The sequence below is a fragment of the Oncorhynchus clarkii genome, chromosome 1 (genome assembly GCF_045791955.1).
Source record: "Oncorhynchus clarkii lewisi isolate Uvic-CL-2024 chromosome 1, UVic_Ocla_1.0, whole genome shotgun sequence".
Taxonomy (NCBI): domain Eukaryota; kingdom Metazoa; phylum Chordata; class Actinopteri; order Salmoniformes; family Salmonidae; genus Oncorhynchus; species Oncorhynchus clarkii.
In genome coordinates this window covers 40863012-40935100 of record NC_092147.1, presented here as the reverse complement: position 1 = coordinate 40935100, position 72089 = coordinate 40863012, and the positions used below count along the sequence as shown (strand labels likewise).

Here is a 72089-nt window from a genome sequence, read left to right as displayed (position 1 = left end):
GATATTTTCTCTTTTTGGTCCATCAAAAACCTGCTATATGTAAAATATTGTGTACTATTGCTTGGGAAATAAATAAATGTTGCGCTGAATGACGACATAATTGCTTCCTAAAGGAGTTAAATCCGCTTTGTGTGGTTTACTTGCCGTGATACTAACGAGTACTGGTATCGTCCCAGCCCTTGAATCTAGTAAATTCCTGTAAAAAATGTACCCAATTTTTTTTTAAACAAAATGATAGTGACAGCTTTAGCTGAGTATGAACAATTGAAACACCTTTCCTGGAAAGGGTCAGGATTATGGTGAATAAAAGAGCCAAGGAATTTGTATACAAATCAAGATGCTGGAAGTAGAGACTGGTGGCAATCTACCTTAACATATTAAGATGGAATTGTTTTTCTAAGTATAGCCACTCATTCAAACTTATATCACACAGACTGGTCTATAGCCAATGTGTAAGGGAGATATCACGTCCACTCCCTTGTTTCCAAATGTCGCTGAAATCATATTAGTCCATGCTTCCTACCAGTACTGATGAAAAACTGGGTGGCTATATAGGATGAATGTAGAACACATCTAAGGTAAATAATCTTGAACAGACACTTCTCACACTGAGTAAACAGAAGTTAGAGATTTACAATGCAAAGCAGACAACAAGGTATGCAAATAATAGGACAATGCCATCTTGGAACACTCCCCTTAACCGAATCATGGGGTAAACTCAATCTTTCTCAAAACGTAATATGTGGCAAACTACATTGAGTAGTTTGACATATTATGTAAAACCAACAGCCAGATCAAGGCTGATTGGCCATAGAGTAACACGTTGTCTGTCTGTGTGCTCTACTCAGACCTCCGTTCCCCATGAGGAATGCTAGTTTTTCTCAGTTGAATCAGCCGTGTATCATTACCCCTTTGCATTACAAACAGAAGGTCTCGCACCCAGTGTCCCTTATGACTGTGCATCACCCTTCTATTACAGGCTGAAGGGCCTTAGTCATCACAGGCGAAGGTGCTGCACACATTCCTCGCAAATGATAGCTTCTCACACGCATACACAATCTGGTAATTCCTCAAGTGACATGACCCCCACCATCACCAGCCCTCTCTCTGGATTGAAGGTTTGCTATGGAGATGTGAATAGGTGGCATTTCAGAGCTCCTAACAGCTCTGGAGAACAGCAGTTCCTTGGCTGGGGGCCAAGTCCTCATGGTTACCACAGAGCAGGTGCAACTGCCTCTTTCCTGTGCACTTTGGTCTGGAAAAAAAGCCTTCTGTCTGTTTGCAGGGGGCTTGGAGGAGACTGAAGAAGTTGGAAAATACACATAAACGTCAGCAAGCTAAGTATCAAGAGAAGCACCTGTATAAACACCAGGTTTTGTTGCTAGTGTTTGTTATTTTTAGATCCAGGCTAGGTTGAGGAGGCAAGAACACTCCAAGCCAAAGTGGAGCTATTTAAATCAGTACCTTCGGTTGAGAAGGATTAGGACACGCCTGAAATAAGATTTGGGCTAGACTACTTTTACTGACCTGTGTTGCAGACAGTGACCGATGATGGAAGGCAAAACAAGTGAACCCAAAATAGGGGATAGAGCATTTGAGAACAGTGAGGATAAAAGGGAACACAGACTGACAAATGCTAATCTTTCAATCTACCTAAATAGGTTTCAATCTCTCGCTCAATATTCAGCCAGACTTGTATATAATATTGGATACTAAACCAGAATAGAACAGTTTGTTCAATTATTTTTACGTGGCCCAAACATCTTTTTGATCTCTCATCAGTGACTGAAGCTTGACAAAAGCTTTAGTGAGTTAACTAAGCTATACGAGTAATTCCACCTGAAACAGTACAAGAGGGTTGACACTCACCATCTCAGATTGTTCTGAAATCTGTTTCTACCTGCAGAAACTGATCAGCATTCCTGAAACATTATTTTGTTTAAATATAATTTAATCACTGAGAAATTAAGCTAATTTATTGAACCCAAATTGGCCAATGTATTTTATAAGTAGTGGTTAGAGTGTTGGACTAGTAACCGAAAGGTTGCAAGATCGAATCCGCGAGCTGACAAGGTAAAAACAAATGTTGTTCTGCCCCTGAACAAGGCACTGTTCCTAGACCGTCATTGAAAATAAGATTGTTCTTAACCGACTTGCCTAGTTAAATAAAAGGTAAAATATATATATATATTTTTAAATATAATCTTCAGAAAATATAGAGTATCTATACTCTATATTTTCTGAAGATTATACATCCAATTTGCACCATAATCTTTCATAACAATGAGTAAGACATGAGGAATCCATGAATCCCACACACACACACACACACACCACACCAATCCAACAACCAATATACAGTATCAGTTCTCTATGTCTAACAAGTAGTAGCTGCTGCTTGGAGTATTGCTTCTTCATCTTTTTTGTTTGTTTTTTACCTTTATTTAACTAGGCAAGTCAGTTAAGAACAAATTATTTTCAATGACGGCCTAGGAACAGTGGGTTAACTGTTCAGGGGCAGAACAACAGAACAACAGCTCGGGGATTTGAACTAGCAACCTTCCGGTTACTAGTCCAACGCTTGAACCACTAGGCTACCCTGCCGCCCCGGCACCTGTGAATGTGGTGATGTTTTCCCCTGTTCAGATAAAATGGCCATTGAAGTCACTTGCATTATTTACCATAAATTAGTGATTAAGAACAAAGTTTTACCCAATAGATGCCGCTGTTCCTGCTACTGCCACCACACCCTTATATCCACAAGCTGGATTCTTGTGTTTATTAAATGGATCACAACATCTTCTTTGCAGCTTTGGGTAGAAAGCCAATAACTTTTGCTCATGATGAAAATAAATGGTGTGGTCATCCTCACAATTCAAACCAGTCCTCTTGGAAAGCAATTCAGTTTGTCTTTTTTTGTAAGATTACATTTTTTAAACAACACAAAAACATATATACAAACAACAGCATACAGATGCACACAAACATCAATGACATAACACCTGCCCAGACACACCTGCTCACACCCATCTCCAGCGCTCGCATCACTCTTCCCCACATGGCCTCAAACTACACCATTTTAATTCTCTCAGTCACCCACGCACATTCAACATTAAGATAAAGCATTTGACCTTCCCATTAGGTTAAGGATGGAGGATTTGTTGATTTCCAGTTATGTATAGTTTTTTTTCCCCAAGATGATTGACAAGAAAAATATCGTCCAACCCACCGGGTATCTCACTGCACCCTCATATGCCATGCCTTGAAATATACAGACATACTGATTAAAAGTTCATTTACATTGTAATACTTCTGAATGACAACTTTCTAGCTCCACCCATAACTTTTGGACTTCATGGCATTGTTTGTCCTGCTCTTAGGCTTAATTTGTGTCCAGAAAACAGCGCCCCTGTGTTTGGTTTATTGCCTTCAAGGTCTGGATCTGGATTAGTTAGAACATTCCTGTTGAACAAGTGAACCATTAGGCAACAGCAATTCTAATGGTTTCAATGGTATGGTCTCTAATGGTCTTCGATGGTAAAAGTCCCAAACAAACACTGTATAGTGTTTTGTAATGGGCTGAATGGTAAATGTCACTGTTCACACTACATATAGAGGTGTCTTTTTAAACCATTTTTTTGAAAACCATTTGAGTGCTATGCAATGGTTTATAATTGTATTATTTTATTAGGGTTGTCACATTTTAGTCACTAGCTAATTTCTCATTCAAAAGTTTGGGACTTGTAGGAAAAGTCTTCATATGGGAACTGCACCATACCAATAGCCATCTCAGAGAGCTGCCATTTGTTGGACTATTCAAGGAGAGTTTGGTTGAGAAGGACAAACGAAATTGCTTTCATGGAGGACTGGCTTGACCACATAATTCATTTTCATAATAAGCCAAAGTTATTGGATTTCTACCCAAAGTTGCAAAGAAAATGTGATCCATTTAATGAACACAAGAGACAATTAAAATGGATTAAAGGGTGTGGTGGCAGTAGCAGGAACAGCGTCATGAACAGCAGCAGCCCCCCCACCCCCAAGATCGCGTGTTAATCAGTGGAGGCTGGTGGGAGGAGCTATAGGAGGATGGGCTCATTGTAATGGCTAGAATAGAAGAGCCAAACATGTGTTTTTCATGTTTGATACCGTTCCATTTATTCCATTCCAACCATTTCAATGAGCCCGTCCTCCTATCGCTCCTCCCACCAGCCTCCACTGATATGAACATAAACCATGGCAACACACAAAATGTGTAGAATAGCAGGAAATGCACTTTTTTTTTAAAGAATTTCTCGCAGCCCCATTGCCAAAATGTGCAGAATAGCTGGAAATGTGCTTTAAAAATGCAAATTTATCTCAGCCTCATTGCAAAAATGTGTAGAATAGCTATACAACTCTGTTCCATGGCAATGTGTAGAATTGGAGGAAACTGCGGTATGCCACTGACCCATACATCTTATGGTCTGAGTTTAGACATTGGACACACGGATTTGGTTTGTCATTGAATAGAAGTTTGCCTCATGGGGATAAAATAAAATGAACCTAAATTATGATCATACAACATTATAAACAAACTTACCTTTAACTTGACTCTCGTAATCAGCAATGATTTCTTTATCCTTTTTGAACTTTGTATTAGACATTTTCAGGTCGATTCAGAGTAGTTCGGAAGTTAAACTATTAGTCAACACAAAAAAAGTTCCTTTTCAAGAAAACGTTCAGTCCATTGTCCTACGCGAGTAGACTATTGCTGGAAAAGACTAGGCCAACACGAAATCCTGATATCAATCAATGAAATCACTGATAACCGCTGGCTATGCCGCGGCAGGCAGAGCGAAGATGTCGAGTCGGTGCAACAGCATAACCTTTGATAATCAGATCAACCGCGCAGTAAAGTATAACGTTACAATTTTCAACGCAGGTAGAGAGGGCGCGAGGTTTTACTGCACGCGGAGTACAAATATATAGTATGTAGACTTTAATCTTATACTTCCTTTGGTGCTCTAGTTTCCCGGTCCCACACTTCACATTTGCCTCGTTGTTTTTCACAGACAAGACTGACTGCAGCTCAGCTGCCGGAGAGTCACTGTGGAAATGGGAGGGATCGAAGAGGCATAACGGAAACAAGACATGGATTGACATGCTTTTTGTCTAACCAGTAGGGCCGATTACAGGGGCGGACTTGGGCAAGAATTCGGGCCTGGCATTTTATCCACACCAGCCCACATCACTGCGATCCGCAAACAACCCTATACCAGCCCATGATTTGGTCGCCCCCCCCCCCCCCCAAAAAAAAATGTGGTTGTGCATCAGCAGTTTTTCTCTTATGTCAGTCACTGACAGTCACTCAATTAGCCATGTCAGCTACAGTGTTTAGATTGGTGGTTCGTCTAGCCAGCTATCTAAACTTGTCTTAATTATGGCCGAATACCAACCGGGCACGTGCCCAGGGGCCCTGACCTCCAGGGGGACCCTCGATGACTTTGTTAGTCTCTCCCACTCAGATATCATATTAACATGGCATAGCATAAGTCCTTACAAAATGTGTAGAATTGCACAAAATTAGCTTTAAAACTGGATTTAAAAAATGCTATCTTCACCCCATCGCAATATGGGTAGAATTGCAGGAAATAAGCTATAAAACTGCAATGTTTTCTCTCCGCCCCATGGCAAAATGTTTAGAATTGCAGGAAATGTTATTTAAAAAAAAATTCTCTCCACTGTCAAGAGGGAGGACAATAAAATGTTTTGCTACGAGAAGGGGTGCCCCTTGGTAAACATAGGAAGCAGGGGCGGACTTGACGATTTATAGGATCCAGGAGAAGGTCGTCGTCGCCCCCCCCCCCCCCCCTGACAGGGACATGGGTACGAAGCTTCCAAAGCTGTGTTTTTCACAGGAGGCACCTGTAGTGGCACAGTAATTGTGGAGGACAGGCTTGTGGTAATGGCTGGAGCAGAATGGGTGGAATGGTATCAAACACATGGTTTCCACCTATTTGATGCCATTCCATTAGTGCCGTTCCTGACATTATTATGAGCCGTCCTCCCCTCAGCACCCTCCACTAGTGTCTTTCCCGCAATTGCATTTTTAAACGTTATGTGACCAGGACACATTTCTCTCTCAAGCGCATGGGGGAGAGGAGAGTGGCTCACTCATTACAGCAGCAGGCCCCAACAAAACAGACACAGGGGCACAGCACACACTTTCATTACAGGACTCATGAGGATAATGCACTACTGTTTGACCGAGTCATGGCTTTAGCCACCTAAAAATATAACGTTTAGAGTGAGAGGACAATGTAGAATGTGCTCTTTCTATGTTTACAGGCACCCTTTCCATGTTTTACCATCCATGATCTTGGCTCTCTAACTGATGACAGAGTCGGAACAGGTCTATGCCGATGCTGCGTTTTCACTTTGAATGTGAGTTCGCGTGACCTCTGCTCAGCCTATCATTAAACCGGGCCTGACAATCTTGGTAGGGGGACCGGTCATTCCTCAATGACCAGCCAAAGGCTCATCATAGATTAGTTAGTGAGTAAAAAAAATGTTTTAAATTTTTTTTATTTTTATATCACCTTAACAGGCCAATGGCCCACCGGCCTTGTCACCTACCATTTATTTATTTTTGTATATATATACAAATATTTTTGCGTGTCAGTTTTGTGTGTCCAGCCCATCTGGAATTTGCCAGAATTGCTAGATGGCCGATTATGTATTCTGATAATATGGGGGAAATCCCTGCTAGAAGTTCCCCAGGTATGTACAGGGTGTGATCCACATATACATACTCCCCAAGGCAGTGTTGATATTATAAACATGGCTGTTCATTGCATCAAAGTGGCACCAGTGACATTGAAATTATTATACAAATTAGGCCTCACCTGCTACCAGTGTAACAATACTTCCATTGGTGAAATAGCTTTGGCGGTTTCTACACTTCAAAATGGTTTTGTAAAAATAAAATATATTCCATACAATATTACAAGTCACCCATCCATCCACTAATCTGTGGTGTGTGACATAAACCTCAAATTAGGTGCGTCTACTGTATGAGACTAGAACCAACAGATCAGTGAAAATATATGTATGAAATGAACTTATGTAAAAAGTGACCAACTTACATCAGTTGTTTTCTTTAACAGGATCAATGTCCCTGATACGGACCCTATGAGAATATAGAGCATATTTGGTGTTCAACATGCTTTTTGAAAAGAGACCTTTTAATATTTTCAACTATTCCCATTGTAACTGAGTAACAATTGTGTACATTATGGGGTTTTCTCGTTTGGGCAAAAGACCGTTTTCCGTCCTCTCTCCTCCGTGACCTGGAAAACTATAAGTGGTAGAGGAGTGACAATTCGTTAGTAGACAAACGGAAGCGTCCTCCCCTCCTTGATTGCCAACTTTCATTGAGGATACTCATGTGTATCCTACCACGGAAGAGTTTTGAAATCTGCCACACCACTTTTGAATCACCTTGTTGTGTCAGAAGATAAAAACATGCACACGTTTAAAAACAATATGTTACTTTATTGCAATATGTCAGTTTACACAGTTCTTTTGGAATCCACCCCTGTAAACATAATTTGCCTAATGACGCGAGCGGAGAAGGACCGCCTCATTTCAAGCAAACCAATTTCCATCCATCACCAACTCTCCTCGATTAACTTGGACCCTTTTCAAAAGGAGGCGAGAGAGGACGGAGGAGAGGACGCAGCAGATGAGCAAATCTAATTGAGAAAAGGTCCATCTATACCTATATTGAACAAAAATATAAACGCAACATGTAAAATGTTGGTCCCATGTTTCATGAGCTGAAATAAAAGATCCCCGAAATTTGCCATATGCATAAAAAGCGTATTTGTCTCAAATTTGGTGAGCATTTCTCCTTTGCCAAAGTAATCCAAACACCTGACAGAAGTGGCATATCAAGAAGCTGATTAACACAGGTGCACCTTGTGCTGGGGACAATAAAAGGGCACTCTAAACCAGCCGGACAGCTGATGAAACTGTGGGTTTGGACAACTGAAGAATTTCTGCACAAACTGTCAGAAACCATCTCAGGGAGGCTTATCTGCGTGCTAACCATCCTCAACACGGTCGTAAACGACTTCAGTGGGCAAGTGCTCACCATCAATGGCCACTGGAGAAGTGTGCTGGATGGATTCATCCCGGTTTCAACTGTTCCCGGGCAGCGGGAATTATATCCTGTGGGCGAGTGGTTTGCTTATGTCAACGTTGTGAACAGAATGCCCCATGGTGGTGGTGGGGTTATGGTATGGGTGGGCATAAGCTACAGACAATAAACACAATTGCATTTTATCTATGGCAATTTGAATGCACAGAGATACCGTGACGAGATCCTGAGGCCCATTGTCATGCTATTCATCTGCCGCCATCAACTCATGTTTGAGCATAATAATGCACGGCCCCATGTTGCAAGGATTTGTACACAATTCCAGGAAGCTGAAAATGTCCCAGTTATTCCATGGCCTGCATACTCACCCGACATGTCACCCATTGAGAATGTTTGGGATACTCTAGATTGACGTGTACGACAGCATGTTCCAGTTCCCGACATGTCACCCATTGAGAATGTTTGGGATACTCTAGATTGACGTGCACGACAGCATGTTCCAGTTCCCATCAATATCCAGCAACTTCGCACAGCCATTGAAGGGGAGTGGGACAACATTCCATAAGCCACAATCAACAGCTCAATCAACTCAATGGGAAGGAGATGTGTCACGCTGTATGAGGCAAATGGTGACCAACAGATGCATATCTATATTCCCAGTCACAGACTAGGGCCTAGTGAATTCATTTCAATTGACTGATTTCCTCATATGAACTATAACTCAGTCAAATCTTTGAAATTGTTACATGTTGCGTTCATATTTGCTCAGTATATATATATATATATATATATATATATATATATATATATATACTCCCCAAATATACAGTACCAGTCAAAAGTTTGGACACACCTACTTTACCTAATTTACAATTTTCTACATTGTAGAATAATAGTGAAGAAATCAAAACTATGAAATAACACATTTGGAATCATGTAGTAACCAAAAAACGTTATATTTGAGATTCTTCAAAGTAGCCACCGTTTGCCTTGATGACAGCTTTGCACACTCTTGGCATTCTCTCAACCAGCTTCATGAGGTAGTCACCTGGACAACATTTCAATTAACAGGTGTACCATGTTAAAAGTTCATTTGTGGAATTTCTTTCCGTCTTAATGCTTTTGAGCCAATCAGTTGTGTTGTGACAAGGTAGGGGCGGTATGCAGAAGATAGCCCTATTTCCCCCTCAGGAAACTAAAAAGATTTGGCATGGGTCCTGAGATCCTCAAAAGGCTCTACAGCTGCAACATCGAGAGCATCACTGCCTGGTACGGCAATTGCTCGGCCTCTGACCCCAAGGCACTACAGAAGGTAGTGTGAGCAGCCCAGAGCATCACTGGGGCTACGCTGTCTGCCATCCAGGACCTCTACACCAGGTGGTGTCAGAGGAAGGCCCTAAAAATTTTCAAAGACCCCAGCCACCCCAGTCATAGACTGTTCTCTCAACTACCGCATGGCAAGCGGTACCGGTCTAGGAAACAAATGCTTCTCAACAGTTTTTACCCCCAAGCCATGACTCCTGAACAGGTAATCAAATGGCTACCTGAACTATTTGCATTGTGTGCCCCCCAACCCCTTTTTACGCTGCTGCTACTCTCTGTTTATCATATATGCATAGTCACTTTAACTATACATTCATGTACATACTACCTCAATTGGGCCGACCAACCAGTGTTCCCGCACATTGGCTAACCGGGCTATCTGCATTGTGTCCCGCCACCCACCACCCGCCAACCCCTCTTTTACGCTACTGCTACTCTCTGTTCATCATATATGCATAGTCACTTTAACCATATCTACATGTACATACTACATCAACCAGACTGACTAACTGGTTCCTGTATGTAGCCTCACTACTTTTATAGCCTGTCTTTTTACTGTTGTTTTAATTCTTTACTTACCTATTGTTCACCTAATACCTTTTTTGCACTATTGGTTAGAGCCTGTAAGTAAGCATTTCACTGTAAGGTCCACACCTGTTGTATTCGGCGCATTTGACAAATAAACTTTGATTTGGTAGAAAACCAAGCTCAAATAAGCAAAGGGAAACGACAGTCCATCATTACTTTAAGACATGAAGGTCAGTCAATCCGGAAAGTTTAAAGAACTTTGAAAGTTTCTTTAAGTGCAATCGCAAAACCATCAAGCGCTATGATGAAACTGCCTCTCATGAGGACCGCCTCAGGAAAGGAAGACCCAGAGTTACCTCTGCTGCAGAGGATAAGTTCATTAGAGCTACCGGCCTCAGAAATTGCAGCCCAAATAAATTATTTAAGTAACAGACACATCGCAACATCAACTGTTCAGAGGAGACTGGATGAATTAGGCTTTCATGGTTGAATTGCTGCAAAGAAACCACTACTAAAAAACACCAATAAGAAGAGACTTTCAATGGTGGAAATCTGTCCTTTGGTCTGATAAGTCCAAATTTGCGATTTTTGGTTCCAACCGCCATGTCTTTGTGAGACGCAGAGTAGGTAAACAGATGATCTCCTCATGTGTGGTTCCCACCGTGATGCATGGAGGAGGTGTGATGGTGTGGGGGTGCTTTGCTGGTGACAATGTCTGTGATTTATTTAGAATTCAAGGCACACTTAACCAGCATGGCTACCACAGCATTCTGCATCGATACACCATCCCACCTGGTTTGCGCTTAGTGGGACTATCAATTGTTTTCAACAGGACAATGACCCAACACACCTCCAGGCTGTGTAAGGGCTATTTGAACAAGGAGCGTGATGGTGCTGCATCAGATGACCTGACCTCCACAATCACCTGACCTCAACCCAATTGAAATGGTTTGGGATGAGTTGGACCGCAGAGTGAAGGAAAAGCAGCCAACAAGTGCTCAGCATATGTATGAACTCCTTCGACACTGTTGGAAAAGCATTCCAGGTGAAGCTGGTTGAGAGAATGCCAAGAGTGTGCAAAGCTGTCATCAAGGCAAAGGGTGGCTACTTTGAATAATCTTAAATATAAAATATATATTTTGATTTGTTTAACACTTTGTTTATTACATGATTCCATAGTGTTGATGTCTTCACTATTCTTCTATGTAAACTTTTCACTGGTACTATATATATATATATTCAGCATACAATGTGTACTGAAATTAATGTGGTTATTTTGCTCCATCTGCTGGTGATCATGTTATGGTACAGATACATTTTCTCTCGTCTCATGAAATGAATAAAACATTTACAACTTAACAAATATTACACATTTTAATAGCAAAACAAACAGTTTACAACATTTCACAGAAAACAAGATGCAACAGGAACAGTGTTAATCATTTTTCAAGCTCTGATACATTACAACCGATTGCTGCCTGCACCTGCCCGCCCGTCCAACATCACTACTCTGGACAGTTCTGACTTAGAATATGTGGACAACTACAAATACCTAGGTGTCTGGTTAGACTATAAACTCTCCTTCTAGACCCACATTAAGCATCTCCAATCCAAAATTAAAACTAGAATTGGCTTCCTATTTCGCAACAAAGCATCCTTCACTCATGCTGCCAAACATACCCTTGTAAAATTGACCATCCTACCAATCTTCGACTTAATTTACAAAATAGCCTCCAATACCCTACTCAATAAATTGGATGCAGTCTATCACAGTGCCATCTGTTTTGTTACCAAAGCCCCATATACTACACTACCCACCACTGCAACCTGTACGCTCTCGTTGGCTGGCCCTCGCCTCATACTCGTCGCCAAACCCACTGGCTCCAGGTCATCTACAAGACCCTGCTAGGTAAAGTCCCCGCTTATCTCAGCTCGCTGGTCACCATAGCAGCACCCACCTGTAGCACGCGCTCCAGCAGGTATATCTCTCTGGTCACCCCCAAAACCAATTACTCCTTTGGCCGCCTCTCCTTCCAGTTCTCTGCTGCCAATGACTGGTACGAACTACAAAAATCTCTGATACTGGAAACATTTATCTCCCTCACTAGCTTTAAGCACCAGCTGTCAGAGCAGCTCACAGATTACTGCACCTGTACATAGCCCATCTATAATTTAGCCCAAACAACTACCTCTCCCCCTACTGTATGTATTTATTTATTTTGCTCCTTTCCACCCCATTATTTCTACTCTACTCTCTACTTTGCACATTCTTCCACTGCAAATCTACCATTCCAGTGTTTTACTTGCTATATTGTATTTACTTTGCCAACATGGCCTTTTTTTGCCTTTACCTCCCTTATCTCACCTCATTTGCTCACGTTGTATATAGACTTATTTTTCTACTGTATTATTGACTGTATGTTTGTTTTACTCCATGTGTAACTCTGTGTTGTTGTATGTGTCGAACTGCTTTGCTTTATCTTGGCCAGGTCGCAATTGTAAATGAGTACTTGTTCTCAACTTGCTTACCTGGTTAAAAAAATGTGAAATAAATAAAATAAAATAAAAAACAGCATGAAAACATGAGGTTATGGTTTACCACAGGATATGGTTTACTGCAATCGCACTGGAGATAGACCTACTCCTGTCACAATAACAAGCCCTACATAGTTCAAGGACAGGTCAATGATACACGTAAAGGAAAAGGAGATATCCACCCGACAAATTTCTAGATGGAAAAAATATCAGAGGAGGCTGGTGGGAGGAGCTATAGGAGGAAGGGCTTATTGTAATGGAATAAATGGAACGTCAAACGTGGTTTCCATATGTTTACTGTGTTAGATACAGTTCCATTCATTTCATTCCATTCCAGCCATTACAATGAGCCTGTCCTCCTATAGCGCCACCCTCCTCGGGTAAAAATACAATAACTGGGCCTTACTGAAAGGTTGAATACAATGTTGCGTTGGAGTGTGCATTCAGCAAGTAGTTCAAGAGCAACTGAAATCCCTAATATTTTAAGTTACAACATAAATACATGTAAATCTTGAACTATGTCAAATAAATTATGGAGAACAACAAGATTTACAGACACCTCATTCTAATATAATTCACCCATAGCCTGAAATCAATGTTTTGTTTGAACATTATCTTGTGAGAGACAGTTATCAGCTACTAGTGGAAACCTTACAAAATGGAGCCATAAGCCCACAAAATCCACAAAAATGTGGCTTTTCTCCCTTAAACACACTGCCAATGAGATCCACAGAGTACCTCGTAATTATGTGCCATTTTGTGTTTTACTCTGAGCTTTAAAAAGACTTAGCTGTTTTTGAAGAAGGTCTCCTCTAAGACCTCGGTGAACCTGTCCTTCATCTGCTGGCGGAAACTGCTATACCACTCCAGCAGTTTCCTCCTCCTCTCAGTCCTTTCCTCCTGGCTCATCATCTTCTCCTTTTCCAGGAGGCCTGGAAGCTCCTTCCAGTCTTTGAGAAAGATGAAGGGGGCTCCTGCAGTTTTGAGGAGACGCAGTGGGGAGCTGCGTGCAGCAGAGCACCCACCTGGGGTCACCATGTCTTCCACCACGGGTACGGAGCCATAGGCACAGGCCTCGTAGATGCGGTAGCACTCCGTGTTGATTCCCACGGGGCAGAGGGTGAGCTCGCTTTGGGCCAGGGCTGTTTGGTACCGTCTCAGACTCTCCACTGTCTCCTGAGGAAGCCACCTGATGCAGAAGAGGAGGAATATTAACGTCTAGTGAGCAGGGAGTTCGTTTAATGTATTACGTATTTAAACAGTGCTTCTGTTGTGAATATATATACATAGTACTTGTAAATTCCCCTTTGCGCTTCATTAATTTTTAAATGCAAAGATCAAAAAAGGGTTGAACTTCTATTTGAGCGTGCTCACTCAATTGATATTTCACTGGTAAACAAAGCATACCAACAAAAGTAATTCCACTGAAGTGAGCTACTAGAGGTCCAAACCTCATTGAGAAAGACAGGATGCAAAAATTGGACTTAAACCCATTATTGTGAATTGATACAGTGCTTGACAGTGACAGCATAGCATAGTGAAATACTTCTCTCTGCCAGTAGTGATGCACTCTTTGTCCAGTCCGGTTTGTTTCAAGATCCCCATGAGCGTTTCCCTCGAGGAGTTCTTGTAGACAGTTCCCAGGAAGTTACAGAGGAAGGGCCTTGTGGAGCTCACCATATGGGAGTTTGGCATGACCACAGGAAACTGCCTGTATCTGAACAGAGTGGGCATACAAGTCCACTTTTAAAATATGCTCCTTTCTGGTGCAATGCTTTGCCTAAAATGTTAAAATGTACTATTATGTAGCCTACAATGGAAACACGAGTGAAAGAAGGGAAAAGTGGCCTCCCGGGTGGCGCATTGGTCTAGGGCACTGCAGGGCTAGCTGTGCCACCAGAGACTCTGGGTTCGCGCCCAGGCTCTGTCGCAGCCGGCCGCGACCGGGAGGTCCGTGGGGCGACGCACAATTGGCCTAGCGTCGTCCGGGTTAGGGTGGGCTTGGCAGGTAGGGATATCCTTGTCTCATTACGCACCAGCAACTCCTGTGGCGGGCCGGGCGCAGAGCACGCTAACCAAGGTCGCCAGGTGCACAGTGTTTCCTCCGACACATTGGTGCGGCTGGCTTCCGGGTTGGATGCGCGCTGTGTTAAGAAGCAGTGCGGCTTGGTTGGGTTGTGTTTCGGAGGACGCATGGCTTTCGACCTTCGTCTCTCCCGAGCCCGACTGGGAGTTGTAGCGATGAGACAAGATAGTAATTACTAACAATTGGATACCACGAAAGTATCAAAAAAAGAGGGTCAAAAAATATTTTAAAAGGGAAAAGTACATGGTGAGGGAAGAAAGACAAACAAGAAATGCAGAATTCTGAAACATGAGAAACAAACTCAGAGAAACCTTCAAACTAAATCAGGGCCTATATTAACAAACCATTTCAGAGTAGGAGTGCTGATCTAAGATCAGGTTCTCTTTCCATATAATTATGAACTCAAAGATAAAACTGCTCCTAGATCAGCACTCCTTCTCTGACACTTTATGAATAAGGGTTCAGATAACCTACGTGGCTACTCCGAGGGGCCACTGGAAGACATCCTTGTCGTTAACCCAGGGGCTGTCATAGACCAGGAAGAGCAGGTCCACAAAGCCCCCGTGTCTCCTCAGGTAGGGGCTGATCCAGTCATTGGTGCAGCGCTCGCTGCCCAGCAGAACCACAGCCACACGATTCACAGCGTGGAACTGCATCAAGGTCTGGACATGCTGCAGCCACCGGGTGGCGTAGGAGATCTTCTGCTGCTCCCGGCCATTCAGCACCAGAACCACACTGTCTGTGTCCAGAGGAACATGGCCTTGGATCACCGCTGGACCTGTGTAGAAACTATAGATAGACAGACAGAGAGAGAGATGATGGGGTGGAGGGCTGTCAGAATAGCTGACATCAGCTAGATCATATGCATTTTATATTGTGATTGGAGTCTCATTTGTGATGCCTTACCTGAAATCTATCTTTCCCACTTGTATCTCCCCCTCTCTCCACTGTGCTTGTATGTCGGTGGGGTTGAGGGGACCTTCTAAAATATGTTCCCAAAGGTAAAGTCCTGATAGAAGAGAGAAGTTACTTCAGAGGGACAATATCCATAAGAATGTTTTTTACTCCATAATGTAACCTAACATTGTAAGAGGAAGCATCAAACAACAAAAAGATACCAAGCAATATTGTACAACTTATCACAGAAGATCCGTAAAAAGGCATTACCTATGGCCGCTTTCCCCCAGATTTGAACTTTGTATCTCTTGGGTCTGTTCTTGTCAATGCGCTCCTGGTATTGTCTGAAAGCCTCCCTCTGTTTGTGCAGAGCAGAAAGCGCATTAGCCTGCTCATCCTCCCAAGGGTTCCACACATCATCCCCAATGTAAGGAGCCACAACACCACCACCTGTAATCACCAAAACAACAGTACAATAACACTTATTGGAGCTAGCTAGTTAGTGGTTTTCAAATAGCCAATATTCACGTGTTGACTGTATATTCTCAAATACAACATTGGACATGACCCGCAAAATATGGACAGTGAGTTTATTTTGTCAGATATGTAGCTAGCTAGGTAATTTACCTGAGGTTGCGACTGTAATTTTCTTCACCACTCTGTGGACACGGGTGATCACCTTCGTATTAAAAAATACATTGTATGCAGCATACAAGGAAAACACCACATACACGAAAACTATCAGGATGAATATTTTTCTGTGATGTTTTTTCATGTTTTCCTTCTCACGTTACCATTCTGCACTCGAGTATCAGTTAAAGTGACCAATCTCTGTACAGCTCGTTGTCTCGGAAATACTGAGAAAGCAATCAAAGGCGACTGTTTACAGTTCAAGGACCCAGCTCAAAGGCTGGCATAAGATTTGCCGGAGAAAAATGATTCCCCTTTTGGAATTCATCTACGTGAAGCATGTTCTTCTTATCGTCAAACAGAACCGATTTTTATTTTGATAATTAAAACGACTCGTGTGGCATAATTGAAATTAAATACAAAACAAATTGCTTACAAAGATGTTATAAGAATTGAGACTGCGCGCTGAAACATAATCCCGGATGTTACCCAGGACGTACCTAAGGCAGATCGAGCTGCCAGTTAAGGCAAAGACAGAAACTGCTCTCCTTTATAAATCCACTATCACGCTCGTAGGCGATGTCATGGCGACGTTGGCTAGCGAAACTCATGCACAGAAACACGTAATCGAGTCTAACGGTCGACACACGCCAAACTGCGCATGCCATCAAATCAAAGGCAATCCAATATAAAATAGTGTTTGACGAAAATGAAAAGGTGCAGTTGGAATGTCATCAAACACATGGAAACCATGTGTTTGATGTATTTGATAACATTCCACATATTCAGCTCCAGCCATTAACCCGAGCCCACCCTCCCCAATTAAGGTGCCACCAACCTCCTGTGGTTTCCATCCCAATTTTTTTATGTGAGTAAAGTCACACCATCCCCAGCAAAAAATCAAAACAGCTGTGATGGAAACAGGTATTTTCGGTACAATTTTATAAATACAGACAGATAATTTGTTCATTTGACATGGTGGGGTCTTCTTGTGTTGGTCAAATTAATAATGCGAGAAATGGTAGTGGAACGCCTTTATGCGCAAATATTGATATAATAACCATAATTTCAAAGTAAATTTGGAGTCACGCGATGCTATGGTGTGTGTTCCTCACGCTATGACTTGGGAAACCATGCAGTTTATTAGGCTACAGATTAAATAAATGATAATGAACTTCACAGGGAGGTGAAAGTGCACAGGGGGTCTTGATGCTCCTTTCCAATAAATATTGAGGGTTTTATATTGGTGACATGATGATTGATGCTTGACTGCCTTTTGACAAATAAAAATATGCATAATAATCTCATCATGTAGACCAGGGGTGTCAAACTCATACCACGGAGGGCCTAGTGCGTGCAGGTTTACTGTTTTCCCTTTCAATTAAACCCTAGGTGTGGGGAGTTCCTTACTAATTAGTGACCTTGGTTAATCAATCAAGTACAAGGGAGCAGTGAAAACCCGCAGATGGACTTTTGAAGTGAAGAGTTTAGATTTTTGTAGCAAAGCACCGTTAAAAGGTGTCATCTCTGACGTTACGTTGGATGTGGAGGCCTCGTGGTTACGAGGAGCATACCAGGAGTAGTTGGAGCACACCGAATGAACCGTGTAGTGGATGGGGGAAAAGAAGAAAGCCTGTCAGTATTATTTCTGTTTGACGAAGAGTATCTCCCTTCACATGTCAAAGTGGGGATATGTTAAGATATGCGACGAAAGCTTTTGTGTTCAAGCCGTTTTGCCGAAATTGCTAAAGGTGTACATGTATCAAGTGTGTGCCGAAGGAATGTTGTTGAAGAATCTGAGGGTGTACAATGTTGTAATTGTGATGGCAACCATGTTCTCAATTCCCCGGAGTGCCCGGGTTGGGATAAAAGAGTATGAAGTGGCAAGGGTCAGGGCTATACAGCAGGTCTCCTACACGGAGTGTCAGGGCTATACAGCAGGTCTCCTACACGGAGGGTCAGGGCTATACAGCAGGTCTCCTACACGGAGGGTCAGGCTATACAGCAGGTCTCCTACACGGAGGGTCAGGGCTTTACAGCAGGTCTCCTACACGGAGGGTCAGGGCTATACAGCAGGTCTCCTACACGGAGGGTCAGGGCTATACAGCAGGTCTCCTACACGGAGGGTCAGGGCTTTACAGCAGGTCTCCTACACGGAGGGTCAGGGCTATACAGCAGGTCTACTACACGGAGGGTCATGGCTATACAGCAGGTCTACTACACGGAGGGTCAGGGCTATACAGCAGGTCTCCTACACGGAGTGTCAGGGCTATACAGCAGGTCTCCTACACGGAGGGTCAGGGCTATACAGCAGGTCTCCTACACGGAGGGTCAGGGCTTTACAGCAGGTCTCCTACACGGAGGGTCAGGGCTATACAGCAGGTCTACTACACGGAGGGTCATGGCTATACAGCAGGTCTCCTACACGGAGGGTCAGGGCTATACAGCAGGTCTCCTACACGGAGGGTCAGGGCTATACAGCATGTCTACTACACGGAGGGTCAGGGCTATACAGCATGTCTACTACACGGAGGGTCAGGGCTATACAGCGGGTCTCCTACACGGAGGCACGGGAAATATTTGAAGGAGGTTAGGGAGCTGAAGATATGGCGGTGGATGTTCCACAGACTGTGAAGATTGAGGGCTGTTAAACAGTTGAGGGAAACTGATATGCTGATTGTGAAGAAGGTGGATATTATGTTTATTGTGAATGTGATTAATTGTACTGCACAAAAGAGAAAAAAAAGAAAGAAAGAAACTGGACATAATAGAATCAACCAAATAATTGTGTTTACTATTTGGGTTGATATACAGCCAAAACAGTAGGTGGCGGCATGCACCGATAGTATTTGTTTGCGGCCCGCCATAATATCCAAGAAGTCCCTGTACAGTAGGTGGCGGCAATACACCAATAGGTGTAGTCTGCCATAAACTTAAAAGAAGAAGAAGAAACCTGCAGACGGCTGCAGAGAGGCACAGGTCACAAAAGAAGGCGGTGAGGACAGCCGAGTTCGGGCCTCATCCCGAGGATGAAAAGGATGATTCTGGCCCAGTGGGGGAGAGAATGGATCCTTGCATTTTGGCTGATCCATATGTGGTGTCAGGTTGGGGGACTGTTTAGTTGGTGAGAGTAACTCAGAGTGGATTAGTGATGATTTGTGTTTCTTCAGTCCAGAGGGAGCAGGCGCTCCGGATCACGCGATTAGAGACAGGAAATGTGACTTGCTTTGCTCTCTGGAGTAGGGTGTCGTGGAGAGGAGTGAAAAAGGGGGATTAAGTGTTGAGGAGGATTAGTTGAAATTGAAGATTCCCAGTACCTGTCATTCTTGCTGTTTGGTGCGATGCAGATCCGGTGTCGAGTCTGGGGAAAAAGAGAAGACATTGTCTGTCCTGCTAGGTTTTGATGAAGTCTTGACACGGTCAAGTTAGGAAGTGTAAGTCATTTAAGGCAAATCATTTAAGAACACATGTATTTACAATGACAGTCTAGGAACAGTGGGTTCAGGGGCAGAACAACAGATTTTTACCTTGTCAGCTCAGGGATTTGATCTAGCAACCTTTTGGTTACTGGCCCAATGCTCTAACCACGAGGCTACCTGTTATACTTGAGAGCTTTTGTTCTGAAAATACTACAGTGTTTCAGGTGTCAAGTTTATGGGCATGTTACAGCAGTGTGTAGGAGGGAGATTCCTAGATGTGAGAAGTTTGCAGGAGGGCATGAGTCGAAGGAATGTGTAGTATCGGTGGAGAAAGTTGTGTGTGTGTGTGTTAGCTATGGGATTGCCCATGGGGATGGAGATTGGAGGTGTCTTGAGAGAGAGAGAGGCAGGTTTAGGTTGCCAGGGTTAGAGTAATACGGAAAGTGGTGTATGCCAAAGCAGTGAAGTGGGGGGTAGAGGAAGATGGGTACAGGGTGAGGGATACTGAGAGGATTCCTGTGGATCGGCAGAGACCAAGAGAGAGTGATTAGAAGAATATGTGCTTCAGTAAGGTGGGATTTTCAGCATTTATAGCCATGGTTGTCAATTGTACTGCAGAAATGGATCATAGGTCACAGAAAATAGAGGTTGTGGTGGCAGCGGCAGAGAAGTACTTGGGATTGCGAGGATTTATTGCAGAGCAGTGGTAGGGGGTGTTGATTAGTAGTGTTCTGTCCTCTCTGACCATTGGTCTGGAGTATAATTAGATCGGGTTAAATAGTGGACTAGTGTAGTGTTTTATTTTTATTTTTTGGAGAGGGTAAATTGTTGGCGGGGAAATTTTCCTTTTCCACAATTTTGTATATTACTGTATCAAGAATTGAATGTACGTAGGCTGTGAATGGCCTCACACACCAGTACAGTAGGTGGCGGTGTACGCACCCAAAAGTTGGATGCGATCCGCCAACCAAATCCTAAAGAAGAAACCCATAGACACTCGGCCAAAGATTTTTATAACTAAACCAAGATAAACCACAGCATGTCATTTCAAATGCGAACAAATGAGTCATAGAGCCAAGCACAAGCTAGCGAGGTCCTATTGGTGCATTCTAGCAACATTTGCATATTTCTGTTAGGGATCGTCTACTCTGAAGTGTGCGTGTGCAATAACTCAATTTGCCTTTGCACACCTTCTAAACAACTCTGTTCGTAACAGATTGTAGTTTTGGGAACAGAAAGCTGAATTGAGGTCAAATGTTTAATTGATAAGAAAATTGGTAGAATGTCGGCCACAATCCATCTCGTTCCATCTTCTCCCACTGCCTGCCACTTCAAATCAAATGTATTTTGTCAAAAGCGCCAAATATAACAGACCTTACTGTGAAATGCTTACTTACCTTAACCAACAATGCAGTTTTAAGAAAAATAAGTGTTAAGAAAATACTGACTAAATTATCTAAAGTAAATACATTTTTTTTAAAGAGTAACAAATAATAACTAGGCTATATACAGGGGGTACTGGTACCGAGTCAATGTGCAGGGGTACAGGTTAGTCAGGGTAATTGAGGTAATTTGTACATGTAGTTAGGGGCAATGTGACTATGCATAGATAATAAACAGCGAGTAGCAGCAGCGTAAAAAGGGGGAAGTCATTTGATGGCTTGGAGGTAGAACGTATTAGAACCCTTTTGGACCTAAACTTGACGGTCCGGTACCGCTTGTCGTGCGGTAGCTGAGAGAACAGGCTATAACTAGGGTGACTGGAGTCTTTGGCAATTTTTAGGGCCTTCCTCTGACACCCATTGGTATAGAGGTTCTGGGTGGGAGGAAGCTTGGCCCAAGCAATGTACTGTCCCGTACGCATTACCCTCTGTAGCGCCTTGCTGTCAGAGGCAGAGGAGTTGCCATTTCAGGCGGTGATGCATTCAGTCAGGCAGGATGCTCTCGAAGGTACAGCTGTAGAACTTTTTGAGGATCTGAGGACCCACGCCAAATCTTTTCAGATTCCTGAGGGGGAAGAGGTGTTGTCATGCCCTATTCATGACTGTGTTGGTATGTTTTGACCATAGTAGGTCCTTAGTCATGTGGACACCAACGCTCTTGACCGTCTCCACTACACCCCCGTTGCCATGAATGGGGGTGTGCTCGGCCCTTTTCCTTTAGTCCACAATCAGCTCTTTTGTCTTGCTTACATTGAGGGAGAGATTGTTGTCCTGGCACCACACTGTCACGTCTCTGACCTCCTCCCTATAGGCTGTCTCATCATTGTTGGTGATCAGGCCTACCACCGTTGTGTTGTCAGCAAACTTAATGATGGTGTTGGGGTCGCGCTTGGCCACGCAGTCATAGGTGAACAGGGAGTACAGGGGGGGGATTAAGCATGCACCCCTGAGGGGCCCCCGTGTTGAGGATCAGCGTGGCATATGTGTTGTTCCCTACTTTTACCACCTGGGGGTGGCCCGTCAGGAAGTCCAGGATCCAGTTGCAGAGGGAGGTGTTTAGTCCCAGGGTCCTTAGCTTATTGATGTGCTTTGAGGGCACTATGGTGTTGAACGCTGAGCTCTAGTCAATGAACAGCATTCTCACATAGGTGTTCCTTTTATCCAGGTAAGAAAGGGCAGTGTGGAGTACAATAGAGATTGTGTCATCTGTGGATCTGTTGGGGCGGTATGCGAATGGCTCTAGTGTTTCTGGAGTGATGGTGTTGATGTGAGCCATGACCAGCCTTTCAAAGTACTTCATGGCTACAGATGTGTGTGCACAGATCGGAAGTCATTTAGGCAGGTTACCTTGGTGTTCTTGGGCACAAGGACTATGGTGGTCTGCTTGAAACATGTAGGTATTACAGACTTGGTCAGGGACAGTTTGAAAATGTCAGTGAAGACACTTGCCAGTTGGACAGTGCATGCTCTGAGTACACGTCCGCCTGGCCCTACGGCCTTGTGAATGTTGATCTGTTTAAATGTCTTACTCACATCGGCTACTGAGAGCAGGATCATGCAGTCGTCTGGAACAGCTGGTGCTCTCATGCATGCTTCAGTGTTGCTTGCCTCGAAGTGCGCATATAGAAGTAATTTAGCTCGTCTGGTAGGCTTGTGTCACTGGGCAACTTTGTAGTCCGTAATAGTTTGCAAGCCCTGCCACATCTGACGAGTGTCAGAGCCAGTATAGTAGAATTTAATCTTAGTCCTGTATTGAAGCTTTGCCTGTTTGATGGTTCGTCGGAGGGCATAACATAGCGGGATTTCTTATAAGCGTCTAAGTTAGAGTCCCACTCCTTGAAAGCGGCAGCTCTACCCTTGCTCAGTGTGGGTGTTGCCTGTAATCCAAGGCTTCTGGTTGGGGTATGTACGTATGGTTACTGTGGGGACGATGTCGATGCACTTATTGATGAAGCCGGTGACTGATGTGGTATACTCCTCAATACTATCGGATGAAACCTGGAACATATTCCAGTCTGTGCTAGCAAAATAGTCCTGTAGCTTAGCACCTGCATCATCTGACCACTTCATTATTGAGCGACTCACCGGTACTTCCTGTTTTAGTTTTATACATGTGGTGAAAGATCTATCTGTGACTCTGCCCTAAGTTTGACATTTGATGTACACACTGTATCTGCAAGCTCTTGTCTAGAGCTCAATTGCCAAGACGAGTAGAAACATTTACTATTTAACGCAGTTGTGACAAAACTATGAGTGGAGTTGAAAATGCAATGGAAACACATTGATCTTGAGATTTGTATTCGATACATGAAAACTTAAGCGAAAAAGTACATTTTGTGTGCTCTACATCATCACCCACTGACTTTTATCTGCAACAAGACTGTTTGGTGGAAACACACCACTGGAGGAAAAAATCACATTTTATTTATGCAGATTTAGTATATTACATTAAGATCTATCGCCAATTGGATGGATACTAGCTACTAATATAATTTGTGATTGCTAGGCATACAAATACAATTATTGATTTAAACCTTTGAAACGAGGTCTAGTTGCGTCCGCAACCGGATTGCTTGACTGCTGCAAGGGAGATTTGCCCAATAGCAGAGCCCCGCCTGTTTTGAGCTCCATCTGTTTAGCTAAAGCAGCTCCATAATGCAGGTATTTCAACCTAGCTCAGCGCTTTTTCTGGTGGTGGGGCAGCCAGTGGAAAATACGGAGCTTAGGGGTTGGCAATGTTCTCTAATTGCGCCGTGATTGGCTGTCACTCACGGGGACAGTATGTCACCGCAAAATCTACGGGGAGAGCTCGAGAATTCAAGCCCCTTGGGTACTGCCATAGAATTACATTAAAAGTGCCCATCCATGAGCACGTGATGTCGCGGAGTTGAGCAGACGTTTACAAACCAAGCTCTTCAAAGTTATTCCATTATTACATAAACAACAACGTTGAAACAATATTCTAGCATCGGCTGATAAATTGTCAAGTACTTACCTTTCCAAAGAGCCATGGACCTCCGACCGAGAGGCAAGAAGGATGACCAAAACGTTGTTGATTCCCAAGATAACGATAATGCTACAGCTAGCAAGATTAGCATTAGCCCTCATACCTCAGACAACAGTTCCAGACTGTTGCTCTCAGCAGGCTCGCAATGCTTGCTACTCTCCTCCAGGAAATTCAGGATGGTAAAAGGTCTTTCTCTGAAAATTGACAAGAAATCGTCTGAACTCCATTCTTTCTTTGACGACCTGAAATCCTCCACGAATGATCTCCTTTTGACAACGACTGAAGCTGAGTTGCGCATTAGCACAGTTGAAGATACCATCGCTCGACATGACAAGGTCTTGATACAACTGCACAAGGACAATGCCTTCCTCAATAACAAGGTAGACCAGATGGAGAACCTGAACAGACGTAGCAATATCCGTGTGGTGGGATTGAAAGAGGACAGCGAGGGCCGTGACCCGGTCCGTTTCTTCACTCAATGGATCCCGGATGTCCTAGGCATAATCAACTTCACCAAGCCATTGGAAATCGAATGCGCCCACAGAACATCAGTGCCGAAACCCCACTCAGATGTGCCCCTCCGTTTCCAGGACAGAGAGAAGATACTGCAACTCGTAAGACCCAAAGGGGACATCACCATCGATGGCAAGAGGGTCAGTCTTTTCCCGGATATGAGCGCGGATCTCGCCAGACGTCGCAAGCAGTTCAGACCTGCCGCCAAAGCACTGAAGGAGAAGAACATCACCGGCTACCTCATCCACCCTGCGCAGATGAAAGTTCAGTACAAAGGCCGAAGCCATCTCGTCAACACACCGGAAAAGTGTTCACTTTTCTCAAAGAACTGAACCGCGTCTGAACCAGGATAGTCTCTCTGGGGGATAAGATGCAGTTTGATGTTTTCTCTTATCCGTGCTGACCTGGGACTGAACTGCTGATAACTTCTTGGAATTTGGATCTGTTTAACCCGCTATCCGGTTGCTAAAATTGATTTGTACATTTTCAACTAACCATTTTTTCCCCCGGGTGAGTTCTATTACATTTACAAGAGAGTATATTTTGGTTTAGTCAATATCCACTGGGTGAAGCAAATTAGTGGTCTTAGGCCCACTGATTTCCCCCCCATTTATGTTTCTCTTCTCCTGAAAAGAGACTCAAGCAGCCCTTACTGTGGGCAGTAAATATTCAGCCATAAATGTCTATTTACAACGTTTGTTTTCAACTTAAGAGAGCTCGCAGGTTTAAGTTTACGCCAAGGTTTAGCTAGTAAGAGCAAGATGGAAAGCGAGTAACAATGTATTTCTACAAGTGTATTAATGTTTGTTTGTTGGGATTGTGGTTTTAGTCTGACAATCGAGGTGGGTGGGGTTTCTGTTTTTTTTCTTCTTTTGTTTCCTTCCTAAAAAGACACATAGGTCACTTCAGTTGAAACATTTCCTGACTATTTACATATGAGAGATTTCCATTCGGTTATATATTTGAAACCCAACCTATGCTTAATCCACTAAAATATGTCACATTCAACGTAAAAGGTCTTAACAGCCCGATTAAGAGGAAAAGAGTTTATACATACCTTAAGAAATTAAAGGCTGACATTGTGTTTTTACAAGAAACACAAGAAATTGAAGAGTGAATGGGTAGGACAAGTTTTTGAGTCCTCGTTTAACTCCAAAGCAAGAGGAACTGCAATTTTGATAAGTAGACACATCCCCTTCTGCGTCAACAACACCATCTCTGATCCCTCTGGCAGGTTTGTTTTGGTGCAGGGGCATATGTTTTCAGTCTTGGACCCTATTGAATATTTATGCTCCTAACTTCGATGACCATATGTTTATTCAGAATGTCTTCCTTCAGGTCGCTCAAGCACCACCAGGCTGGCTACTGGTTGGAGGAGATTTTAGTTTTTGTTTAGATACAGTTCTTGATAGGTCCTCTGATAAACCCTCCCTTCTTACCTAAGCCGGCAAGCTCACCATGTCATTCATGAAAGATCTTAATTTGCTAGAAATCTGGAGACAGTTGCACCCACAGGATAGGGCCTACTCTTTTTATTCAAACCCACACAACACACACACACACACGCATAGATAACTTTTTACTATCGACCCAACTGTTTCATAGAGTGGTAGAGTATCTCCCCAGATTGCTTAGTGACCATTCTCCTCTGGTATTATCAATCTCCATTCCTACCAAGGAAAATTCTACACTCCTGAAGCAACCTGAATTTTGTGCATTCATAAAAGTGCAGATCAATATTTTTACTTTGACAAACAAACCCTCCGCTCCTGACAGTTTCATTATTTGGGACACATTGAAAGTCTATCTGAGGGGACAGATCATTTCCTATACTAAAGGGTTGAACAGAAAACATGGTGCGGAACTGAATGTCCTTGAATCTGAAATCTCTGAGCTAGAGAAAACCTACCAAAGAGGCCCGACTAAAGATCTATACAGGCTTTTGGTAAATAAAAAACTGAAATATAATACTCTGAACACTTATCAAGCTGAGAGGGCCATCACTAAATCAAAACAGCATTACTACGAGCTTGGAGAGAAAGCACACAAAGTATTGGAATGGCAACTGAAAGTAAGAGGACAATTAATGCTATAGAAACTCTTACTAATGATATCTTTCGACTCTACTGAAATTAATGATACTTTTAAGAAATACTACGAAGACCTCTACACTTCCCAATCAAGCGATGATCTATGAGAGATTGATTCCTTTCTCTCCTCTCTCAACCTCCCATGCCTGTCAGAGGAAGACACAGAGCGCCTGAGTGAACAGTTCTCAGTTCCTGAATTGTTGGAGGCCATTAAATCCTTACCTTCTAATAAATCTCCTGGGGAAGATGGCTTCCCTCCAGAGGTCTATAACGAATTTAGGGAGCTGTTGGTCCCCTACCTATGGAGGTACTTAAAAAAGTATTTCCAGAGTCTTTCTCTCAAGCAGTGATTACTATAATCCACAAGAAAGGGAAAAACCCGCTAAAGTGCACCTCCTATAGACCAATCTCTCTCAACACAGATTGGAAACTGGTCACCAAGATGCTATCTAAGAGACTGGAGTCATGTCTTCCCCTGTTGGTCAACCCAGATCAGACTGGCTTCATAATTAATAGATTGTCCTCCAATAATCTCTGAAGGTTCTTTGATATAATGCACCTCGCTAACAAAAAACAAATACCTAGTGTCGCAATCTCCCTCGACACTGAAAAGGCCTTTAATAGGGTTGAATACCTCTTTCGCGTCTTGGAAAAGTTTGGTTTAGGTACCGTGTTTGTAAATTTGATAAAATCACTCTACAAATCTCCTAAAGATAGGATTGCTACCAATGGGATTACTTCCTCCTCTTTCCCTCTATAGGGGGAACAGACAAGGTTGCCCAATTAGCCCCAACCTCTTTGCCCTCGTCATTTTGGCTGAGGCTATTAGAACATGCCCTGACATACATGGCTTTGAGGTGGGCCCCCATACCCATAAATTATCACTCTTTGCGGACGACCTTATCTTATTTCTAACAAACACAGAACATTCCCTCTCTCACTTGCAGATCATACTACAGTGTTATAGTTCTTTCTCTGGATATAAGGTCAATTTTGATAAAAGCGAAATCTTACCGTTGTCCGTCTTTGACCACCATACCATCAAGCACAAGTCTGCACAGTCTATGTTTCTGGCTCAGAGGTTTGAAAATGGTCCCTCTCCCTCATGGTTGAACATTGAAAAGTTTGAGGTAAATGATGACACTGGGGCAGATTGTTTTACAAATGGGACAGAAAATCTATAAAAACCATCACAGACAACCCTTTAATCATACATTCTGTCCTGGCATGGCGCAAACGGCATGAGCTGTTCGGACGAGGGGGATTCCTTTCCCCTAAAACCCCTTTATGGAACAATAGATTGATTCCTATGTTTTTCCAGAATAGTAACTTTAGACCATGGTCTGATAAGGGGATCACTCTTCTGGAACATTGTTATGAGGAGGGAGTTCTTATGTCTTTTAATCAGCTGAAACAGAAATACCATTGCCTAACAGGGACTTCTTTATCTACGAACAACTATGAAACTTTAATAGGGTGACTCTGAAGGGACAATGGAACCTACCTAAGATGTCACCTATTGAACAACTCTGCCACGCAGACCAACCACTGTTCAAGACCATTTCCCATGTTTACAATGCTCTTATGTCAGGACTAACACTGCCTGAGTTAGATAGACCCCGACTTAGATGGGAAAAATATCTGGGTATTGATCTTGATGAGGGTCTATGGAGTGACCTATGCAGGGATGGTGTTACATCCACATTGAACTCCAGAAACAGACTGATCCAGTTTAATTTCCTCCATCAGCTCTATATCAGCCCATCTAGACTGCACAAATTCAACCCTGATATCTACTCCCTATGTTTTAGATGTGGCTCAGATGAAGGAACATTCCTCCATTCCACTTGGCAGTGTTCAAAACTACACGGTTTCTGGCAGGGGGTATGCGATACCATATCCTCAATTCACGGGGTTGCATTCCCTTTAGACCCAGAGGTCTGGCTACTGGGCAACTTTACTAACTCCAATCTTAGGCAAAGTCATACTATAAAGCTAACATAAATATTGCTAGTGATTGCCAAGAAATGTATTGCCTTGAAATGGAAATCGGATTCCCCCCTGCCAGTTGCAATGTGGCTAACGGAAGTTAATAGTTGTATCCCAATGGAGAAAATAACTTACTGATTGAGGAAGAAATTGAGACATTTTACAGAATTTGGCAACCTTTTGACTATATGGAGAATCTCCCCTCATATCACATTGATTGAATCTCTATATAATCCTCACAATGTTTCACACGTAATGTATAATATGTAGCTTACCATATGATCCAATATTTTATTATTTTTTATTTTACTCTTTATTATGACTTATTTATTGTATGTTTGTATATGTAATTATTTTTATTTTTTTGTTACGCTCGTCTGTTGCTGTCACATTGTTGTCTAATATCTTTTCACTTTTTTATTGAATGTTCTTAATTGGAAAATGCAAAAATATATATATATATTTTTAAAGTGCCCATCCATGAAGGCTTAAGGTTATTGGCCACAGATCAAATGACGTCAAATCACATTATATCTACCATAGTTTTGACTGGACTGATCATGTCAATATCATACCTTCAAAATCTTAGCTAGCAAGCTAGACAAAGCAATCACTACCCTGCTATTCAGTGGAGTGGGTGTGTGGTCCAAGTCTGGGTTTAAGGATCTCTTTTTCCAAGCTTAAAGTTAAAAACATTCACATGCAACACCATGGGCCAGAAAATATTGAATACATTGGCCATGCTGTCAATCCAGCATGACTTCTGCTGCATTCAAAACAACTGGAAACTCTGAACTGGGAAATCTCAGACTTCAGTGAGTTCAAGACAACTGGGAACAAGCTAACGACTGGGAAAATACGTTTTGAACGGTCATCCAACTTGGAATTCCAAGTCAGGATCTCTTTCTAGAGCTCCAACCTGAAGATCACTGACATCATGACTCAACCTTGTTTTTTTCTGAGTTCCCAGTTGTCTTGAAAGCACCATAAATCCATAAAATACCAGACTTTGATGACAAAATTTGCCCACAAGAAGGACCACCATGCCACCTTCCTGTTCAAGTGAGAACAACAGGATGAGTCCAAAAGTGTCTTGTATGCTGCTGCATAAATTATGTAATATGCCAGGGAGATTTGTATACTCTAGCTAAGAAAGTAACACTAAGTGTATGTTTTGTAGTAGGCTGTTAAGTAGCCCATGCGCCTCACCCTAATAATTTGGTTCCTTTCCCCCTCATAACTTAGCCTACTGTTCTGACTTGGTGGTGCACATGTAGCCTATAGCCTGTTTTAGAGAAATGCAATCATTGAATATTGTAAGAGCTTTCATTGTCTGCTTATATGCCCCCTTTATTTATCCTATGGTTCTGACTTGGTGTAAGGGGAGAATACTGTAAGAACGGCTCATGTTCTGAATTCTGTCACTGTACATTTCAAATGTGCTGAACAAATAGTTATATTGATTATGTTTGTCCTAGATCCATCATTAATGTCTTAATCGAAATTATGGATTGCCTCATCCACTTGTCGTCCCCTTTATGCCATAGTTGCTAGATCTCAATTGTCAGTAGAAACCACATTTGTTTAAGCAAGTCAGCCATATCATCTGTTTTTTTAAGGCAGTAAATGAGGCTGAATTAACTGTTTCGCTGCCAGACAAGGCTCCACTGATACCACTACTACACCTGGTTGAGGATTCACTCCATTGTGCTAAAAAGAAGGCTCTGCTGCTAGGACAGCTTTATGTAGGCCCTAACAGTAGTGCAATTCATGTATTGCTTAGTATTTTGTTTGTGCAGTGGTTTTGCTGGTATGCATCTAAAAACATACAGTATATATATATTTTTTACCTGAATTAGGGTCAGACTAGTTACCATAATTTTCTCACATTGCCATTGACAGTTTTTTCTATTGTCTCTTTTTGGTCCATTTAATTAAAAAAGAAATTATGTTATGGTTAAAAATGTTCATGTTTTACTGTGACTTGTTGTAGGCTCCTAGATGGACCATACTGTTAAAACCAAACCAAATTAAGAAAACTAAACTAAAAAAACTAAAATAAATAAAATACTATAATACCTCCGCCAGAGTGTCTCTTTTGGGTCCCAAGCTTTTGCCAGTCCCAAGCCCAGATAAAGGAGGAGGGTTGGAATTGTGACATTAATACAAACAAGAATTAACAGAAGAAAGTTCATTTGTAGTTTAGGGTGTTTTTTACTCACTTATTGTCTCTCCCTCGACGTTATTCCTCTCTCCTATAGCGTCCATCACAATTACATGCACATGGCCAATTATGCAAACTAGCTTACAACGTCATTTAGCGACTTCTAACGACTTTTAGGACAGCCAATAGCTACTTTTCTTACTGAGGAGTTGGCAACACTGTGTGAAGGGAGATTCACTGCTGAAATTCAGCTCAAAGAAATTGTTATGTGTGAAGGGAGATTCACTGCTGAAATTCAGCTCAAAGACGGCGCCCGCTATTCCAGTTTGTGTCAGTGGTAAGGTCACAAAATTGCATTTAGCTAGCTAGTTGCTGATGTTGGGCTTACTTTACTTGAGCATTGTAGAGAGTCATTTTTTACCTGCCTCAATGTCAGTGACATGATCTATCTATGACTCATTTTTGGTTTGGGATTTGGTTGATTTAAGTCTCAACCAGATTGTTTTGGTACTTTACTCCTTGGCTTTAGTTTGTTAAGGTTGTCTGGTCAACTTCATGTTTTGTGATCAAGAATGGCACCCTTGATCAGACAGACAAGGTCATTGCATCAATGCTACGTATAATACATTTATTTGTATTTATTTATTTAACCTTTATTTAACTTGGGAAGTCAGTTAAGAACAAATTCATATTTACAATGGCAGCCTACCAAAAGGCCCCCTGCGGAGACCTAGGATTAAAAATATAGGAAAAAACACATCACGACAAGGGAGACAAAACAACACTACATAAAGAGAGACTTAAGACAACAACACAGCATGGCAGCAACACATGACAACATGGTAGATTCTGCAGTCAAACTTTTTTCAAAATGTAATCCAACATTTTTACTGGATATGTGTGCAACAAAATTTAAACATTCACCTTTTGCTACTATTTCTGTAAATACTACGCATACAATTTCCACTGAAAAGGTTACAAACACATTTACTTGAAGAACAGTGCTGAATATGCATACAGTCATTCTTGTTCTTCAAGTAAACGTTTTTGTAACATTTTCTGTGGAAATTGTTATAAATCCAATTTATGCATCAAATTGTATAGTCATTGTGCATAGTTTCACTTTGCAATCATTGGTGTTTGTTTGGTGTACATTTTAAAGTGAAACATCTGAGTCTTTTACTGTGGAATTGCCCATAAAGAACCTGTCTAATAACTTGAACCATTTTCTTAAATTGTGAACATAATGTTGTTGCTATTTTACATTTTATATGTCTCATATGCAGCCCCTGGTGGAATTCACATGGCCCACACCAGTGGAGGCTGGTGGGAGAAGCTATTGTAATGGCTGGAATGGAATAAATGGAACTGAGTCAAAGATGTGGTTTCCAAATCTTTGATGTTTTATACTGTTCCATTAATTCTATTCCAGCCATTACAATGAACCTGTCCTCCTATAGCTCCTCCCACCAGCCTCCACTGGTCCACACCGACCTCAAGGTCCCAGTCTTCTCAGATTACCGTCATCTTGAGTTACCGGACCCCAAGAAGTTCTCCCAGGAGAGCAGTGAGTCCAGGAAAATGTCCGGGAACACATAACACACTACTACTGCTCCTGCCACAGCTCCCACTATGATGCCTCGGGGAGGATTAGGAATGGACCCGCGCGCCTCAAGCTGGAGGTGTCCTATAACGAGTTCCCGGGCGACGACACAGTTGTTGTGGGATATAAGTTGGAGCTCCATTCCCTCCCTCTCTAGTACACTATGTATACAGACGTATGTGGACACCTCTTCAAATTAGTGGATTTGGCTATTTCAGCCACCCCCGTTGCTGACAGGTGTATAAAATCTAGCACACAGCCATGCAATCTCCATAGACAAACGTTGGCAGAAGAATGGCCTTACTGAAGAGCTCAGTGACTTTCAACATGGCACCGTCATCGGATGCCTCCTTTCCAACACGTCAGTAAAATTTCTGCCCTGCTAGAGCTGCCCCGGTCAACTGTAAGTTGGCTCAGATGCGAAGTGGTAGGCCGCACAGGCTTGCAGAACGGGACCGCCGAGTGCTGAAGCGTGTAAAAAATGGTCTGTCCTCAGTTGCAACACTCACTACCCAGTTCCAAACTGCCTCTGGAAGCAACGTCAGCACAAGAACTGTTCGTCGGCAGCTTCATGAAATGGGTTTCCATGGCCGTGCAGCCACACACAAGCCTAAGATGACCATGTGCAATGCCAGCTCCATATTAATGCCCATGATTTTGGAATGAGACATTCGGTGAGCAGGTGTCCACATACTTTGTCATGTAGTGTATGTTTTTAAAGATGGGTCTGGCTGAGAACTCTTAGGTGAAAAAGAAAGGTTACTCTACTTTTTTGTTTGCCAAAAGCAAAAAAGTTATTTGAAAATGTATAAGTCCATTACAGTTTTGACATACTTTCTATATAGTTTGATGTTTAAGAATGGCCAGGAGTGTTTCTTTCCCCCAAAATAATAATGTATGTGTATATACTTTACACTGAACAACAATATAAATGCAACATGTAAAGTGCTGGTCCCATGTTTCATGGCTGAAATAAAATATCCCAGAAAATTGTCACATGCTTTAAAACCTTATTTCTCAAATGTTGTGCAAAATTGGTTTACATCCCTGTTAGTGAGCACCATAAAAGGCCACTCTAAAAAGTGTCTCAAGTTGAGGTAGCGTGCAATTGCCATACTGACTGCAGGAATGTCCTCCAGTACGTCCAACTGGCATCAAACCGCAGACCACGTGTATGGCGTCATGTGGGCGAGCAGTTTACTGATGTCAACATTGTAAACAGAATGCCCCATAGTGGCGGTGGGGTTATCGTATTGCCAGGCGTAAGCTACGGACAGCGAACACAATTGCATTTTATCAGTGGCAATTTGAATGCACCGTGACGAGATCCCAAGGACAATTGTGAGGCCCATTTATTTTTTGGTATCTGTGAGCAACAGATGCATATCTGTATTCCCAGTCATGTGTCCTGTGTGACTCAGTTGGTAGAGCATGGTGCTCTACAACGCCAGGGTTGTGGGTTTGTTTCCCACGGGGGACCAGTACGAAAATGTATGCACTCACTACTGTAAGTCGTTCTGGAGAAGTGTCATTTAAAATTGTAAAAATCCATAGATTAGGGCCTAATGAATTTATTTCAATTGACCGATTTCCTCATATGAACTGTTGCGTTTTATATTTTTGTTCAGTATATTATTTTTACTCAAACCTCCCCCGTGTCAGATTGAATAGCCTCGCGGGCCGGATCCGTATGTTGCCCACCCCTGCTCTATAATCATTGATAATATTACAATCATCAACACATTTCAGATGGGTGTGAATCCCAGTGTATCAGCATGTGAATGTCAGTTTGTCAACATTTTACTAATTTAAATGATCTTGATCTTTGGCACCGAATGCATAAAAAGACTGCGGTCTGAGTATGATTGACCAAACCCTCAAGAAGTGTTAGGCGGTCTAACTTAGGCCCCTATATTCTCACTGGTTAAACTTGCAGAGCACACCAGTCTATGAGAAACAACATACTTGATAAGTGCCAGCTTTCACAGATGTATATAATTGACATCCAGGAGTACAGAATTGAAAGGATTAAAAGGTTGTATTTCTTTTCACACAATTTTTAGCTCAGGTAGTCAATACATAGTCACACAAACCCTTGAAATAATTAGCCACAACTCATTTCATGCACTTTCAATCAGTGGCTCCTTCCCTTCTCACAGACCATGGAGGTTTTCATCCTTGAGTGTACAGCCCCACTTTTAATAAATAATTTCTTGTCCTTCATTTTTAAATTGTCCTTTGACATTGTGCAAAATGTCATACCAGCATCGTTTCCATTTTCCTTTGAAAACCCTAAAGAGATGTGCTCTCTGATAGAGGCCTTGTCAGTCTACATAGTGCACCTCTGCCTGGAGCTCTTTGGTCACATAGCCCAGGAGGGCAGCGGTCACCTGCTGCTGTAGGGTGGCATTGCCCATGACCAGGGCAGTCAGCTGGGCCATGTCGGTCCACTGGACCTCGCCCATGATTGCCATGATGTCATCGTAGAGCTTCTGCTGCTGCACCGGGCTCAGTTCCATGATGATCTGAGGCAGCGGCTTGAACTGTCCACTGGTCATCCAGCATCCCAGTAGGCCACCGACCGCACCCCCTGACAGAGATAATGAGGAAGAGGCAATGATGATGAGGTAAGGATGTATGTCTGAAATCAATCATCAATTTCCTTGGAAACATTGTTAACACTGTTTAAAATGTGTTACAGACTATGAGCCATTTTTATGAATTTTTATGTGTATGGACCTCTTATGTGTGATCTCAACCCTGCACACAACATTATCAATTCAAATGTTTATTGGTCATATACACATGGTTAGCAGAAGTTAATGCGAGTGTAGCTAAATGCTTGTGCTTCTAGTTCTAGTTAGTGCAGTAAAATCTAACAAGTATTCAAACAATTTCCCAACAACTACCTAATACACAAATCTAAAGGGTTGAATGAGAATATATACATATAAAAACAGCTGAAGTCGGAAGTTTACATACTTTTGTTGCAGTCATTAAAACTCATTTTTCAACCACTCCACAAATTTCTTGTTAACAAACTATAGTTTTGGTAAGTCGGTTAGGACATCTACTTTGTGCATGAAGTAATTTTTCCAACAATTGTTTACAGACAGATTATTTCACTGCCGTCGGTAGCAGCAAGAGGGGGCTACAACAGACTTCTTCCGTCGCGACATCCCTTTAAGGCCCTTCTGCTAGCTTGCTAGCCCCGGCCGCTAGCTGTCTGAATCGCCGTGTCTCCAGCCCGCCGAGCTACTCACTGGACCCCTATGATCACTCGGCTACGCATGCCTCTCCCTAATGTCAATATGCCTTGTCCATTGCTGTTTTGGTTAGTGATTATTTCCTTATTTCACTGTAGAGCCTTTAGCCCTGCTCAATACGCCTTAGCTAACCCTTTAGTTACACCTCCAGTTACACCGCCAACACATGCGGTGACCTCACCTGGTTTAAATTATGTTTCTAGAGACAATATCTCTCTCATCGTCACTCAATGCATAGGTTTACCTCCACTGTATTCACATCATACCATACCTTTGTCTGTACATTATGCCTTGAATCTATTCTACCGTGCCCAGAAACCTGCTCCTTTTACTCTCTGTTCCGAACGTACAAGACGACCAGTTCTTATAGCCTTTAGACGTACCCTTATCCTATTCCTCCTCTGTTCCTCTGGTGATGTAGAGGTTAATCCCTGCAGTGCCTAGCTCCACTCCCATTCCCCATTTGCTCTCATTTGTTGACTTCTGTAACCGTAAAAACCTTGGTTTCATGTTTGTTAAAATTAGAAGCCTCCTCCCTAAGTTTGTTTTATTCACTGCTTGAGCACACTCTGCCAACCAGGATGTCATAGCCGTGTCTGAATCCTGGCTTAGGAAGACCACCAAAAACCCTGAAATTTCCATCCCTAATTATAACATTTCCCGACAAGTTAGAACTGCCAAAGGGGGCGGAGTTAACCTGCAGAGTTCTGTCATACTATCCAGGTCTGGGCCCAAACAATTTAAAGCTTCTACTTTTAAAAATCCACCTTTCCAGAACCCTCATAGATGTCATCCTAAACAACCTGCTCTCCAAATACACCTCTGCTGTCTTCAACCGGGATCTTAGCGATCACTGCCTCATTGCCTGCATCCGTAATGGGTCTGCGGTCAAACGACCACCCCTCATCACTGTCAAACGCTCGCTAAATCACTTCAGCGAGCAGGCCTTTCTAATCGACTTGGCCCGGTCAGGATATTGACCTCATTCCATCAGTAGAGGATGCCTGGTTAATCTTAAAGTGCTTTCCTCATGCATCACATCATTCAGTACAATTATAAGGAATGGGAACCTAGATAACTTCCAGGACCTAAGTTTAAAAAAACATGGCTTGGATAAACAAGATTTTTACAGATACCTACAAGTTCGACACTATTTCTTAAGGGAGAGAAAAGTGACTGACCCTCGAGCACCTCCAAAATTAATCCAAGTATTCACTAACGCATACAACTTGGGGAGTAACAAAAAAACGATTTCAAATCTCTACTTGGGTATTCAATCCTCAAAGAAACATTCTAGAAACTATATTAAGAAGAAATGGGAAGAGGAACTTAACATTTAAATAACTGATGAAACATGGTTGAACATATTAGAGACTCAACAAAGCTCCACCAACTCAAGGTCATGGAGAGAATTCTGTTGGAAGAATGTTATACGTTTCTTCATAACACCTAAACTGAAATCAAAAAAGACTGGCTCACTACACCCTTGTTGGAGAGAATGCGGTCTATTGAGGGTGGACCACTCTCATATCTTTTGGACTTGCCCCACAATCGGACTTGCCCCACAACTTACTGGGGAGAAATAAGATCTAACATTGGAAAAATAATGGGATTTGACATAGAACAAACATTAATTTATTTGTACATGGGTGAAATACCTGATAACTTACACAATAGAGAAAAGTACCTCTTTAAGGTCCTACTGGCAGCCATTAGGACCTTCAATAGGTACTTTTCTCTATTGTGTAAGTTATCAGGTATTTCACCCATGTACAAATATTTCACCCATGTACAAATAAGTTATTTTATTTGAATTTATTTGTAATTTCTTTGTGTTCCTACAATAAAAACTAAGTATATATTTTTTAAGTGCTTTCCTCACCATTTTAAATAAGCATGCCCCATTCAAAAAATTCAGAACCAGGAACAGATATAGCCCTTGGTTCACTCCAGACCTGACTGCCCTTGACCAGCACAAAAACATCCTGTGGTGTACTGCATTAGCATCGAATAACCCCCGCGATATGCAACTTTTCAGGGAAGTTAGGAAAGCAAAGGCTAGTTTTTTCAAACAGAAATTTGCATCCTGTAGCACAAACTTCAAAAAGTTCTGGGACACTAAAGTCCATGGAGAATAAGAGCACCTCCTCCCAGCTGCCCATTGCACTGAGGCTAGGAAACACTGTCACCACCTATAAATCCACGATAATTGAGAATTTCAACACGCATTTTTCTACGGCTGGCCATGCTTTCCACCTGGCTACCCCTACCCCCGGTCAACAGCCCTGCACCCCCCACAGCATCATGCCCAGGCGTCCCCCATTTCTCCTTCGCCCAAATCCAGATAGCTGATGTTCTGAAAGAGCTACAAAAATCTGGACCCCTACAAATCAGCCGGGCTAGACAATCTGGACCCTCTCTAAAATTATCAGCCAAAATTGTTGCAACCCCCATTACTAGTCTCTCTTTTTTTTCACAACTTCTTATTATTTTCAATGACGGCCTAGGAACAGTGGGTTAACTGTCTTGTTCAGGGGCAGAACGACAGATTTGTCTGAGATCCCCAAAGATTGGAAAGCGGCCACGGTCATCCCCCTCTTCAAAGGCGGAGACACTCTAGACCCAAACTGATACAGACCTATATCCATCCTGCCTTTCCTTTCTAAGGTCTTCAAAAGCCAAGTCAACAAACAGATCACCGACCATTTCGAATCTGGTTTTCGAGCTGGTCATGGGTGCACCTCAGCGACACTCAAAGTCCTAAACGATATCATAACCGCCATCGAAAAGAGACAATACTGTGCAGCTGTATTCATCGACCTGGCCAAGGCTTTCGACTCCGTCAAATCACAACATTCTTATTGGCAGACTCGACAGCCTTGGTTTCTCAAATGACTGCCTCGCCTGGTTCACCAACTACTTCTCAGACAGAGTTCAGTGTGTCAAATCGGAGGGCCTGTTGTCCGGACCTCTGGCGGTCTCTATGGGGGCGTCACAGGGTTCAATTCTCGGGCCGACTCTTTTCTCTGTATACATTAAGGTCGCTCTTGCTAATGGTGATTCTCTGATCCACCTCTACGCAGACGACACCATTCTGTATACTTCTGGCCCTTCTTTGGACACTGTGTTCACTAACCTCAAGACGAGTTTCAAAGCCATACAACTCTCCTTCCATGGCCTCCAACTGCTCTTAAATGCAAGTAAAACTAAATGCATGCTTTTCAACCGATCGCTGCCCAGACCTGCCCGCCCGTCCAGTATCACTTCTCTGGATGGTTCTGACTTAGAATATGTGGACAACTACAAATACCTAGGTGTCTGGATAGACTGTAAACTCTCCTTCCAGACTCACATTACGCATCTCCAATCCAAAATTAAATCTACAATTGGCTTCCTATTTCGCAAAAATATCATCCTTCACTCATGCTGCCAAATATACCCTCGTAAAACTGACTATCCTGCCGATCCTTGACTTCAGCGATGTAATTTACAAAATAGCCTCCAATACCCTGCTCAATAAATTGGATGCAGTCTATCACAGTGCCATCCGTTTTGTCACCAAAGCCCCATATACTACCCACCACTGCGACCTGAATGCTCTCGTTGGCTGGCCCTCGCTTCATATTTGTCGCCAAACCCACTGGCTCCAGGTCATCTATAAGTCTCTGCTAGGTAAAGTCCCGCCTTAGCTCGCTGGTCACCATAGCAGCACCCATCCGTAGCACGCACTCCAGCAGGTATATTTCATTGGTCACCCTCAAAGCCAATTCCCCCTTTGGCCACCTTTCCTTCCAGTTCTCTGCTGCCAATGACTGGAACAAACTGCAAAAATCACTAAAGCTGGAACCTGTATCTCCCTCACTAACTTTAAGCACCAGATGTCAGAACAGCTCACAGATCACTGCACCTGTACATAGCCCATCTGTAAATAGCCCATCGAACTACCTCATCCCCATACTGTTATTTATTTATTTTGCTCCTTTGCACCCCAGTATCTCTACTTGCACACTCATCTTCTGCACATCTATCACTCCAGTGTTTAATTGCTATATTGTAATTATTATTTCGCCACTATGGCCTATTTATTGCCTTACCTCCCTTATCTTACCTCATTTGCACACACTCTATATAGACTTTTTCTATTGTATTATTGACTGTATGTTTGTTTATTCCATGTGTAACTCTGTGTTGTTTGTGTCACGCCGCTTTGCTTTATCTTGGCCAGGTCACAGTTGTAAATGAGAACTTGTTCTCAACTAGCCTACCTGGTTAATTAAATAACGGTGAAATAAATAAAAAAAATGTAAAATCTGTGGATGTATTTCAATGCATACCTTCAAACTCAGTGCCTCTTTGCTTGACATCATGGGAAAATCTAAAGAAATCAGCCAAGACCTCAGAAAACAAATTGTAGACCTCCACAAGTCCGGTTCATCCTTGGGAGTAATTTCCAAACGCCTGAAGGTACCACGTTCATCTGTACAAACAATAGTACGCAAGTTTAAACACCATGGGACCACACAGCCATCATGCCGCTCAGGAAGGAGACACATTCTGTCTCCTAGAGATGAACGTACTTTGGTGTGAAAAGTGCAAATCAATCCCAGAACAACAGCAAAGGACATTGTGAAGATGCTGGAGGAAACAGGTACAAAGTATCTTTATCCACAGTAAAACGAGTCCTATATCGACATAGCCTAAAAGGCCACTCAGCAAGGAAGAAGCCACTGCTCCAAAACCACCATAAAAAAAGCCAGACTACGGTTTGCAACTACACATGGGGACAAAGATCGCACTTTTTGGTGAAATGTCCTTTGGTCTGATGAAACAAAAATAGAACTGTTTGGCCATAATGACCATCGTTGTGTTTGGAGGAAAAAGGGGAGGCTTGCAAGCCGAAGAACACCATCCCAACAGTGAAGCACGGGGGTGGCAGCATCATGTTGTGGGGGGTGCTTTTCTGCAGGAGGGACTTGTACACTTCACAAAATAGATGGCATCATGAGGCTGGAAAATTATGTGGATATATTGAAGCAATATCTCAAGACATCAGCCAGGAAGTTAAAGCTTCCAAATGAACAATGACCCCAAGCATACTTCCAAAGTTGTGGAAAAATGGCTTAAGGACAACAAAGTCAAGGTATTGGAGTGGCCATCACAAAGCCCTGACCTCAATCCGATAGAAATTTTGCATGCAGAACTGAAAAAGCATGTGTGAGCAAGGAGGCCTACAAACCTGACTCAGTTACACCAGCTCTGTCAGGAGAAATGGGCCAAAATTCACCCAACTTATTGTGGGAGTTAAGGTGTATGTAAAGGTGTATGTAAACTTCCGACTTCAACAGTATGTGGATGAGCAATGGACGAGCGGCATAGGCAAGGTGCAATAGAGGGTACAAAATATAGTATATAAATATGATTAGTAATGTGAGATATGTAAACATTATTAAAGTGCCATTGTTTAAAGTGACTAGTGATCCATTTATTAAAGTGGCCAGTGATTGGGTCTCATTGTAGGCAGCAGCCTCTCTGAGTTAGTGATTGCTGTTTAGCAGTCTGATGGCTGTTTTTCAGTATCTCGGTCCCAGCTTTGATGTACCTGTACTGACCTCGTCTTCTGGATGGTAGCGGGGTGAACAGGCAGTGGCTCAGGTGGTTGTTGTCATAGATAATTTTTGTTGGCCTTCCTGTGACATCAGGTGCTGTAGGTGTAATGGAGGCCTGGTAGTTTACGCCCGGTGATGCGTTGTGCAGACCGCACCACCCTCTGGAGAGCCTTGCGGTTGAGGGAAGTGCAGTTGCCGTACCAGGCTGTGATACAGCCCGACAGGGTGCTCTCGATTTGTGCATCTGTAAAAGTTTGTCAGGGATTTTGGTGACAAGCAAAATTTCTTCAGCCTCCTGAGGTTGAAGAGGCGCTGTTGCGCCTTCTTCACCACACTGTGTGGGTGTACCATTTTCAGTTTGCCTGTGATGTGTATGCCGAGGAACTTAACTTTCCACCTTCTCCACTGCTGTCCCTTCGATGTGGATAGGGAGGTGCTCCCTCTGCTGTTTCCTGATGTCCACGATCATCTCCTTTGTTTTGTTGATGAGTGAGAGGTTGTTTTCCTGACACCACACTCCAAGTGCCCTCACCTCCTCCCTGTAGGCTGTCTCGTCGTTGTTTGTAATCAAGCCCCCTACTGTTGTGTCGTCTGCAAACTTGATGATTAAGTTGGAGGCATGCATGGCCGTGCAGTCGTGGGTGAAAAGGGAGTACAGGAGGGGGCTGAGCACGCACCCTTGTGGGGCCCCAGTGTTGAGGGTCAGCGAAGTGGAGATGTTGTTTCCTACCTTCACCAGCTGGGGGCGGCCCGTCAGAAAGTCCAGGACCCCATTGCACAGGGCAGGGTTGAGACCCAGGGCCTCCAGCTTGATGATGAGCTTGGAGGGTACTATGGTGTTGAATGCTGAGCTGTAGTCAATGAACAGCATTCTTACAGGGGTATTCCTCTTGTCCAGATGGGATAGGGCAGTGTGATGGCGATTGCATCATCTGTGGACCTGTTGGGGCAGTATGCAAACTGAAGTAGGTCTAGGGTGGCCAAAAAGGTGGAGGTGATATGATTCCTTGACTAGTCTCTCAAAGCACTTCATGATGACAGAAGTGAGTGCTGAGTCATTTAGTTCAGTTATCTTTGCCTTCTTGGGTACAGGAACAATGGTGGCCATCTTGAAGCATGTGGGGAGAGAAGATAGGGAGCGATTGAATATATCCGTAAACACACCAGCCAGCTGGTCTGCGTATGCTCTGAGGACACGGCTAGGGATGCCGTCTGGGCCAGCAGCCTTGTGAGGGTTAACACGTTTAAATGTTTTACTCACGTCGGCCACGGAGAAGGAGGGTGGCACAGTCCTTGTTAGCGGGCAGAGACGGTGGCACTGTATTATCCTCAAAGCGGGCAAAGAAGGTGCTTGGTTTGTCTGGAAGCATGACGTTGGTGTCCGTGACGTGGCTGGTTTTCTTTTTGTAGTCCGTGATTTCCTGTAGACCCTGCCACATATGTCTTGTGTTTGAGCCATTGAATTGCGACTCCACTTTGTACCTGTATCGGCATTTCACTTGTTTAATTGCCTTGTGGAGAGAATAACTACACTGTTTATATTCAGCCATATTCCCAGATCTTTTTCCATGGTTAAATGTGGTGGTTCGCACTACTATATGAGAGGACAAGTTGTGTAAGTATTCTCATTTAGATGGAAGACAAACAACTTGTGATTAATATAAAACTCACTCACCCACAGCGATGCCAAGGGGGCCTCCAACCAGTCCTCCTGCAAAGGCGAGTCCTCCTGCTGCCACCGCCCCTTTGGAAGATCCCTTCACTGTGGTCTTTATCTGTTGGTTTGCAGATAACTCGCAACACAGCCGCACAACATCGTTAATTCGTTGCGACATTCTGGGGAACAAAGGTTAAGGGTTTAGACCCACGTTTACAATAATTCAACAATGACACTGACAGCGACATAGAGTGAATGGGCTGAGGGGAAAAACATAATAGGCTATTGCTGTTTAAAGCCACAATCTTCCAGTTCAACAGTCTAACCCACCAACTTTTGGGGTAAATTGAGGGATGGGGCTGGGGAAATGTAAACGCTCTAAAATTCATAGAAAGCACTATGGATGCAAGGATTGACAGTCTGAGATTGTCATGATAGTTTAAAACATATAAGTTATAAATTGTTTACAAACACTCAAATGACAACAAACATTGACTAATACAGCCATAGATCTTGGGCTATGACAAGACAGCTGTACTAAGGTCATAAAACATTTGAATTGCATTTTATAAGAATCAAATGGGTATATGATTACCTTAAACACCCTATGCATGACCTTTGAACAGCAGGAAATATGTGGCTAAAATAAATAGATATGTATTGTCATCAATGTCATGTTATTTCAGTATATAGTCTATAATCGAAATGTAAGTATTGTTCTTGTTTTGGTGAAGAATTGTTTTATTTATTAACCGACAATACATTTAATGCTTATTCTATTTGCTAGAATGCATTTGCTACAATTCAAGGTACAATGTATCACTTCGGGACGTTAAAGATGATCACGTGACGATGATAAGTCAATTTACTCTCGGACATTGCATGTGTTTTACATTGTTTCGCTAAACGAAGTTGCAGCGATAAGATACAAATATTGTAATATAAACTAATAGTCAACATACCTTGATGATGAACTAAATTCCTTGTATAATGTCTGCTTGCTATATTTATATGAAGGTTCAATGCCAGTCAAAACTAGAGTTTTTTTCAAGCGTCATTCTTGATTTCCCGAGCATTGAGGGAGTTCCATTAGAATGAACCGGGGAAAACCGGTCTATGGCCCGTCACATCACAAGGCAAAAGCGGTGAGGGGGGAGCACCTTTTCTCATCGAGCATCTTCTGGCGATAATGTCAACAAAACATGATGAATCGTTCAGAAACACAAAGCATGTATTTTTTTATATAAAATATATTTGACAATTTGTTTACGAATAGTTTTCCTTGGGAAGTGTGGGTAAAGTGATATATGCGTTTTTATAAAGATCTAACACTTTTGCATGTGAAAACACTGAATCCTAACTCATTAATCCACGTGCTTAATATACTTCACTTTTGTTTTCAGAGGACTTCACCGTGTGATTTGACCGTTTCACCCGGCTCACCACCAGGAGGCAGCCCAGTTTCAAAACTAATGCGATCAGCACTAACCCGGCGTACCCGGGGCATTAATCGAATTCCTTCCTTGTCACAGGAAATGAACCAACTGGTTCATTTCCTGGAAAGCCACAACGTCAGAGAGCGATGAGCCAATAAGAAGAGGTCTGAAAATTACTTTATCGTGTTGGCTTGATAGTATTTAATATGATGTGTTTTTTCCAATAATAGGCTATTCAAACATTCCCATTTTGGGAGTCAAACTACATCAAATTAGCATACATCTCTAATCAATTAGATTGATAAACATTGCTGGTAGAAGTTGTCTTTGAAACACAGATCTAGGATCAGCCTACTTGTCCCAAATTACAAAGACAAGGCCACACACAGTACTGTCTTTGATATGACTGGGAGTGGAGACGATGCAAAAATGTACCTCAGAATGATCAGGTGTTGTCACTAGTTACCACAGCCACAAAGTAATATTCATGAATATATATATATATATTTATATATATATATATATATATATATTTGTCTTAATTTAATGTTGGGTATAAGGTTAGCAGTGTGGTTAAGGTTAGGTTTAAAATATAATTTTAAGAAGAGAAATTGTAGAAATAGTCGGGGTTTAGCTATAATTTTTACTTTGGGGCTGTGGTAACTAGTGACGACCCAGATCAGGTCAACTTCGTTCGACTTCCCTGAGCCGCTACAGAGCGCAGTGGACCACGTGGTCCACAGGCAGCGTGTTTACACATGTGACTTCTTTGACACATCTCCCGTGTTCAGAGTTCTGAGCCTGTGTGCCGCCCTCTTGCTAAGATTGTGACATTTGAATTTACTGTATATAATTCTGCAAAAGAGACAGACTATTAATCTTCCCAACTACACTGCTGTCCTCTATCATGAGAGCATCCGGTCAATTAATTATACCATGTGCATCTTGAAGCAACATTATAAATAGATTATTAGATTTTGCATTATGCCAAAGAATGTAAAAGACCATCATCACAGTAATTTTACAACCTCAGTCATCATACTAATTGGATTGATGGGATAATATTATTGAGTGAGAATTGTTTCTTTATTCTGTAAATATGTCTCATCTCTGTAACTAGTGAATTTACAACTGTAACTAGAGATATAATTTGCAATATAAGGTAAACACTCAATGTTAAAATGAAGTTATTAAAGCATTCGATGGGGAATAAAGATAAATATGTTTGATTTAATACCATTGCAAGAGAGGGAAATCCTGTTTATATGTAGCCTATTGGATACAGTCTTACATAATGTGATCCTTTCCATGCATTGTTGTGAAAGTGAGCATTTTACCCAGAGTACACCGGGAAACAGACAGGGGAACATGGCGCAGGGTCGATGAGGAGGACGCTGAACATCGAGGATTATATTACTTGGATATTTTTGAGATCATGCTGAAATCCTAAAATGAGAGTGTGAAATGGTCTCACTTCCGAAGTCTTGGATATCTATCACTGCCCCTTTGATGAATAAGAGGAAAACGCGTCTCAGGAATACCTGCAATTGTATTCATAAACATTTCTTTAGGACTTACAACCCCTGAGCATTGTTTTGGATTCACAAACGTCACATTTCATTTGATTATTACATGGGAAGATGGCTGGGAGAAATAAAAGGAACATAGAGGTCCTACATGGAGTTGACAGACTTCGAGTGGAGCATAAGAAGGTACAATAAACGAGCTAGAGGGATTGTGCTTGCTCTGTCTGACAATGCACGCGGTCGATTTATAATTATCAAATTGTTTTACATGTTCATTAAATGAGACCGCCTAGCGTGCATTCTCTTTCAGAATGTTGCAAGCTAGCTATTTAATTGCATATTAATTTATGCGCTTGTGGCATCTTCGACAGATAATTAATCGTGGAAACTTTCTAGCTAGTTCAACCTTTTTCTAGAAGCTTCCTTGAGCCAGCGGTCACATGTTGCTTCTTGTTTATTTCAGCTTGGATCCTGGCCAAACCATGTTTAACTACAACCATCGAATATGCAAAGTCAAGTTTGTCAATTGCTCTGATGTTGAATTATATTTTTCAGCAAGCATAATGCATAAATAAACAAATGTACTTGCCCAATGCGTGAAGGATAGTTTAATGAACTTACCATACACTTATGCACACAAGCATTACCTTGTGTGGCCTAACGTTAGCTAATTTACTACTGGCCTTTCAACACTGACCTAGATTCAACATCCATAGCTAGCTAGAGCTAGTATAATCGTATCTAAATGTTCAGAGAATATCAATACACAGTGTTGGTCATTGATTGGATGTTTATTAACATGCATTGATGGCAATGCAATGCAGGACAAGTAAAGCTAGTCAGTTGGCAAAGTAATGTTCGTGTTGTGTTACAGTAGAATTTGACTCATGAAGGAGGGTGCAACTTTACTGTAGGCCTACTTTCAAATAGGAACAGGCCAAATGTGTTGACCAGGCATGCTTAGCTAAATTCCTGTCGTATTGAGTAAAGAATTGTATCTGCCGCATCCATGGTACACGTCATATTTCATACCCCTATCAAAAGTGTAGTATTATAGGCTACTTCCTAGTATGACATCAACTGTAAAGTGTACAGATGCCTCTTCCTGTCCCCAAGTAGGTGCTTCTGTGTAAGTATATCCTGTGAGTTCCAGAAAAGCTTTTGCCAATTAATCTTTGACAGCAGTTAAATCAAAACACCCTAAACTTCCTGAGAATTTGCTTCCCCAACATTGAGTAGGTGTAAAGAACTGTAAAATGGAGGGGGTTATTCAGAGTTTTTTTTTTAAAATAAAAATGCTAAGTTTGACCTATAGAATTGTCACTCTGTCAACAACAGGTGGTGAAAGGATGCGAAGTTCAGATCCAGCACTGGTGAGTCTTGTGTAGCAATTCCGCGTAGTGACTGGCGTAGGAGTCAAACAGAATCTCATAAATGATGATGCTACTGTGCTCCTAGATTACTAGTTACACCTAGTCCCTCACCACGTCCTTGATAGTACATAGATAGGCTAAACATTAGTTCTGGGATAGCCGGTAGACCAGGAAGGGCATGTGGATCATTGTGTGTGTGTGCCGTTACTTTACTAAAATTAAAATCTTTGGACTTTCAGGGAGAAGGTAAAAGGTGACTATGAAGCCCTTGAGGATCAACTCAAAACTCTTCCAGAAGAGGTGTCCTATGACATCATGGTACGTTCTCTCTTATTAAATGCACCGGGGAGAGTTTCCATAGCAGGGGCTTATTTAAAGTTTATTATATGAGGTGTGTCAGAGTGAATTCCCAGGCCATGCATCCTTATTATAAATTGTCTTGTCTTGATCTGGAAAGAAACACGCATCAATTAATACAGCTCTTATGATGTATATATGTTGTGTGCAGGAAGGCCTTATCTTTGACTACCAGTTTATGTTCTCCTTTTCTTTCAGCTATTCAATTTCACTTTCAGTTTGTGAAAAATATGCAGAACCATGTTTGAATTGCCATAATATAAAAATGATTTTAGTCGAGGTGAAGCTTGAACTTGAAACTTAAATAATGCAGTATTTATTTTAAAAACCTTTTTCCTCCCCTCTCTGCTGTAACAGGTGCCGTTTGGCCCTTTGGCATTCATGCCTGGGAAGCTGGTCCATACCAATGAGATCACTGTGCTACTGGGAGACAACTGGTTTGCCAAGTGCTCTGCCAAGCAGGCCCAGAAGCTCTTGGAGCACAGGAAGAAACGTGAGTTTATTTTGGAAGCCATGTAGAATTTTCTCAGATACCATGATTCCTTGGAAAACTTTGACACTCACTTTTCTAGTCTTTTTATAATATTAGTTAACTCGTCAATTGTGTATGTATGGTAGTGGTTATGCTTATTGTGAAAGATTGAGGTCATATTATGAATGTCTTAACACTCCAACCATTTGCCCAGCAGAGGGTGCTGTTGTTATAGACTTGCTGTCAGAAACAAAGAGGGGATCACTCAGTGTTGTCAAGGAAAGTTGAATGGCTACTCATTTTGTGAATACTTGGATTATTATAATATTTGTTGTAGTGTTTCTGGTGGGCAATTAACTACTGAAAATGTAGAATTGTGACCAGAATGTGACACATTGATAAAGCCATTGTTTGGTTACTCAAGGCTATTTGACCATGTTCTGCTATCATTTTGTCACAACAGTCCAGCCTTAAAAATCCTCCTGCCCATTCCACTGCTGGCCGTTCTTTCTTTCTCTTACCCATGTAAGAGAGAGCAGTTTCCCCCTGCTTTCTTTGGTATTCACCCTACGCCCCAAAAAGCTATTTAATATTGTGTCAAATCGTCCTAAATAACAATGTGTGATAGTGATGGGAGCTTTATTAGACTGATGTTTACCGAAGCGTGAATGTGCCATAACCCTGCCCACCCCTCCCTGCCCAGGCTGATTTTACACAGCTAAGTGCCATAATGCAAACATGGCTGGCTGAGATCTGTCAAACAGCCCCGCTGAGTTGTCAGGCTGTCCGTGTTTGACCTTTCCCCAACGCTTCGGAGACGTACTGCTTGAGGGCTCGGCGTCGCCATGACGACGGGGCCCTTTGCTGCCATTAGCAAACGGGGGTTTAATTGTTGTGAAGATTTAATGATCCGAAGTAGCACCGAGGGCATGAGATATTATGAACTGTTTGTGTCATCATTTTCCCTTTTTTGTCAGTGTGTTCAGGATTTAACCCCTTACTGGTCCGAATACTGTGGTTTTTGTTTCTCTTTTCTACTGACTACGACCAATCTGGTTCACAAGCTGCATGTCTTGACCCTTTACACACAAATTTGTCCAATTCCACACTAATCACACAATTTTTGTTTTTCAAATTAAATCCAATTTTTGTTTTACAAATTATATAAAATCAAATTTTTGTCTTTTTTTTTTTTTTTTTTTTTTTTTTTTTTAGATGTAAGGAGTGCGCTGGATGACTTGCACAAGACGAAGAAGAACTTTGAAGCCAGAGTTGGGTTCACAGAGGATCTTGAAAAACTCTCAGGCGTAAGTACCATCTAAAGCATATTCAAATGTTCTAAATCAACATTGCAGAGCTCTCCCTGTCCTCTGCCGTGCCCTGATTGTGTTATTGCTGATTATATCTGGAAATGTGCATGTACACCCTGGCCCATCTACTGTTGCTAGCCCCAATTCTGATTTGTGCTCCGATATCTGCTTCACTGACCTCTTCTCTTGTAAAAAGCCTGGGTTTTCTGCACGTTAACACTAGAAGCTTATTACCTAAAAGTGTGTGTTCACAGCTCCAGACAAGACTTGTTGGTCATTACTTAGACATGGTTAAGAAACAGTGTTTTGAACACTGATGTTAACCTTTCTGGTTATGAACTTTTTCGGCAAGACAGATCTTCCAAAGGTGGTGGAGTGGCAGTCTTTACCTAGGAACACCTTCAGTGTTTGGTTGTCACCACCAATTCTGTCCCCAAACAATTTGATTTTCTGGTTTTACGCATTAAACTTTCAAATAACTCTTTGTTGACTGTTTCTGGGTGTTATCGGCCACCATCAGCACCGGCCTCTACCCTAAATGCCCAAGCTCTCACCTGGCCCCTTACACTAAGTCTGAATTTGTCCTGCTAGGTGACCTAAACTGGGACATTCTTAAACCACCTGACCAAGTCTTAAAGCAATGGGACTCTCTAAATCTTTCCCAGATTATTACCAATCCCAGAAGGTATGACTCCAAACACCCAGAAAAGGCTACTCTCCTTGATGGTATCCTTACAAATAATCTTGATACGTATCGGTCTGGTGTTTCCTGTAATGACCCTAGTGATCACTGTTTTACAGCCTGTGTTCGCAATGGCTGCTCAGTGAAACGGGCCTGTCCTGATTTGTCATAGACGCTTGCTAAAAAACTTTAATGAGCAAGCCTTACTTGATGACTTGGCCTCTGTAAATTGGTATAGAATCAGCTTGATCACCTCTGTCGAAGACTCTTGGACCGTTCTTTGATATTTTCAGTGGTATTGTTAACAGATACATGAAGAAAATGAGAATTAAAAACAGGTTCAGCCCCTGGTTCGACCTTGATCTGTCAGTTACTCCACCTCAATAATTCCATTTGGCAAATCGCTCGGCACATGCATACTCAGGCTGACTGGCTCTCGTTCAGGCAAATTAGAAATAAGTGCACTGAGGCTATCCAGAAGGCCAAAGTTAGTTACTTTAAGGAGCAGTTCTCTCTCTGTGGGTCTAACCCCAAGAAGTTCTGGAAAAAGGTTAAAGACCTGAATAATAAATCCTCCTCCTCACAGCTGCCCATTTTTTATTTATTTATTTCACCTTTATTTAACCAGGTAAGCTAGTTGAGAATAAGTTCTCATTTGCAAGTGCGACCTGGCCAAGATAAAGCATAGCAGTTCGACACATACAACAACACAGAGTTACACATGGAATGATCAAAACATACAGTCAATAATACAGTAGGAAAAAAGAAAACAAAGTATATATACAGTGAGTGCAAATAAGGTCAAATAAGGGAGTTAAGGAAATAAATGATTGTACATCCGCTAAGAAAAGTCTGTGAGAACTTAAAAACAACATTAATGGAGAAGTCAACATACAAGTGTAAGTAAAAACGAATGCAAATAAGTAAAAAATTGTGCTACTAATGCACATGATGGCACAAACCCGTCTCGTAAATATGTTTTTGTTTGGTTATCTTTTGGAAATTGTAGAAATAAAAACGTTTCCTTCTTCAGAAGTTACAGCTAGGCGGGCTAATGACAGTTAGCTAATTAATTTGCTATCATACAGTAGGCGAGCACTACTGTTCAAAAGTTTGTGGTCACTTAGCCTGACTAGGCCAAGCGTTCCGCTAGCGGAACCCCACCTCAACATTCATTCAAAAATATTTTTTATAAATATTTAACTTTCACACATGAACAAGTCCAATACAGCAAATGAAAGATAAACATCTTGTTAATCTACCCATGGTGTCTGATTTCAAAACTGATTTACAGCGAAAGCACCACATATGATTATGTTAGGTCAAGTCACAAAAACACACAGCCATTTTCCAGCTAAAGAGAGGAGTCACAAAAAGCAGAAATATAGATAAAATTAATCACTAACCTTTGATCTTCATCAGATAACACTCATAGGACATAATGTTACTCAATACATGTATGTTTTGTTCGAGAATGTGCATATTTATATCCAAAAAGCTCAGTTTACATATTGGCACATTACGTGCAGTAATATTTTGATTCCAAAACATCCGGTGATTTTCCCAGAAATACTCATAATAAACATTGATAAAAGATGCAAGTGTTATTCACAGAATTACAGAGAGACTGATCCTCTATGCAACCACTGTGCCAGATTTCCAAAAGACTTTACGGAAAATCATAATCTGAGAACGGAGCTCAGTACCTGCTTATAAACAATTAGACAATTCCGCCATCTTGGAGTCAACATTAGTTAGAAAAAAACACTATAAATAATCACTTACTTTGATGATCTTCATCAGAAGGCACTCCCAGGAATCCCAGTTCAACAATAAATGACTGATTTGTTCCATAAAGCCTATCATTTAGCCACCTATTGTTAGCGTGTTCAGCCCAGTAATCCATCTTCATGGAGGCGTGACCAATTCCTCCATGACAAAAACTCAAAAAGTTGCGTTACAGGTCGTAGAAACAAGTCAGAACATGTCTGCACTCAATCTTGAGGATATTTTTAACATATATCATCAATAAGGTTCCAACCGGAGAATTTCATTGTCTGAATAAAAGCCCTGGAATGAGAGGATACTGTCTCGGTAGCGCCCTTCATGAGGCGCTCTGACAGAACACTCACTAAAAGGGGTCTCATGAGCCCCTCCTTTATAGTATAATCTTAAAACTAGGATCTAAAGATGGTGACATTTAGTGGAAGCCCTGGGAAGTGCATGCAACATCCATAACTATCAGGGATTTAAATAGGCTCTGTTTTGAAATTTGACTTCTCACTTCCTGTTTTGGATTTCTTCTTCTCTTCTCTTTCTTCGCTTGCCAAATGAGTTCTGTTATACTCAGACATCATTCAAACAGTTTTAGAAACTTGAGTGTTTTCTATCCAATACTAATAATAATATGCATATATTAGCATCTGGGACAGAGTAGGAGGCATTTCAGTTTGGACACGCAATTCATCAAAAAGTGACATGCTGTCCCCTAACCTAACAGGTTAAAAATATCCTTGTTTTTTTAAAGAAAACCAAAAAATATATTTGTCCATTTAAAATAACATCAAATTGATCAGAAATACAGTGTAGACATTGTTAATGTTGTAAATTACTGTTGTAGCTGGAAATAGCAGATTGAAAAAATAATAATAATCAAATATCTACATAGACGTACAGAGGCCCATTATCTTGGCCAGGTCACAATTGTAAATGAGAACTTGTTCTCAACTTGCCTACCTGGTTAAATAAAGGTGAAATAAAATTATCAGCAACCATCACTCCTGTGTGCCAATGGCACTTTGTTAGCCTTTTAAAATGATAAACTTGGATTAGCTAATTGATCATTAGAAAACCCTTTTGTAATTATGTTAGCACAGCTGGAAACTGTTGTTCTGATTAAAGAAGCAATACAACTGGCCTTCTTTAGACTAGTTGAGTATCTGGAGCATCAGCATTTGTGGGTTCGATTACACGCTCAAATTGGCCAGAAACAAATACATTTCTTATCAAACTCGTCAGTCTATTCTTGTTCTGAGAAATGAAGGCTATTCCATGCGAGAAATTGTCAAGAAACTGAAGATCTTGTAAAACGCTGTGTACTACTCCCTTCACAGAACAGGGCAAACAGGCTCTAACCAGAATAGAAAGAGGAGTGGGAGGCTCCGGTGCACAACTGAGCAAGAGGACAAGTACATTAGAGTTTCTAGTTTGAGAAACTGGCAGCTTCATTAAATAATACCCGCAAAACACCAGTATCAACATCAACAGTGAAGAGGTGACTCCGGGATGCTGGCCTTATAGGCAGAGTTCCTCTGTCCAGTGTCTGTGTTCTTTTGACCATCTGAATCTTTTTTTATTGGCCAGTCTAAGATATGGCTTAGAAGGCCAGCATCCCAGAGTTGCCTCTTCACTGTTGAAAAAAAGGCTATTTTGTAAATGACATCGCTGAAGTCAAGGATCGGCAGGATAGTCCGTTTTACGAGGGTATGTTTGGCAGCATGAGTGAAGGATGCTTTGTTGTGAAATAAGAAGCCGATTCTAGATAAAACATTTGATTGGAGATGGTTAATATGAGTGGAAGGAGAGTTTACAGTCTAGCCAGAAACTTAGGTATTTATAGTGATCCACATTCTAAGTCAGAACTGTCTAGAGTAGTGATGCTAGGCGGACTGGCGGGTGCGGGCAGCGATCGGTTGAAGAGTATGCATTTAGTTTTACTTGCATTTAAGAGCAGTTGGAGGTTGTATGGCATTGAAGCTCGTTTGGAGGGTTGTTAACAGTGTCCAAAGAAGGGCCAGATGTATACAGAATGGTGTCGTCTGTGTAAAGGTGGATCAAAGAATCACCCGCAGCAAGAGCGAAATCATTGATATATACAGAGAAAAGAGTCGGCCAGAGAATTGAACCCTGTGGCACCCCCATAGAGACCGCCAGATGTCCGGACAACAGGCCCTCCGGTTTGACAAACTGAACTCTGTCTGAGAAGTAGTTGGTGAACCAGGCGAGGCAGTCATTTGAGAAACCAAGGCTGTTGAGTCTGCCGATAAGAATGAGGTGTTTGAGTCGAAGCTGCACAGTACTGTTTTTCATCTATGGTGGTTATGATATCGTTTAGGACCTTGAGTGTGGCTGAGGTGCACCTGTGACCAGCTCGGAAACCGGACTGTATAGCGGAGAAGGTACGCTGGGATTCGAGATGGTCGGTGATCTGTTTGTTCACTTGTCTTTCGAGGGCTTTAGAAAGGCTGGGCAGGATGGATATAGGTCTGTCACAGTTTTGGTCTAGAGTGTCTCCGCCTTTGAAGAGGGGGATGACCGTGGCTGCTTTCCAATCTTTAGGAATCTCAGACGATATGAAAGAGATCGGGGTTGCGACAATGGAGGCGGATAATTTTAGGCAGAGAGGGTCCAGATTGTCTAGCCCAGCTGATTTGTAGGGATCCAGATTTTGCAGCTCTTTCAGAACATCAGCTGCCTGGATTTGGGTGAAGGAGAGGGGGGGGGGGGCTTGGTCCGGTTGCTGCGGGTGGTGCAGAGCTGTTGACTGGGGTTGGGGTAGCCAGGGTGAAAGCGTAGCCAGCTGTAGAGAAATACTTATTGAAATTCTCAATTATCGTGGAATTATCGGTGGTGACAGTGTTTCCTAGCCTCAGTGCAGTGGGCAGCTAGGAGGAGGTACTCTTATTCTCCATGGACTATACAGTGTCCCAAAACATTTTGGAATTAGTGCTGCAGGATGCAAATTTCTGTTTGAAAAAGCTAGCCTTTGCTTTCCTAACTGACTGTGTATATTGGTTCCTGACTTCCCTGAAAAGTTGCATATCGTTTGCACTATTCGAAGCTAGTGCAGTGTGCCACAGGATGTTTTTGTGCTGGTCAAGGGCAGTCAGGTCTGGAGTAAAAAAAAAATTGAAAGGGGCATGCTTATTTAAGATCGTGAGGAAGGCACTATTGAAGAACAACCAGGCATCCTCTACTGACGGGATGAGGTCAATATCCTTCCAGGATACCTGGGGTCAGGTCAATTAGAAAGGCCTGCTCGCAGAAGTGTTTTAGGGAGCGTTTGACAGTGATGAGGGGTGGTCGTTTGACCCATAACGGATGCAGTGACCCAAAACTTTTGAACAGTAGTGTATATTAATAATTATTTATTTAATATAAGTAGCCATGCAATCATAATTGACTGTTGTGCATTTAAAGCACCCGCAAATTACCGGTGGCTGAAAAGGCAATCATCGCGGGATGAACGAGTGACGAATTTCCGGTCAAGGGTGTTATACTCGTCATACATCATCAGAAGTGTCCACTTAATTTGAGGGCTGAGTGGATAGGGTGTGTCTTCTAAGTGTTTGGACCGCAGCCACTGAGTCCGAGGTGCTAAAGGGGATCCTTAAACTTCAACTCCAAAAAACATCTGGGTCAGATGTTTAGATCCTTTTTTCTTTAAGGTTGCTGCCCTTATCATCGCCAAGCCTATCTGACATTTTTAACCTGTCTCTGCTCTCTGGGGAGGTTCCCATTGCTTGCTTTTTTTATACCTTTATTTAACTGGGCAAGTCAGTTAAGAACACATTCTTATTTTCAATGACTGCCTAGGAAATGTGGGTTAACTACCTTGTTCAGGGGCAGAACGACAGATTTTCACCTTGTCAGCTCAGGGGTTCCAATCTTGCAACCGCACAGTTAACTAGTCCAACGCTCTAACCATTGCACTCCACGAGTAGTCTGCCTGTTATGCGAATGTAGTAGAAGCCAAGGTAAATTGCTAGCCAGCATTAAACTTATCTTACAAAAAACAATCAATCATAATCACTAGTTATAACTACTGATCCAGTTTAGCAGGCAATATTAACCAGGTGAAATTGTGTCATTTCTCTTGTGTTCATTGCATGCAGAGTCATTTAGTTTCCGGATTCGATCATATTAATGACCAAAGACTCGTATTTCTGTGTTATGTTATAATTATGTCTGATTTGATAGAGCAGTATGACTGAGCAGCAGCAGGCCCGTAATCATTCATTCAAACAGCACTTTCGTGCGTTTTTCCAGCAGCGCTTCGCAAGCACAGCGCTGTTTGACTTCAAGCATATCAGCCTAATGGCTGGTGTTACCAATGTGAAATGGCTAGCTAGTTAGCTGGGTGTGCGCTAATACTGTTTCAAACGTAACTCGCTTTTAGATTTGGAGTAGTTATTCCCCTTGCGCTGCAAGGGCCGCGGCTTTTGTGGAGCGATGGGTAACGATGCTTCGAGTGTGGCTGTTGTCGATGTGTTCCTGGTTCGAGCCCAAGTAGGGGCAAGGAGGGGGATGGAAGCTATACTGTTACACTGGCAATACTATAGTGCCTATAAGAACATCCAATAGTCAAAGGTATATGAAATATAAATGGTATAGAGAGAAATAGTCCTATAAATACTATATTAACTACAACCTAAAACCTCTTACCTTGGAATATTGAAGTCTCATGGTAAAAGGAACCACCAACTTTCATATGTTCTCATGTTCTGAGCAAGGAACTTAAATGTTAGCTTTTTTACATGGTACACATTTTTTACATGGCACATATTACTTTCTTCTCCCAACACTTTGTTTTTGCATTATTTAAACCAAATTGAACATGTTTCATTATTTATTTGAGGCTAAATTGATTTTATTTATGATTTTATTGATGTTTTATATTAAGGTTAATTCAATATTGTTGTAATTGTCATTATTACAAGCAAAAAAATCGGCCGATTAATCGGTATCGGCTTTTTTTGGTCCTCCAATAATTGGTAGCGGTATCGGCGTTGAAAAATCATAATTGGTCGACCTCTAGCTGCTACCATGCTGTGTTGTCTTAGGTCTCTCTTTATGTAGTGTTGTGATGTCTCTCGTCGTGATGTCTGTGTTGTCCTATATTTTTATTTTTAATCCCAGCCCCCGGCCTTTTGCCTTCTGGTTGGCCATAATTGTCAATAGGAATTTGTTCTCAACTGACTTGCCCAGTTAAATAAAGGTTAAATATAAAAAAGTGTAATTACAGTGAAAACAAAGAGCTTTGAGGATCCTCTTCAGCCAGCTTATCTGATAGACAACTCCTCTGTGCAGATAAAGCTATTTGTATGAGCAGATATTGTTAAGACTCTGGCTTATACCCTTCTGTTTCCTCAGGCTGAAGGGGACTATGTGGACATCAGAGAAGAGGTTGGAAGTATTGAAGAATTTGTAAGCAAAGGAAAGCAGCGTGTGGCCCTTAAGCCCCACACTAAGCCCAAAATGGAGGCTGTTGTGAAGATGGAGGAGGAGGGCGGTGGAGAGGGAGATGGAGGGAGTAGGAGAGGAGTGCTGTCTGAGGAGGAGCTGTGGGCCAGACTGGATGAGCTGGAAGCGAAGGAGAAGCTTGAGGAGGAGCATGACCGGTAGAGTTGCACACGCACACAAAACGCATGGACTTTCACATTAAGTGATTCAGGGCACTCTTCCCACCTTCACACCTGTGTTTCATTGCAAAAGTGAAGATTAGATTTCTCATGATTGTTTTGATTTGTTTTCAGACACTTTGGAAGTGCAGACACCAACGGCAATGACGACACAACATCCTCCTCTGAGGAAGAGAAGGAGGGAGATGGTGGCGGCCATCATCGCGTCAACGGACATGACGAGAGGAGTGAAGGCAAGATGACTGTGCCTCACAACAGTGGTCAAGTTAACGGTACAACCAGGGACAGGGAGGAGGAGGAGGAAGACAAGGGAGAGGAGGAGGAAGGCAACAGTTTGCCTACCATCTATTTCTCTCATACGGTGGAACCCAAGAAGGTCAGTGTTTTATAAATCGTATTAAACTCAATGCCGTCAACAGTCAACAATGTCGTCAATTATGTTATTTGAGTCATGTAAATCAATGTACTACATTTTTCTCTCGGTCTCTGTCGCTTCGTCTCCAGGTGAGGATAAACACAGGGAAGAACACCATGTTGAAGTTCAGTGAGCTGAAAGAACAGAAGCAGCAAGCCAAGAGGAAAAAGAAGATCGGCACCAGCAATGGTCACTCTCACCACGGGCTCCACAACATCACCACGCCCACAGACATCTACAGGTAAACCCACACTACACATCATTTATCTAGTTCTTGGTTGGCATACCTATTAGCAACATTTTGGGTCCAATGTATTGGCATATATTAAATGTTATTTACTCTGAATGTTTCCAGGTACTTTGTTCTGATTCGGTATGGTGTCTGTCTATTAACAAGTTCTGCGATCTGATTGGGTATAATGGCTGACTAGGCCTATGTTTGTGGACTTTTGTCAGGTTGTTTGTGGATGTGAAGAATGGCGAGCCTATCCCCAGGAAGTCCATCCTAAAGTCCCGGAGCAGAGAGAACAGCGGATGTAGCGACACCAGCGAGAGCAGCGCTGCCGACTTCGAAGAGCGCAGGACGTTCGGACGCACCCTGAGCCACGACGAGAACACGTGCAGCGACACCAGCGACGGCATCACTGAGGAGGACAGCCCCACCGGGAACCCTCTACACCCCACCAGACGCTTCGAGGTAAAACTCAGCTGGGTCATGTTCATTAGACAGTAAACGGAAGACAACTGACAGAGGGACTACCTGAACATCTTGTGCAATAAAAAACATGAATTTTCCGTTGCAGGCCCTAATGAATACGACCGTGGTTCTCTGCTGATTTGTTTTTCGAATCATGATCTTTGAATGTTGAATAGGGATACACCTTGAACAAGTTGTTTGTCTGTGCACTGTCCAGCTCTACAGCCTCTCATTAACCACCTCCTGTTAATGTTTTGTTGATCATCCAGGCCTTGTCATGCACAGTGGTGGAGAAGGAGCCCATTCCCTTGTCGATCCCCCACCTAACCATCGTCCCTCCAGCTCTGCCCACAATCCCAGAGCGGAAGCTGGAGGAGGTGGCTCCCGACGCCCCCCGTGAGGCCCCTAAGCGGGTGTCCAAGTTCAAAGCTGCCCGGCTGCAGCAGAAGTGACCCTGCAAAGCCAGTCTCCAGGATTCACACGACTGGCCCCTTTTTAACATAGATGTTCTACACCAGCACTTTGTTGAGCTGGACAGACTGTGAACCCTCCCTAATATCTGCCATGTCTCTTCTTCTTTTTGTCATCACTCTTCAAGCCTTTTATTCTTCTCTTTCACAATGCTTTTCCTGTTAGTACACAGGGTATCTATTACAGTAGGACTGTTCTATAAGAGGCAGTACTCTGTAAGAGTAGCATAGCATTGTTTAGAACGCTTGCGCTTAACCATTTACCTGCCTTGTAAGGAACATCAAGCTTTTGTTGCTAAGTAAGCACTTCATTGCAATATGTATTTAAGTCAAGAGGTTGTTTATTTAGAGCCCTCATCCTCCAACATTATGGCACTACACTAGTCCACACTGCCTAGGTGCTCATTTTATGGTGGTTGCTCTCGTGTCAGTGTCTTGACAAGGCCAGTGGTTTACCACTCTATTTGTTTGATCCATAATTTTGCCTGCTATGCTAAAAACGACATGCTCTGTGTCATTTATTTTTTTCCTTTTTGATTTTCTACGATTATTCTACACAGGGTCATATGCTGACTGCCCTTTATTGTCCCCAATCCCCTTGTACCTGCCTAATGCCCACCTCTGTGACCAGCTTTATGTCAGAATAAACATTGTTGTAAACTGGAAGGAAAATAAAAGATTTTGAGGAAAAAGTCACGTGTTACTCCCCTTTGGGTAGATTTTTCTCAAACCTTTTCTCCTTTTTTCACTAAAGGACGAGCCAGACCAACACAAACGTTGACTGTGCGCAGTAGATCACCTGCTGAGTGTCAAAGAGGGTGGTGATTCTACATGTAGAATTGTGGGGAAATTAACAAGATGACGGCTGATGTTCTTTGGTCAGAGGTGATAGGATGGCTGCCCACTGCTGATGTTCTTTGGTCAGAGGTGATAGGATGGCTGCCCACTGCTGATGTTCTTTGGTCAGAGGTGATAGGATGGCTGCCCACTGCTGATGTTTGTGTTGGTCTTTATTGTCCATAACAGGTATGCCACATATACAGTACATGACCAAAAGTATGTGGACACCGTCTCGTCAAACATCTCATTCCAAAATCATGGGCATTAATATGGAGTTCGTACCCCCTTTGCTGCTATAACAGTCTTCTGGGATTTTTCTGCAGTGACTTGCTGGGCAATGATGTTGGGCTGTTAGGCCTGGCTTGTAGTTGGTGATCCAATTCATCCTATAGATGTCCGATGGGGCTGAGGTCAGGGCTCTGTGCAGGCCAATCAAGTTCTTCCACACCGATCTCGACAAACCATTTCTGTGTGGACCTTGCTTTGTGCACAGGGGCATTGTCATGCTGAAACAGTAAAGGGCCTTCCCCAAACTGTTGCCACAAAGTTGGAAGCACAGAATCATACCGTTAAGATTTCCATTCACTGGAAATAAGGGGTCTAGCCCGAACCATGAAAAACCAGACCATTATTCCTCCTCCACCAAACTTTACAGTTGGCACTATGCATTTGAGCAGGTAGCGTTCTCCTTGCATTCACCAAACCTAGATTAGTACGTTCGACTGCTAGATGGTGAAGTGTGATTCATCACGACAGAGTGTTTCCACTGCTCCAGTGTCCAACGGCGGCAAACTTTACACCACTCCAGCCGATGCTTGGCATTGCGCATGGGGATGGAAACCCTTGACTTTTCCACTTCACAAACAGCATTTACAGTTGACTGGGGCAGCTCTAGCAGGGCAGAAATGTTACTTGTTAGAAAGGTGGCATCCTATGACGGTGCCACGTTGAAAGTCACTGAGCTCTTCAGTAAGGCCAATGTTTGACTATGGAGTTTGCGTGGCTGTGTGCTAGATCTTTACACACTTGTCGGAAACGGGTGTGGCTGAAATAGCCAAATCCACTCATTTGAAGGCTGATCCACATACTTTTGTATATTTAGTGTATCTTGAAAATGTAAAAACACAAGGACCAACGGTAGATCATCTCTCCTATGTACATTTCTTTTATGGCCATTTGTAAAAAAGAGACAAAATTGTGCAGTCTGGTATGCTTAATATAAGAAATGTGAAATAATTTATACTTTTGATACTTAAGTATATTTTAGCAAATAGTTGGGTATAATTAAATCCAAATACTTGTTTTACTTTAACTAAAGTAGTATTTTACTGGGTGACTTTTACTTGAGTCATTTTCTAATAAGGTACTGTATTTGTACTTTTACTCAAGTATGACAATTGGGTACTTTTTCCACCACTGAACAAGTCAGCGACATTGGGGAGTTTTTGAGCATGAACTGCTCGTTTCATGTCCTGTCATAACATCTCAATCGGGCTTAAGTCTGGACTTTGACTAGGCCATTCCAAAACTTGTTGCTTTTCAGCCATTCTGATGTCTTGATTGTGTGTTTTGGATCATTGTCTTGCTGCATGACCCAGTTGTGATTCGACTTCAGCTCACGGATGGATGGCCTGAAATTTTCCATTAGAATTATCTGATACAGAGCAGAATTCATGGTTCCTTCAATGATGACAAGTCGTTTAGGTCCTGAGGCAGCAAAGCATCCCCCAACCATCACACTACCACCACCATACTTCACTGTTGTTTTGAGGTTCTTACTGTGGAATGCAGTGTTTGGTTTTCGCAGACATAACGGGGCCCATGTTGTCCAAAAAGTTAGTTTTGACTCATCTGTCCATAGAACATTCTTCCAGGAATCTTGACGATCATCCAGGTGCTTTTTGGCAAACTCTAGTCGACTATTTGGACGACATGGGTCCGGTTATGTCTGTCGCAAACACTGCATTCCACAGTAAGAACGCCATACCGGCGGTCAAGAATGTTGGTGGTAGTGTGATGGTGAAATTACTTTTTCACACAGGGAAAATTGGTGTTGCATCATTTTTTAAAATTCAATAAATATCAACATTTCATGTTATTTATTCACTCCGGTTTCCTTTATCTAATATTAGGTTTTGGTTGAAGATCTGATAACATTCAGTGTACATTTTTTTCTGCAGAAATAGATAAAATCAGAAGGTATATACTTTTCACGGCAGTGTATCACTTGCTGCTTGCTAAGTGGTGAGAGTGCAGGGTTTGATAAGCAGCTTTTAAACTGAACTGGTCCTGAGGTGATCCCCTCACCACCAGGATTAGGGCTGCAATATGAAAACCCAATCCAGGTAGCATGAGACAAATTAGTTAGACACAGATCATTGAACTTAAAAAGCTCATCTTTGAAGGTAGATGTTGGACCATGTACTTAACAGTTCAAATAGATCTAAGGAACATGTTCATCTGAAACACAACAGTGAGATCTACATTGCAGGGTTTAAACAGGATTTAAGAGTTAGGTTATTTAGGATCTCCTTGCAGAGACAAGCAGGTATTGTTGACCAGACAGTTGCTCAGAAAAGAGGCTCATGCTCCCAGCTACAAATGGGGCATTAAACTGTTCCTTGCTGTACACCTGGACCTGTTTCATGGGCCCAGATAAAGCCTACTCCTGTATTTCAAACCATGTTCCATAGAGAATCACTGCTTGGTCTATGAAACATCCCCTGAAGTGTTACATTAATCTGTGTCTATATAATGTAAGTACATGTTCTTGCATCTATTTAATATTTCAGAAATCTGGGGTCATATAGTTAATTTGAATGAAAATCAGACCTCTGTAAATGGTGTCAAAGTGCACCAGGGGCTAACATCAGCACAGTACTTTGAGGCTATACATTTCATCTAAGTAGAATGCACAAGGATGTGTGCACAATAGGGGCTTTTTGTGTGTGGTTATTGTATAGATAAATTCCATCTCTCTCTTAGAAAATAATCCACTGGGAAGGTCATTGGGATGGCAGGAGTGTGATGGATGTTAGAAGCACCCAATTAAGCTTTCTGAAAAGAAGCCTATGAGCGCTCTAAGCACTAACTGTAAAAACAGCTGAATCACAAGTCAGAGGTATCCTGCATTATTCATTATGTTTTACAAAGGGTCAGAGTGGCTAAAATCCTCATTATAAATATTTTGAGAAGACGATCGGAGGTCACAGGGCTACTTTTTCGATGTTGACACAGTCCATGGGTTTAAGGAGCAAGGCTCAATCAAACATTTTACACACACACACACACACACACACACACACACACACACACACACACACACACACACACACACACACACACACACACACACACACACACACACAGAGATAGAGAAAGAGGATAGAGAGAGAGAGAGAGATCTGGAAAGATTAAGATGATAAGGAGGTGGGCCATGGCAAAGTCATACCAAACCCCATCCTGTGTCTGTCACAAACAAGTGGATGCCGAAAATTAACTCTGCCAGGCCTACTAAATGTGACGTTTTTTACGGTGCCAAACTTCACAACAATTAATGTGCATGGTGACTAGGCCTAATTTAAAATAACCCACTAAAATGTGACGTTTTTACGGAGCAAAATATTACTGAATGTCATGTGCATCCTGATGACTAATTTAAGTGAAACGGGTAGTTGATAATCTTGGAGTGTAAATAACCTATGCATAATTTACGCAGTGCTTGTCAACTACCAGATGGGGGAGTCCACGCCATCTCGAAGTGGTCATATCCCCTCCTTCTCACGGACATTAAACTATAAGCTCATATGCTTCCATACTTCATTTCGAAAGCATGCATGTTTAATAGTTGAAGGATGTTGACGGAGGTCTGATTTTATTATTACCCTTTAGCGCAGGATCACGGAAAAGTCAGATACACAGGCCATCACTTGTCACTGACTGAACTCAAGCTGTCACTTCGAGTCCAATACGCGGTGGAGTCTTTTACATGCGCTGATCTAAATGCTCAGGTAAGGATTTTTTTTAACAATATTCAGTCAAACGTATTTATCATCTCCAGCAACTCTAACTTTCAACTTATTCGAATGCCGTTTTCTCAGAATTACATGGTTTCTCAGAATAGATTTGTGTGCGTGAATGCATGAGCGCCTTGTGGTGAGGTTGGCTGCCCCTGGTAATGCCAAAGTCAGTAGGCTATTAAGTGAAGGGAACTTGGGAAATCTAGTCAAAAAGTAAGTATAGGTGGGGTAGTCATATAGTGTAGGATAGTGTATGTATTTCAATGCTTGAATTGACCCCAAATTCATTCATAAGTCATGTCGAATGGACAAAACAGGATTGTGTATGATGGTGGAATAGCAGGTCTTGTGTACTGTGCCTTCAGAAATGATTCACACCCCTGTTTCTTGCACATTTTTTTGAGTTACAGCCTGAATTTAAAATGTATTAAATTTAAATTTTGTATCACTGATCTACACACAACACCCCATAATATCAATTTGGATTTTGTTTGTAGATTTTGTTTTTTATTAATAAAAAATTAAAAGATGAAATGTTTTGAGTGATTAAGTATTCAACCCCTTTCTTATGGCAAGACTCAGGAGTAAAAATGTGCTTAACAAATTAGATAAGTTGCATGAACTCATTCTGTGTTCAATAATAGTGTATAACATGGTTTTTGAATTACTACCCCATCTCTGTACCCCACACATACAATTATCTGTAAGGTCCCTTAATTGAGTAGTGAATTTCAAGCACAGATTCAACCACAAAAACCAGGGAGGTTCTCCAATGCCTTGCAAAGAAGGGAAACGATCATGCATGGTGAAGTTATTAATTAGGCTTTGGATGGTTTATCAATACACCCAGTTACTGCAAAGATACAGGTGTCCTTCTTAACTCAAGTGCCGTAGAGTAAGGAAACTGCTCAATGATTTCCCCACGAGACTAATGGGGATTTTAAAACGGTTACAGAGTTTAATGGTTGTGATATGAGAAAACTGAGAATGGATCAACAACATTGTAGTTACTCCGCAATTATAACCTAAATGACAAAGTGAAAAAAAGGAAGCCTGTACAGAATACAAATATTCCAAAACATGCAACCTGTTTTCAACAAGTCACTTAAGTAATACTGCAAAAAAAGGGGCAAAAAATAATAACTTTTTGTCCTGAATACAAAGCGTTATGCTTGGGGAAAATCCAACACATCACTGGGTACCACTTTTCATATTTTCAAGCATGGTGGTGGCTGCATCATGTTATGGGTATGCTAGTCATCGGCAAGGACGAGGGAGTTTTTTAGGATAAAAATAAATGGAATACAGCTAAGCACAAGTAAAATCTTCTTTCCAACAGACACTGAGAGACAAATTCACCCTTCAGCAAGACAATAACCTGAAACACAAGGCAAAATATACACAGGAGTTGCTTACCAAGATGACATTGAATGCTCCTGAGTGGCCTAGTTACAGTTTTGACCGAAATCGTCTGGAAAATCTATGGCAAGACTTGAAAATGGCTTTTAGCAATGATCAACAAGCAACTTGACAGAACTCAAGTAATTTTTTAAAGAATACTGGGTAAATATTGTACAATCGAGGTGTGCAAAGTTCTTAGAGACTTACGCCTAAAGACTCAAAGCTGTAATTGCTTCCTTAGGTGATTCTAACATGTATTGACTCATGGGGGTGAATACTTATCTAATTAATATATATCAGTGTTGTATTTTTCATACATTTAAAAAAAAAAAAAGGTTAGAAGGTTCTTCCACTTTGACATTACAGAGTATATTGTGTGGATAGTTGAAAAGAAATGACAATGAAATCAATTTTATACTACTTTGTCAAGATGTGTGAACAATGTTCCCTCTAAACTCCTCCCCCGGGACTGTTGCACAGAAGAAATACTAGCCTGCGCAGAGAAGCACGAGAATGAACTTCACTAAACCTTCTAGTTTCCCTCTACTGTTGGAATTGCCAATATTAGCCACTTTCAATTAAACATACCTAAACGAAGTGAACTATGCAAGACTTAGTATACAAAACTTACTATGCAAGAGATTTTCTTGTAGGCAAATTGCATCGGAGTAGGATTCTATTGCATTGACAGACAGGCAGGCAGCCTGTACTCTACAGACCGGTGCAGCATAACCAATCAGAGCTGCAAAAATACCATTGCCATATATGGATCTGTGCCGTTCACTTTGAACTAGACTGTATATACAGCATGAGTGGTCGTGAGTAGATGTGCTTGTTTTGAGATCAAAGAGAGTACTGCATGTAGCCACCTGTGCACATTTGTTCATATCCTTTGCTAGTTAGTGAGTTATTAACTTAGTTATAGCTCATTTCTAGTCTGCAATGGGGGTGTTGTTGCTTCCCACAAGAGCATGTACATTTCTAGACATCTTTGAAAACCAAGTCAGGTAAATAACTTTTTTTCTGCCTTAAAGTGGCAGTGTTGTATTTTGAGATGGTCTTGATTAAGTAGCCAATAGGCAGAGGGTAGCACAATTTGTCTGATTCTCTGTAGTAATGGTATGGGAATAATAATAATCTTTATTTTGTAGTAGTTTCTTGCATCAATCAACACATTTCCAGTCACCTTCTTGTCTGAAGGACAAGTGGATCAACAGGTTAATGTCAAGCCCTGCATATTTTTTCCAAAAGTCTCACGGAATGTAGGCCTACATTGAACACCACACTTTAGCTGCTACTTTAGGCTGAATGACAAAACAAAATATTTTGGGATGCATTTTCTGCATTGTTTTTGATGGTGGGCACTCTGACAGGCCTACATCGTTATCAAATAGCCACAGCAGCCTACTTGACCACTGTTACAACTAACTTAGAAGTTGCACAGAATTTTCACAAGGTTCAAGTTTGCGCTCAGCAGACCTGACATTTCCTCAGTGCCGCCATTTTTTTTTTAGGGAACATTGGCTGGGAATACTTTTTAAAGGACTGTATGTCAAAATATACTGTGTGTGGCTGATCGTTGATTCCAAATTAGACTCTCGGGTTAATTCTTCTTTTCTTTCTCTCTTTTCAATGAAAAGGACAATGTGGTGTGGTGTAATGACAGTCCACTGTGATCTTCTCATCATAGATAATCTGTTGCAGTCAACACTCGTTTTAATGCAACACATATCAAGTCATCCACCGTGGTAATTGGGTTGAGGTCTGTTGGACGTACAGATGTTTTATTATTGTCAGACTTCTCCATATGTATAATAATGTGTGTCATGGTGGTCAATGGTGATGCACAGAGGTTGTGAGTGGGTGCAGTGAATGCTTTGATAATAGAGAATCTCTAGTCTAATATCTATCACTGTCACCTAGATAGAGAGGTGTTGTTGAAATACCCCTTAGCCCTTACCTACACTCCCCCCTCTCATCTGCAAATGCTTGCCTTTGAAGCCATGATGCCCCATCTGTCATATGTGAGCTAAGAGTCCATAATGCTCTGTTCCTCTCCAATGCAGAGTTCTCCTCTCACAGGCTCCAAGGGGACAGGAGGAGGAGCAGGTGGGTTGCAGCCAGTACGATCAATCAGCATTAAATATTCAGCCTTGGAATTTACACATAATTTAACCGCAACCCTCTTTATTAGAAAAGCAAAAATGGAAGCTAGTTGATAAATGTGTTTGTTGTTGATGAGAGAATAAGCAAGCTGTGAAATGCAAGGCATGTCTTGATTTGAAAATGTCTCAGAATATTACCTGTTTATTATGATGAAATTGTAGCTTGGGTACCAGAGTTTGGCATGGCAATTCCATGAGAAGTTGGCAAGAAAGCAGAACAGACTGACACCATGGCTAATGGAGTTGTGCTTATGTTAGAATAGCCTTTCTATCATAATGCAAAATACAACACAGACGTTTTTTATTTTTTATTTTACAAAATATGAGTAAACATGAGTAAAGCAAGAAGGAAAAAATCAGAGTGACGTTGACTGAAGTTGAAATCAACGTCAAGTCAGGTGCTAGTATCTTATCCTCTTTACTATATTACAAGTGATGTTAGAGTGCAGTACATGGCAAAGATATGCTTAGCAACTTTCTCCCTTGATGGAATCACTTGTTTAAACACCAAGCACATGATTTGAATATCTGTAATCCAAGCTCAGATGAACAGGCCAAATGAATTTGTTGGCACTCTCTTGCCACCACGTCAGATTTTCTCACAAAAGGTCAAAGCTGTTTGCCGTTCGGCTTAAAACACTATGATAAAAGTGTGAAGCCAAAGTTTTTTGAGGTGTTCGTCTGGATGCTCTGGTCCTCGGCAGTACACTGGTCAATCTGGTATCCAGTCAGAGAAGGATAAACAAGTTCAAAAACCTTCTCAACCCTCCAAACTGTTACTTATATCTTAGTGAAGTTTCATTTGAATACCTGGCTTATGATTAACAACACTCTTTCAGCATATTGCCTGAAGAAATTGCCAAAGCTCCATGGCCTTAAGTCTGTGAACTATGAGGCAATGGAATGAAAAGCACAGCTCCCTCATACAAGAACACTAAACAGTGAATAATTAATAACCTTGCTCCCAATTCCAGGAAAACAATAGTGTTGTATAGGAAAAGGTGCACTCATTTAACAGAAAAAAATGATCCTGCCAGCTTGAACAAATTGTGGAATGTACAAGATTCCTTTGTTGTTGCGTTTGTTCTTCTCCTTTTCTCTTTACGAGCAGCCATAGCTTTACATTTCAGAAATGAAAGTGTTGATGTGTGTGTGTGCGTGCGTGTGTGCATGCGTGCGTGTGTGCATGCGTGCGTGTGTGTGCGTGTGCATACATGTGTGCGTGCCTGCGTGCACGTGTGTGTGTGTGCACTTCTTAGATGAATTAGAAATCCATTGAATAACCCACTTTTACCTGATGGCTGCAAGGAGGGACGTTGAGTGGAGAAGTGGTGCAAATATGCAGAAAGCTATTTGGACAGGCGTCCTCTTGGCTGTCAGCTTCGATTAAGAGGCGAGGTGTCATCTCTGTAACACAGCTGAGTGCAGATGGCAGTGAGGAAAAGATGGCTCACTGATTTAAACAATGATTAATGAACAGAGATGGAAAACAAATTGCATTGGACTATTGGAAGCAGGGAATTGTTTTTATGGAAATGTTAATTGTGTCTGCCAGGCCATTACTGGGCGAGGGGGAGGAGTGGCTGGGTGAGGGCAACAACAGATCCACGGGGATCTGATATGAAGTCTACTACCCTCCCTGCACTGATTATCAGTGTTCCTCACTCAGTATGCACTGTCAATACCACAAAACTGGCTACAATACTTCCAACTAGATATTGTGAAAACCAAACAAGGTATTATATGATGAATCCCATGAAGAATAAGTTAGGGTCAATAATAATGGCAGTATAAATGACATCACTGTGACAAAACATAATCTTGGCATTGTTAACATAAGCTTTCCTTATGTACTGCTTATGAATGGTTTATTTATGGGTTATGAATGTGTTATGAAGTCTTTATGTAGCTAGGTATTCAACTGATGTGCTACTGAGTACTGTCTTTACAGTACTGCTCCACTCAGCATTAGCTCTAATAATAAGTGGTTATAAAGGATGACAGAAAGCGCTCTGTTCTATTTGTAATTATTGCAGGCGGTGCAGCTGCAGTACTTAGGGAGATGATGATAATTATTTTGCCAATTTTTTGTGTGGGTGATTATTTAAGAGCATCATCCACTCATCAGAGTAATCAGGGTAGAGTGATTAGTGAAAATCCAACAGCTGCCTCATTAAACTATTGGCTTTATTGGCGACACATAGTGACAGATCTAGCTGCCTCATAGGACCGGGAGAGAAAAACTTCACCTTATGAACTCAAAGGTGACAGGTAGTTTAGACTGGAGATTATGTGTGACCAAAGATGCACAAAAAAAAAATCCTCTGCATAAAATGAGCCTCACTATTTTTCAATGTACTAAGGTTGACCAAAGACTAAGGGTCATTGTCACAGTGAACTGAAGGCATAGAAAAGTTTATGAAATCTGGAAATGTGCTGGTTACATCTACTCTACTTAACCACAGTGCAATGTGTTTATACTCCACAGTGAATGTGGAGCTTCATAGCTAAATGTGCCGACCACAATCCCTAAAACAACACCAAATGATGTCCTTGGGAAATCAGTGATCGCAGATATTTACCTGCCCGTGTATTCAGATTTTATTGTGATCTTTCTAACGCAGAAATGATCACAATAAAGTGAAATGGAAACTTGTAGTATTGCGTACATGTAGTAATGTAATGCAGCAGGAGGGTACATGTAGTAATGTTTGCTACAATAAAGGCTAATTCTCTGAGCCCAGATGTTCCCTGAGCACAAGCAGAACAACACAAGAGATCCTACTGGGTTGATGAGCTCAATCAGTGAAATGATGAAAAGATGATTTGGTCCCTGTAATTACAGTATGTAAACTACTTAGCCAGGATTGCAAAGGAAGTCATTTTTCTAATTAAGACTGCTACCCATTGTCTAATGGTTGATGCTTTTTTTCTTCTAGGAAAGAGAGAGAGAGCAAGACAGAGAGAGGCCATATGAGTCCTTATGATGGGTCTGTGTGCTGTACTGTTTGGAAAGAAAGAGCATCATCGAACAAACAGAGCAAGATGGCTGCCAAATGAAGGTTCTATTGAATTACCAGCACACTTAATGTGCCGTGGATTAGCTCCTTTGTTTGTCAGTTTTCTGTCGATGCCATAGCCTTAATGAGATAAGTGGCATTACCGTAGGCCTGCTGTGATTTTGTGATGACTCGGTTAATTACTTTTGCTCTAGTGCTTCTGAGTGTCGCTGCGTAAACTGGAAATGAAGAGTTTCATTCCAAAACGCTACATATCCATTTTTCAGAAATGTTGGTGAATTAGCTTTTATTGTTTAAAGAAATTAGGAAAGAGATTGGTGTTTTTTTTCACTATCTAAGCATGGCATGTTGTTCAATGACAGACGTGTATTTGTTTAAAATATATCACTTGATGGTTTAATTTCAGAAAAACAAATAATCATGTTTATTTTTGCAAAATGCTATATATCTGCCCCACTCTCAGAGAAATACACCACATTACCCAAAGTATGTGGACTCGTCGAACAACTTATTCTGAAACCATGGAGTCCACCCCTTTGCTGCTATAACAGCCTCCACTCTTCTGGGAAGGCTTTTCACTAGACGTCGGAACATTGCTGCGGGGACTTGCTTCCATTCCGCCATAAGAGCATTAGTGAGGTCGGCACTGATGTTGGGCAATTAGGCCTGGCTCGCAGTCGGCGTTCCAATTCAATCCAAAGGTGTTCAATGAGGCTGAGGTCAGGGCTCTGTACAGGCCAGTCAAGTTCTTTCACACAGATCTCGACAAACCATTGTCATGTTGAAACAGGAAAGGGCCTTCCCCAAACTGTTGCCTCAAAGTTGGAAGCACAGAATCATCTATAATGTCATTGTATGCTGTAGCGTTAAGATTTCCCCCCACTACTGTTAAGGTGAGTGAATGAGGACCCAAAAGCGAACTAACTTAAACAGAGCTTCTTTAATAACCAAACATAGGTAGGCTCAGATAGACCGGCAGATTCCGACAGGACAGGACAAGGTTACAGCAAACATGACGATAGTCTGGCTCAGGCATGAAACACAACAAACAAGAATCCGACAAGGACAGGAACAGAAACAGAGAGAGATATAGGGACCTAATCAGAGGGAAAAAGGGAACAGGTGGGAAACGGGGTGAATGGGTAGTCAGAGGAGACAAGGAACAGCTGGGGGAAAGCGGGGGAGAAAAGGTAACCTAACAACGACCAGCAGAGGGAGACAGGGTGAAGGGAAAGGACAGAGACAAGACACAACATGGCAGTACATGACAGTACCCCCCCACTCACCGAGCGCCTCCTGGCGCACTCGAGGAGGAAACCTGGCGGCAACGGAGGAAATCCTCGATCAGCGCACGGTCCAGCACGTCCCGAGAGGGAACCCAACTCCTCTCCTCAGGACCGTACCCCTCCCAATCTACGAGGTACTGGTGACCACGGCCCCGAGGACGCATGTCCAAAATTCTACGGACCCTGTAGATGGGTGCGCCCTCGACAAGGATGGGGGGGGGGGGGGGGGGGAAGACGAGCGGGGGCGCGAAGGACGGGCTTGATGCAGGAGACATGGAAGACCGGGTGGACGCGACGAAGG

The 72089-nt window shown here is 42.1% G+C and overlaps 4 protein-coding genes across 6 annotated transcripts in view; 1 reads left to right on the top strand and 3 right to left on the bottom strand.

The window, feature by feature from the left end:
* Positions 1-5035, bottom strand: part of LOC139407090 (SLIT-ROBO Rho GTPase-activating protein 1-like) — a 142344-nt gene extending 137309 nt beyond the window's left edge. For both annotated transcript variants that reach the window (XM_071150479.1, XM_071150488.1), the window contains exon 1: positions 4583-5035. In XM_071150479.1, coding sequence (XP_071006580.1) covers positions 4583-4646 — 64 coding nt within the window. In that variant the 5' untranslated portion in view covers positions 4647-5035. The remainder of the gene's footprint in view (positions 1-4582) is intronic.
* Positions 5036-11352: 6317 nt separating this feature from the next.
* Positions 11353-16777, bottom strand: LOC139407087 (ribitol xylosyltransferase 1). The gene is made up of 6 exons (XM_071150463.1): positions 16140-16777; positions 15783-15962; positions 15522-15624; positions 15090-15404; positions 14076-14246; positions 11353-13718 (listed from the first exon to the last, which is right to left on the bottom strand). The coding sequence occupies exons 1-6, from the start codon at positions 16285-16287 to the stop codon at positions 13316-13318; spliced, it is 1320 nt and encodes a 439-aa protein (XP_071006564.1). The 5' UTR covers positions 16288-16777; the 3' UTR covers positions 11353-13315.
* Positions 16778-33720: 16943 nt separating this feature from the next.
* Positions 33721-43987, bottom strand: LOC139407084 (protein C19orf12 homolog). The gene is made up of 3 exons (XM_071150449.1): positions 43861-43987; positions 42917-43077; positions 33721-34959 (listed from the first exon to the last, which is right to left on the bottom strand). Exons 2-3 carry the CDS (start codon positions 43074-43076, stop codon positions 34694-34696), a joined length of 426 nt encoding a protein of 141 aa, XP_071006550.1. The 5' UTR covers position 43077; positions 43861-43987; the 3' UTR covers positions 33721-34693.
* A 1685-nt stretch (positions 43988-45672) lies between these two features.
* LOC139407078 (unconventional prefoldin RPB5 interactor 1-like) lies at positions 45673-59753 on the top strand. Of its 2 annotated transcripts, XM_071150424.1 has the most exons (11): positions 45676-46046; positions 46324-46372; positions 47199-47233; positions 47473-47551; positions 47948-48083; positions 49278-49369; positions 57207-57454; positions 57590-57851; positions 57980-58131; positions 58347-58587; positions 58857-59749. In XM_071150424.1, exons 1-11 carry the CDS (start codon positions 46012-46014, stop codon positions 59037-59039), a joined length of 1512 nt encoding a protein of 503 aa, XP_071006525.1. In that variant the 5' UTR covers positions 45676-46011; the 3' UTR covers positions 59040-59749. The 2 variants fall into 2 exon arrangements, with proteins under 2 accessions (XP_071006535.1, XP_071006525.1); XM_071150434.1 differs by lacking the exon at positions 46324-46372 and having other exon boundaries at positions 45673-46046; positions 58857-59753.
* Positions 59754-72089: the final 12336 nt, after the last annotated feature.

Coding starts and splice junctions, on each gene's coding strand:
- LOC139407084 (XM_071150449.1), bottom strand. CDS start 43,076: ATGTCGCAACGAATTAACGATGTTGTGCGGCTGTGTTGCGAGTTATCT. Junction 34,960..42,916: donor CCCCCTTGGCATCGCTGTGG/GTGAGTGAGTTT, acceptor TATCTCTGTCAG/GGGGTGCGGTCGGTGGCCTA.
- LOC139407087 (XM_071150463.1), bottom strand. CDS start 16,287: ATGAAAAAACATCACAGAAAAATATTCATCCTGATAGTTTTCGTGTAT. Junction 15,963..16,139: donor AATTACAGTCGCAACCTCAG/GTAAATTACCTA, acceptor TGGTGATTACAG/GTGGTGGTGTTGTGGCTCCT. Junction 15,405..15,521: donor GTGGGAAAGATAGATTTCAG/GTAAGGCATCAC, acceptor GTCTATCTATAG/TTTCTACACAGGTCCAGCGG.
- LOC139407078 (XM_071150424.1), top strand. CDS start 46,012: ATGGAGTTGACAGACTTCGAGTGGAGCATAAGAAG. Junction 47,552..47,947: donor AGGTGTCCTATGACATCATG/GTACGTTCTCTC, acceptor CTGCTGTAACAG/GTGCCGTTTGGCCCTTTGGC. Junction 57,455..57,589: donor CTTGAGGAGGAGCATGACCG/GTAGAGTTGCAC, acceptor ATTTGTTTTCAG/ACACTTTGGAAGTGCAGACA.